The sequence below is a fragment of the Phoca vitulina genome, unplaced genomic scaffold (genome assembly GCF_004348235.1).
Source record: "Phoca vitulina isolate PV1807 unplaced genomic scaffold, GSC_HSeal_1.0 scaffold35, whole genome shotgun sequence".
Taxonomy (NCBI): Eukaryota; Metazoa; Chordata; class Mammalia; order Carnivora; family Phocidae; genus Phoca; species Phoca vitulina.
The window spans coordinates 8254816-8326904 of NW_022589738.1; the positions used below are offsets into that span (position 1 = coordinate 8254816).

Here is a 72089-nt window from a genome sequence, read left to right on the forward strand (position 1 = left end):
CCTACGGCTATCTCACCTAAGACCTCTGGAAAGAGACTGTGTTCACCAAGTCTCCCTATCAGGAATTCACTGACCATCTTGCAAAGACCCACACCAGAGTCTCCGTGCAGAGAACCCAGGCTCCAGATGCGGCCACCACATAGTTTTATACAAGAAAAATAAAGTGAATTAAAGCCTGTTAAAAAATAAAAAAGAGTTGGAAAATTATGACTCTTTGTTATATATAAAGTCATGTCATACTTACAATCATTTATCTATCACCAAGCATCTCATAATGCTACTGTAATATAAGAGAAGACAACTGGATTTAGAGTCAGAAGACTACATTGAAATAAAAGGCTAAAATTTATGAGCTGAGTAACCTTGAAAATTACTTAGGCTTCAGTCTCTTCCACTGAAAATTGTAGATGGTAATTTGAGGTTGAATCATATAAAATTGCTGATATTCGATCATTTTTATCTACAAAAATGATCATTTCATTTGGATCAACCTAATAGTAAGAGCTACACATTTATTGAATCTTCTGTTTTATAGGCACTTTGCTATGTTCCACATGTTGTAGTAGATTACAATGATAGCTTCAAATTTTTTACCCCTCCCTGTATCTGTGTCCTTTGCAATAATATATTTTCAGTACTCACATCACTAGTGGGCTGACCTACCCTGTCCTTCCATTCTGAGCTCAACAACTTGACTTATTTTTGTCAGTGGAACATTAGCATGGGTGAGAGAGTGCAGAGGTTTAAAGTGAACTTTGGCAATGGGGCTTGCCCTCTTTTGCCATGGGAATTTGTCCAGGATAGACTGCTAGAGAATAAGACACAACTAGACGGAGTTAAGGACATCCAGTCATTCCAGCCTAGGCCATCCTAGATCAACTGGCATCCAGCCAACTCTTAGACCTGTTCAGGAGACCAGGTGTGATTAGTATAGCCAACCTCCAGCCAACCTCCAGCTATAAACTTTTAGTTGTATACCCTAGAAGATTTATATCAGTACACATATTATTGTGGCAATAACTAACAGATATAAATGATTCTCTCATTTCATGCACACAACAAATCTATAGGCACTATTATCATCCTCACTGGACAAAAGAAGACACTGTGACCCAGAGAAAAGTTCAGTGAACTGCCCTGGGTCATATTAATAGACAATAAATGAAAGAGGAGAGGTTTGAAATTAGGGAGCCTGGCTTTAGAGGCCATCTTCTAAACAGTATACTGAATGGCTTTGTTCTTGTGAAGATGAGATGAGATTATTTTTTTGAAAGTGCTTTGTCAATGTTAAAGCACACTAAAAATATAAGTCATTATTATGAAGCTGCAACTCCTTTTCAAAGATGCTGTAAAATTCCAACTAAGTTTTTTCTTTGTCTCATAAAAAAAGAAACCCCAGGCAAGCACTAGATGATTTAAAATGCACTGTTCTTTGATATGCCAGTTACATAGGGAAAACTGATAAATGGTGAAATTTAACATGTCACCTTCCTTCCGAATCAGTGATAGACCGCTGCTATTTGCTCGGCAACTACCAAGTAAACAGAAAAATAAAGCCATGGTTTTCTTGGCAAGTGTCATTAAAAATAGATTAAGTTTACAGTAAGTGTAATCTGTAGCATAGATCATACAGATAAAAAACCTGAAGGGGAAATGAAGGCATTAATAAGATATTTCTTAATTTTATGAAGCGTTACACACATCAGACCACTGAACCAAAATAACCTAGGGAAATAGCAATGAAACAGGCATTTATTCCTCAGCTTCGAGGAGGCATGCAAATACAAATGGTGCAAAACAAGAAGCTGATTATGCCTGGAAATTGGAATAAACATAAAAAAGAAAAGTCTGGAGATGCTAATAGGCATTAAGTTTATGAGGTGTGACTTTATTTACATGGAATATTCTCTATGGGCATGAATTTTTTAAATTCCATTTGATTTTTCATTTTTATATATATCGAACATCCCCCCCAAATTTATTATTTTCTTCAAAAAAATAAAAAATAAAACTAGAATGCTACCCTGGGTGAAATGAATAATGGGGAGAACTGAAGAGAAACAGGACTCTCTGTAGAAGGGTGCACCTAAGCTAAGCAAGGCATGACCAGAAGAGGGACTTCTTGATTTGGGAGGCTTTTGTCTGCAGGAGTCCTTTTTTTATAAAACACAGAACTGACACTTTTAGAGAGAAAGAAAGAAAAAAAAGTGAACTTTGAAGAAAGGGGAAGAAAACACAAAAAGGAACCTAAGATGAAACAGAACAGGAAAAGGGAGTTCTCCAGAAAGCATAACTAAGACAAAACCTATTGCTTCATCAATGTCTCCAAAAGATCCTAGCCTTGATTTCACTGTTTCCTATTTTAATCATTTGTTTATCCTCTGGTAATTGTCACCTAATTGTCTCTGTCCTCTGAAATAGGACAGAGGGAGAATGCTCAGAAGAGCTTTGCTCTGGAGTGCCTTTCTCTAGTATTCAGCTTTGAACACAAACTATTCAGTCATCCCTTCATTCAACTTATTCATTAACTAGCAAACATCTACTGAGAGAAATGATAACTTCTCATTAGGGGCTGGGCATATACAAGCTCTGCTTTGAGAAAACTGACCCTGCTTAGTGCAGATTTGGATAGCACTTTTATCCTGACCATGACACCTTCATAACCTCCCACCATCTTTTCAGGTGAAATTCTGTGACCCTTAGTCTCCTCATACTGTACTTGATCAGAGGAGGTAGCTTTGTATCCTTCTTGCTGAATTTTACCTTATTGTCATTGCTTCATTGTCTGAGCCTGTCAATGGTTTTCAATCCTGACAGTTTAATCCTACAATGCTATATGCAAATTTTTATGTATTCTTAAAAGTCATTGAAAAAATTTTTCACAGGCCAAATGACTAAGAACAAACAAACAAGCAAACAAAAAAACCTGAAAAAATTGGCACTCTATTGCATGGCTGCTGGGCATACAAATTGATACTACTGCTTTGGAAAACTGCTTGGAAATACTTATTAAGTTGAACATGTGAATTTCCCCCAAGAACCCATCAATTATATTCCAAATTATAAATACACAACAGAACTGTGTATACAGCTTATCAGGGGATTTGTACAAGAATAATCATACCATCAATATTTGTAATAGTCCAAACTGAGAGCAGACTATACGTCCAGCCACAGTAGAATGGATAAATAAATTGTGGCATCTTCATATAATGGAATACTATAGAGCAGTGAGATGGACAAACTACAGCTTACATGCATCAATACGGGTAAATCTCAAGGACATAATGTTGAACAAACTAAGACAGAAACAAAACTACTGCATGAGTCCACTTTCCTGGGTTCAGAAACCAGACTAAATAAAACTATAATGTATAAGGATGAATAGTTATATGGTGAGGCTATTTAAAAAAAAAAAAAGGAAGCAAGGAAATTATTATCTCTAGAGTGGGGGAAATGGGAGGACAGTAATGAGAGAAGCATGACAATTTCGGTTTTTTGATCTCGGTTATGTTATATGGATGTTCACTCCATGATAAATTACTGGGCTCTATATATGCATTTGTACACTTTCGTGTGTGTTTTATTTCACAATAAAAAAGATTTAAAAACAAACAATATTAATTAGAACATCATGTATGGAAGCACCTCTACATGATTATCTTCTGGTTTATCTAAATTCCGTTAGCCTAAGCTGCCATTAATCATCATGCTTTTTTTAAATGGTTGCTTTTATAGAGAGCAAATCTTTCAAATAAACTACTTAAAGTCTTATCCAATATTTTCACCATTATTATTTTGTGAATAAGTGACATGTTATTAGCCTGGGATTGCTAGGCTGGAAACATAGAAGATAAATAGATAAGTCTCCCAAAATTAAAGACACTGAAAAATAATAACTAAGATATATGACAACTCTTCTTAAATCTCAGATGTTTTAATCATAACTAAGAGCTAATTCTGAGGTGAAAAGTCTTTTAATCACTTACAAATAAGTAATAACCATATTTCATTAATCCTAAGACATATTTTCTCACACCTGTGAAATCAGAGTGCATCTTATAATCAACTGCACCCTCAATCTTTGTCAGCCTAGATCATAGTTAAGGTCCTCCAGAGAGAATTTTCATTTGCTTTTGCCAGCCAACTTCAGGCACTACCCATCTGAGACCATTTTAAATTAAATTCTCCGCTTGAGGTTTCTTGGACCACACTGGAAGTGTGAATTCAGACCTCAAACCTGCATGAGTACTGACTAGTTGTTCAGATTTGCCACCCAGTGTCGAGGTTGAAATATTAAGGTTCCCTTGCCGTTCCTTTCTCTGTGGCCACTCTATTGAGTTGCTTAGTTTTATACTGAAGCTATAGCCTTTGGTGACCCAGTTTTAGTCAGAGGAGACCGTTCCTCCACCCAATCTTGGTTTTTCCTTTCTTATTGGTACATAAAGTCTTACAATCAGTGGTGTCTTAGATTATACAAGATACAGGTCCCAGGTAGAAATTTGCTTTTTTTTTCCCAAAAGAAAGTATTTACCCTACAGTTGAACAGGAAAACCCAGATTGATTCTTACATATATCATTTTGTTTAACCATGTATTAATTTTGTTCAAAATCTTGCTATATACCCTGTATCATTAAAGTATCAGGTTGTAATAAAATTAGTGGACTTACCTTGGGAACTGCAAGTATTCCACAATATAGGGCAGAATTTTTGTTTCTGTGTGCAATGCTTTGTGTTCCCTCCTTGAATTAGGAGACCTGTGAAGTCTCAGATTATACCTTTAATAATGTCCCATGACCTTGTACAACATTGGGCCCATATTAAAGACACAGTAAAACTTAGTGAATATTTGGAGGACTGAGAAACAAACATGCAGTTTGCAACAAACAAAGAAAACTTCTGTAAATAGGGTCGTCCGTGAGTGTGGGCACCCAAATGCAAAGGAAAGGTCAACATCTGGGCACAGAAGCAAGGAGCGCTTCTTGGTTGGTCTTCGTTATGAAAATATTTTGGCCTTGGCAGGATTAGATATTATGGAAGAGTGCTTGGGAGGGGATTGGGAATCCTATCTACAATGCTTGCTCCAACAGATTCAATTCACAGCCTTAGCAGGTAATAAAAGAAGCCTCTGGACCATGTAAGGGATTGCCCAGGCATAGCTAGGTGTACTGGACATTTTATGTATTAATGCCAATCTCAAATAAATCACTTTTCTGGTCTGCTGTGGGAGGAAAGGATATTTCTGTCAGTAAGTGAATGGAGGATTACTGACTTGCTGACCTTTCCTGACTGTGATAAAAGATGACTTCTTTCCTTTCAGCAATACTTTAAAAATGGAAATTGCTCTTTTAAATGTAGGATGTGAGAATGAAGGAGGGAGCCCACTATTATTCCATAAATAGATGGTGGCAGAGGGCACCCCTTGGGAAAGGGAGAAATTCTCATTAGGGCTATTTTTCTGAGACTTGTCAGTATGCATGTGTTTGCATTTAAAGACTGGAGAAAGGAGGAAGCGAGTCCTGACCGGATGTATTTTTAAGACTCTATTCTTATTCCTGAAGCATTTAAATATAGTGTGTAAAATACAGCAGTCCTAAATGCCTTGTGCTGTGTTTGTTATGTGGATTCTTATGTCATTTTCCTGATGAAGGAATCAGGAATGCAAAATTGTTTTGCCTTGCATTATTAGATCCACATAAGAATGGAAAATACCAAGGCATGTATTTTCCCTTGACCCAGGAAATGGGATAGTTGCTGGTATTTCAAAAAACAAATGGCTTTGCTGCTTAGACCACAGGAAAAAAGAATGTGCTAAAGGATTAAACTTTTTGTTAAATGTGTTCAAGGATCTTTTGAAGGCCTGAGAAATGTAAACAAATGAGAAAAATGATGATGTAGGGTATTTAGTGATATCAAATACTGAAACAACTAAAATGGGCCAGAGAAAGTCCTACCATATCCCTGAAGTCTTCTATCACTTAAGTCTTAAGGAACCCTTTTCTCAATAGTACCAGCTGTCAGAACCACTCTGTCTCACGTTGTGCGTGCATGTGGCTTCTCTGGGCAATTTGAAGATATTATTCACAGAAAGAAGGGATCGTGTATTATACCAGTGGTGATGAATCAGTTTGTCTTAAGGGCATGAGGCCATCTGCTGTCATCCAGAGTCACAGAAAAAATGTCCATCAAAGCTGAAATTCACATGAATCAATAGAACTTTATTTTGAAATTAAATAGGAAAAAAACCCAAAACACCTCTCAAAGTGGATGACTTAGCCCCTGGATGAAAGCTGTGGAGTTGACAGTTAATTTGACTGCCTGTAATACTTTGCACCAAGAAGTAAAAAATTCATCCTAGTATGTCATGTAAACACCTAAATATTTTTTGGTCTCATTGCAAGAAAGAACAGTCCTCCTCTTGAAGTTGTTAGTATCTATGTCGTAGTGCATCTGATATTGAAATACATATTTCATCAGTGGATTTTCATGAACAAGTAATGTTCTTTTCTTAAAACACACACACACACACACACACACGCACAGATTTGCGTTTAGGCAGACACAATAGCAAGAATGGGGGAGGTTTTACTTCCCATCCCTTGTTTAATCCTAGAATGATTTGGGAACACAAATGCAGGGGAGATTAAGTCTTCGACCTTGGGTTTAGTTGTCTGTGCTTGTATATAACTACTTTGTCATGTGTTGGAGCCACTGTGTAGCCAAAAGAGGATCCAAGAATAACTGTAACCATTAGGTTGACTTGCTTAAGCAGCCACGCAGATCAGATCTCTGGAGAAGTTGGATGAGTAGACTCTTTTACTATATGCAGTTACTGGGTTTGCTCCAAAATGCTTGATTCTACTTGGGTTTGATTTACTTGAGCCCAAAGCAGCACTAGAGTGACGGTAATGGAAACTTTGGTTGATAATAATATTGTGTGTGTGAGGGGCTCCTGGGTTTCTCAGTCGGTTGAGTGTCTACCTTCGGCTCAGATCATGATCTCCTAGTCCTGGGATCCAGGCCCTACTCAGCGTGGAGTCTGCTTCTCTCTCTCTCCTTCTGCCCCTCCCCCCTGCTCATTTTCTCTCTCTCTCTCTCTCACTCTCAAGTAGATAAATAAAATCTTTAAAAAAGATATTGTGTGTGTGTGAGGTATTACTCTGAAATCCTCAAGATAAGCCATAAATTCAAAGATAGAGGCAAAGTCAGCAAGACCGGCATTCTTGGAGAACACATGTGAATGGTGCTCTCTGGGGTTGTGCAAAGCAACAGCTCTTAGGGGCTAATGTAGATTGCCAGTACGTTCTAGATGTAAGATGTAAGAGAAATTACCATGAGTGGCTTCTGAGATTCCAGGGCAGCTTTTGTGCCATCTAATAATTATTGATCTTTCCCCCTTAGCATATGACTTTGATCCTGGAAAAAGTATGCACAGAGAAGGGAGAGTTTACATTAAAATCTTTTCACTGAGCTACATTGTACTGTTAATGAGGCATTGTAATGTGAATGAGACAAGTGGGAGTAAATTTTGATGGGGAAATGGAATGTTGGGCGCCCTGCGTTGGGATGGGAAGTGTGCCAAGAAATCTTCCCAGTTCTTTTTTGGACTTTTAGCAGAACCTGAATATTGAACCCTCTAATGAAGGGTGCTTTGTCTAACAGAAGGTTCTATTGGTTCCAAGTAAAACTGGTTTAATCAAAACAGGAAATTATTGGAAGGACACGGGAGTACTTCGTGGAACACAGGCAGCTTGACCTTACTAGGAATTGGTACTCTTTCCCACTCTCTGGGTGTTACATGGTCCTTCTTGACTGCTTCTCTCTGCATATCTATTTCATTCCTTTATTCTCTGCAGTTTTTCTTTGCATCCCTGCACACACCCCCAATACCCCATGGTTTATGCATTTTATTACTAGCTACATGCAGAGACCAATTCCAAATTAATGGGCAAGAGAAGCAGAGGAGGCTAGCTTAAGGCAGGAACCATCTCTGCTGTAATTACCTCTGACCAGGGGTGCAGGGTCATGTGGTGCAAATATGGCCGCCTGCCAAGTCCTCTACTGTTCTCAGAAAAATCATTATGGGTGGAGCATAGACTCCAAAGCTAATCAATTACACCAACCTGGCAGGTTTCTGCTCTCATACCTTCACAGTCTTATACCACACAGTTATGACTAAATGGTAAAACTTGAAAGATCCAGCTGTTTGATCTCCTTTTCCTGTAGATATTTTCCCCCAATCCTTACTCTGACTATAACTTTGTATTTCCATTAAATTGTAAATCTAAAAATGCTCCAGTTCCAAAATAGATAATATGCAAACCCTTCTAAGCATATAAATGCATGAAATTTGTACATATTTATAATAATAAATCAAAACCAGCCTTAGTTTAGGAAAATAGCATATTACATGTGTTTTCCCTGTCCAAACAGCACAATAGTCAAAGAAACCTAACTGAAGCCAAACAGTGCTTTTGGTTTGAATGGGCATAAGAAGTCTTAGTGGTTGCCTCAACTTCTAGAACATTTCTAATTCAAAAATGCTATCCAGTCATTGACAGCAGGAGGTTGGATCCTGGTGTGTAGGATCATACCTGAACTTGCTAAAGCTCAAAGACCTGGCTAAATATGTACTAATATTTATTGACTTTTGATACAGATAGGGAAAAAATAATTTTATACAGGCCTGAAGAAATGGGAGAAAGTAACTCAAAGTACTCCATGTCTTGAAAATTGGCTAGAAAGATGTGCTAAATATCAAGGCTTGCACAGAAATACCCTGAGAATAGATTTTTCCAAAATTCTCCTTCATTAAGCAGCATTTAAAAATATCAAGGTCTTCAGAAAATATAACTGGAAATTTTATGTGAAACCTTATACCTCCATAAGGATTTCTATATTATGTCAAATTTATGCCAAATTTGTTCCAACAGTGAACAGCATTCAGAGGGTGGAGTTGAAAGAGAAACAATTTTCATTATCATAAGTGTTAAATGTTTTATTATTTAGGGGAGCAAAATTTGCCTCCTCAAAATGTGTCTTTTGGCCTGTGGATTACTTTAGGCTGATTGTTTTTAAGAAACAGATGACTCAAGGAGTTTTTCTTTTTTGCTTCTTCCATAACTGCCTGAAAGGATTTAGATAGAGGATCTGCTCCAGGGGAGAGCTATCACCACAGATAACTATAGTATAATATGAACTGGGTGCAGTGGACAGGGAGGAAACTAGCAAGTCCTGTTTGATCCAAATCCTCTGTGTCCCATTGTTTCTGGAATGCTCAGCAAATATTGTTTACCAAACACTGATTTTTTCATATTCCTGGGAATTGCCTTCCTTCCCTTTGTAGGCCCAGACCCCTACCCACTTCTCCTTAGCTCAACTGCCTGACTGCCTGTGGGCCTCATAATCTTATAGAGTCCCCATATGTACATAATTAAATTTGATTTTTTCCTGTTTATCTGTCTCGTATCAATTTAATTCTTAAGACTAGCCGAAAAACAAAAAACAAAAACTTGAATGGTAGAGGAAAATTTTTCCTTCCCAATGATTACAATTTCTCATTTTGCTTCTTTCAGACACATCACTATGCAAATAATTAACACAACCATAATAGCTAGATAATGCTTAAGAAGAATCACCTAAATGTTAAATATTGGAAAATTGTTCTTGACATCAGGAGTTGCCACATTCCCACTGAGCAGTGATATAGCCACAAAGGGGTACTTAGTCTCCAAAAACACTTTGATAGAGAAGTTTGTGTGTGGGAGAGTTTCCCAAGCATGAGAGCATTATGTTTTTTTTAGTTAACACATGGTATCAAGGAGTTAACACGAGGTATCGGTTAACACAAGGTATCTCCTCCATTTATCCCTTAACAGTGTAATCCCTCATTCATAATAATTTCATCTGTTCAGACTTAAAACAATTTCTTGGAACCTTTCTTGTGAACGATATTTAAAAAAAATAGGCTGTTTATTTCTTATTTTACCTTTATAATGATAAATTCAAAGCAGCCAAGGAGCAGTCTTCAGTACGACCATCACATGTATGTAATGTGTAATTATTATTATATATAATTAGTATATATGTTTATTAGTATATATATATATGTTTAGATACTATTTTCTTCATTAATTCTTGTCACATGCAGAAATTGAAGTATTCAAGGTTTTTGTTGGTTTGATGACATGATTTTCCAGTACTCGTTCCAAGTTTCTTTTATAATTATTATTCCTATGAAGTCATTCAACTTGGAAATAATTGCTTGCCAGAACTGAGTTTCTCTGGTGAACCACTCAACACAGCTTTAGTTTTATAAAGAACACCATTCTTTGTGTGCTGTTAATCTTGGCTTCGAAACACCACATATTATTCTTCCCACTTGAACAGTTCAGCTCCTGTTCTCTTAGTTATACTTTGGAACCATTAGACTTACTGCTGGAATATAAATGTCTGAGTCACCCAGCTGGTGACTCTTTGAAAACAGATTTTCCAAGTATAGATATATGGACTCTCTGCTCATAGCAACACGTAGTTGTTAAAAATCTGAGGACTTCTCAAATAGTCTGAAGACCTGCCTCATACAAGAAAAATTGTTGGCATTTTATTAGATGGCATTTTGTTACTTAGTCTGATCTTAACTTTGGCATTCAGTAGCTATGATACCACATTCCAATAGTTGACACAGAAGTTAAGTTATTCAAATAAATTAGTGCTTCCAGTGAAAATACTAAGCACATCATCCTAATTTTTATTTGCTCCTTTAATCCCATCTAAGGTTGTGCTTCTGAAAAGCTATTAACAGGTTATAAGAATTTGATAAATCAGAAATTCAGGTATTCAGTGGATTATTCTACAGAACAGAAAATAATTTCACTACCAATTTATTTTCTAACCCAGACGACTTAAAAACCTTCAAAATGGGACACTGTGTTGACATAGGATGGACCCGACTTAATAAAAGAAACTGCTAACAGGCTATATGGCCATTATGGCAGAGCAAATTGAAAACGCTTTCCTGTTTCATGTTCACAATGAAATCTCTGAAGGCCAAGGATTTTCCCTTGTCAAATCAGAGTGAAGTTATGTCTCCATGTCTTCCAAATTCAGAGAAAGTGGGTCATGGATAATTATCAGGCAGGACATGTTTGTAAAAGTGTTTTGCTCATGAGAATTCTGTATACAAATGAAAGTACTTTATACTGAAAACGTAATACATCAAATGAATGATGCTACCCCATCAAATTAGAATATAATAAGGCCGTTGGAAAGGAAAATCTCCAAAATGATAGAAAATGTTGAATTTATAGCTGTCAAATATGCATACTTCTGGAAGTTTGACATTAAATATAGCATAGGGTTGCAGATGATTTACAGTATTTTTTTGGCAGAAAAGAGTTCTGTGAACCTTTCAAGACTGAAGGGTTCGTATGAGACATGAAAGGATATCCTAACAAAAATATGTACTTCATGTTCAAACTGATTTTAGCAACACAAGAAAGTTTATTCGATTACATGTGGTTCTATTTATATCTTCAAGAAAAATTTCTGGCAACCATACAAATGCATTTTATTGCCTCATTTAAATTTCTTTCCAAGTACACTCACCATTTATATACACAAAGGTGAAGCGAAATTTCGACTTTAATTTTATGGATTTGTTCACATGCGCATGCGCGTGTGCACGGACAATGGAGCATGCCTCTGTAATTAAAAGTGAGAAATAATGCAGGAGGGGCTGTTTTAACCTACCTTGCAAACACCGAAAACGAAACAAAAGCCAAAACAGAGTATCGACCCTTTTGCTATTCCTGTTTCTAATTGTGTCATTAGAGTAGGAAAAGCAGTAGCCTGCGCTGTATCTCCTTCCTGTGCATTTCAAAACAAAGTTTAAAGAGACATTTAACATTCTTTCTTTCTCTTAGTGTTTATATAACTCAACTGCAGGGGACAGAAAGAATCTTGGGAGAGAATATGAAACAAAACTAGTTTTAAAAAGTTTTACATAAAATGAGCATGCCATGGCAGGTTCTGTTTTCTAGGTAATATATATTATAAAGGAGAACATGAACTTGCAGACGTGTAATTTGGGAACCTGTTAATGGGTCTACACAGCAGAGAAGACACAAGTCAAACCACATCAGTGAAACCACTTTTATTTTTATTTTTTCCACATAGATAACTTCATGTCAGCTACAAAAATCAGGAAATGAAGAACCGATCGCGAAACTGCAAACTCAAAACCACTGGAGTGATAAACAGGTTTCCCCCAGAGGACTGTTAGAAAAAATAACCAGAATACCATGGATTCATATTTAAGTAGTAAACATGTCATATATTTAAAAATAATAAATATAGAACAGCAGTAGAGAAACTATAGCATAAACAGCATGAAGTATAATTTTATTTTTTAAGACAGATGAAATTTCTAGGCACAGTTTTAGGCATTAAAGAGGACACAGAGGCATAGGTTAGTGTGCGCTGCTCTGTACAAAAATACAGTCTGAATAAATTACATTGCTAGCCATACAATTAGACGTCACTTACCAGTCAGTTCATTGCATGTTTAATAATATACAGGTACATGCTAATCCATATATATCATTTATATTTCAAACACATAGGTCTCTCTATATTTGTCTTTAAAATTTACATGTTGAACTTACAAAAAGCTAAATAGTTGTGCAAGAAATCCAAGTAACTAGCCCTGATGAGTACTTTATGCTCTATATGTGTATGCGTATATATCGCTCTAAGATAAACAATGGATTTATAGTCAACAGTTTTGCTTGTAAGAAAACATCAAACAAACCTAAAGCTGCAAAGACGTAATGTAGGTGAAAATTCACGTGTGTTCATTCTGATAGACGAAAAGTATTTCGGATAAGCAACAATTTTCGTGTTGTACTGAGCTTGTTAGTCATGAAATACTTTCAAATATTAGTGATGGTAGAAATACAACATAGGGCTCTTCACTGGGAAGGGGAGAAAACTTATATAAGAAATCTACCTTTGAGTGTACTACAAATATGTGTGCCTTAGCCTATAACATAGTCTGTCATTTTCCAGCCTGTCATACTGACAGAGAATGAAAACTTGGTAAGACTCGAGATGTGATATCGGTCTAACAGCACACTGCATCCCCTGCTAGGACTAAGAAAAGTGCCTCACTGATGTCAGCCCCCAAGTACTGTTCTCCCATTATTCAGGAATAAAGAGACTCTCTCACAATAGAGAATGTTTAGTAGCCAAAATCCCTATCCAACAAATACCGTATTTCTCATGCTGCTCTGACAATATGCAATTAACTGCAAGACAGTCTGGCCCAGATTTCACTATTTTTCAAGAAAATTGCTTCAGAAGATTCTATGATACTAATATCTTTCTGGAAAACTTCCACCCATAGTTTCTTATGAGTCTATAGAGAATCATATACTTTTATAAAGGTTTCTCTCTAGGATGCATTTAATTACTTTTGTCTGTCATTGCTAAAGTAAGATCAAGCCTGGTTCTTCATATTTACTTTGTGATTCTATAGAGAAGTCACAAGATGGAAGGGTTTTTTTTTTTTTAAGCGTTTGAATAATAAAACAGATTTTTTTCCCTGTTGTTCTGGCAACAGTTCTTAAGACAAGCTGAAAGCAGAACTCTGCTCTGGGAGATAAAGCAAATTATTAAATACTATTGATGTGGTCCTGCTCTTAACGGATTTTGCAATACAATAGAACATAAGTAGGTTTTAAATGATTTTTCCAATGCTTCTTTCTGCAAAAGGGCCAAAACCAGGACATACTGTTTTAGTGTCTTTGTTAACAAAAATAACTATCTATAACTTTTATATTAGAACTGTATTATTTGATATAAAAATATGTTTATAATTAAACTATCCAAATTTGTGTATTAAACAGGATTAATGCAAGTTTGCAGTGTGAGATTAGTTGCAAACTTATTCCCTATCATTGATATTTCCTTCCTTCCATTTGAACAGCCAACAAATGATTCCCTTAACATAAATCCATCATAATTGTGTGCAGAAATCAGCCCGTTAGTTAACTTCAGAGGACCAGGTGATAACCAGATGAATTCTACTCCTCTACTGAGACATTTAGACATTTCTATAAATCTATCACTATTCTTTTATTTTTTAATAAAGACATTTAAAGTACTTGAAAAAAAGCAGCCTTCTATTTTACTGAACTTTTAACAAAATGATCATTCTAATTGCTACTCTCTTTTGAACTACAGTGCTTGCAGAAGAATCATGAATTTTCAGATTAACACCATTTCAATTTTTCTTCTTATACAATTCTATTAAAACTTTCCAGTGAAACAGTAGAGAACACAGAGCAAAAGCTTTAAGGTATATGTACTTTTGTACAGTAAATAAGTGTGAATACCAATCTAAGCCTCTTAACGTGTACAAGGTTAGTGTTCAAATCACTTCACTAGAGCAAATATTACTTTTATGTGTAATAGGCAAATGCATGTATTGGAGTAGGGAACAACTTATTACCATTTATACTAATGGTTCACCTTCTATAAAAATATTTAAGCTTGTTACATATGCACAATTATTTGCAGTAATGTTTGGTAAATGATTTAAAGGGTACTTCGGACAAAAGCAACTCATGCATATTTCTTTCTAGTTGCCCCAAGGAAAGCAGAGACTCCCAATTTTCCTCATTCTAGATATGGCTGAGGCACAACTGCTAACCGCACAATGAAAAGCACATGTCTCCAAGTCTTGACTCCCTTCCTGGGGAGAAGCTGATTGCCAAAGCATTGCCTATATAGACCCTTCACTTGTCAAGAAAAATGACATGAACATATTGGAAGTTTGCAGCATTTGCCTATGTCTAATCAGCTCTCTTAATTTGTACAGGTCCCTAAAATGGATGTAAAAGCTGGTTATGATGTTGACAGCCAAAAGGCAAAAGATATTAAATCAACTGAGGAAACTGCTTGATGCTCCACATGTGTTTTAGAAAACAGTGAGTTAGAAAAGATAACAGACGTAATCCTTTTGTTGGATGGTTGGTTGTTTTTTAAAATGTGAGACTGTTGGTTCTAGTAGTAGTCTTCGTAGTTCTTAGGGTTCAGGCAATAAAGGATGGCACCCCCAAACGAAAATATAGTTGCACCCCAGGCCAGGCCATAACCCCAGTTGAACTCATGGTAAATTTTCAAGCTCACAGTTTCAATGAACTTGATTGGGTAAAGGACCAGGCTGCAAACCTGTAAAACAACTGAAAGAAAAGCAAATAGAAATTAGGAAAGTGTTCTTTGCAGGAAATAAAACGATACAACATATAAATATATATATGTATGAGAATTGCTTTGTAATCAAACATAAAAGCCAAAAAATTTGAAGCACTGCTTATTCCAGATGGTATACCTTAAAACATTAGCAATTTTGTCTTTAACACTGTTTCACAATATAGTAAGAATTACTCTACTAGCAATTAGTAACTCCCCATAATAGTACTTGATGAAATAATTAGTGCAATAATTTACAAGAGCATACAAAGTAGTGATTCTCACTTTATAGACATACATATATAAGCTCAACAAAACAAAACCTGTAAATAGTTCCCCGAGAACAGTGACCACAAATACCCGAAACCCTTGCTATTTATTTATGCTCTTGAGGAACTGAGGAATTCAAATTCATTTGTACTGATGAAAGTGGTCAAGCTGTGATTTAAGACGTGCTTTTCTTGCTGCTGCTTCTCCATACCACGTAACTCAGCCGATGATTCTAGCAACTCCTACCATGATGCCTTTGCTTATATTCCTCTGATCAAAAACGATTTTCATTCCTTTCCTCTCATCCTTCAAAAGGGGCTCAAAAGTCATCTTTGTCAAGAAGCCACATCCAATTAAACCTTTGTGTTAGATATAACAGATGACATTTATATATTTATTCTTCACCTACTTTCAAAAAAGAATGAAATCAATGAAGGCATAGGAGCTAATGGTACTGAAAACATCAGCTAATGCTAGCTACTACCATCGAGACAAAACTCAGCTCTTCGTTCTCAGCTAACTCTCGGTTCTTAAGTCAGTTGTCAGTCAGGGCTAAAGGGGAACTGTGATGAGTCATACCTGATTTAAAAAAAAAAAAAAAATTCATCAGGAAAGGGAAGGGTTGTTGTTTTTTCTTATATATCTAAAATTAAAGTGGTCCTTATCCTGTTGATATTTCTATATGGGAGACACTGGATTACACAAGAGATGTCTTCCATTCAAAATCATAACTGCATATTGCATCTACTGTATAATTTCTACTATATTTCAATCAACTTAACTAGAATTTATGGGATGCATCTGCCTCATTCTCTACTATAGGACAGCTTCTACCCTCAAGAAACAATCTTAAAAAATCTGGGTACTATGTACTATGGGGCAGGGGTTGGCAAACTACCAAATCTGGTCCGCTGTTTGTTTTTGAAAATAAGTTTTCTTGGAACACAACCAGGCTCGTTCATGTACTGTCCGCGTTACAAAGCAGAGCTTGGATAGTTGCAAGAAAAACCATGCAGCTCACGAAGCCGGAAGTGCTTACTATCTGGCCCTGTATAAAAAAAAAAGTTTGCCAACCCCTGATACATCAAGTAAATGTTTAGTGAAAATGATTATTATTTAACTCATCTTAAAAATACTGTAAATTCCAAATGCACAACAACAAACACATGAACAATTATGGAGACAAGAATAAAATTTTATATAGTAAAAAAAGATACAGTTTATTACCTTTTTTAGAAAGAGCAGTAGGATGGATAGCGTATTTAATTAAACTGGAGTTTTGTGCTTTAAAGTCTATGCTCATCTATTCTCAGTACCTATAAAAGATCCTTATTACCAATATGATTAATGTTCCCAGAAAGTCTACATTAATGGTCCTCTCTCTAGCATAAAATTGATGAACTCCAGAAAATTCATGAGGGTGTGATTCCACAAAATCATTCCATTCTGTAAGGTTCTGACTAGGGGGTCAAGTAACTTTTCTGGAGCCAGATATAAGAATTTGAAACATTTTTGCCATGTAGCTCAACACTGCGCCTACCACACTTCCATACTATGGAGAGTGGATGGATAAATAGGTCCATATAAAAGGAGAATCTCTTGGCATCCAAAATGAACATCACATCTTGTTTATAGTTTAAAAGTCTTAGAAAAGGTTTTAAGTCATTGTTAGGACAACTGACAGCTCATTATATAACCCATACTTCCTCTACTTCCAGCAAGTGCTAAATGTGTATTAATTAAAAAAATTAAAAAAGTCAGCTGGCTCTGTGACTTTGTGAGGGAAAGGGTGGTTTCATGTATTAAATGTCTTAAAACTAACAAGAAGTCAATTACTATCAACCATGAACTACAGAAAAACATTGCAAAGTTAGTAAGTAAGTTTAAAAGATAAAAAGGCAATTTCTCCTCAGGCTCCTATACTCTGGTCACTAGTCAAAGCATGACTGATCTTGCCAGTAGGTGACTGAAATACAAATGTGAAGTAGGAATAGTCATTTATTTACTCATTCGACAAATTCATTCATTCAATAAAAGTTTGAACCAAATGGTACAGTTTAAGGCATGGGTGACAAAAGTCGCTACCCTCATGGGGAGGCTGTCCATTAAGAAACAGACACAGAACATGGCAGGTATTGCCAAGAGACGTGAAAAATACAAGAACGCCAGAAAACCAGATAGAGGGATGCAGGCTGCTCTTTCAGATCAAAAGCTGGGGAAAGCCTCTTTAGGGGAGGAGTCATTTGAGGACAGACCTGAATGAAGTGAGGGGGGCAGGTCAATCAAATGGGGAGTGAGCAATCTGGGTGGGGCAGGACGTGAGACGTGAGACGTGAGACGTGAGACAGAAGAGAGAAGCAGGGGCCCATCCGGGATGGACCTGTGAACCACGGGCGGGGGTCCGGATTTTCTTCTTAGTGTGATGGACACCTGCTAAAGGAGTTTGAGCAGAGAGGTAATAACTGATCTGAATTCTATTCTAGAAGGATTATATGGGTTCTTTTGTGAAAGAGCCAGTCCCTAGGGTGAGTTGTTTACCTAGGCTGCTTTTAATATTCATTTCAATGTGTTTTATTTAGCAAATATTTGGCCTCCTTGGTATAATACAATGACATAATTTCCCTCTAGTGGAAAAGTGGAAATACAACTCCATTAGGCTCCACTGGCATATTCTCCTGAGCAGCTTTCTTAGAGATAAAGCTTTATTGTGTTGTAGCCAGATGAAAATTACCCTAAAACGCTTTATGCCTCTGCATTATTTTACTCTCTTTAGAATCACTGAGAGAAATGCATGTAATAGCAAAACTGAGAAAAAAACATATATAAGCCGGCATTTGTAAATAACTTTTTCCATTTAATAAAAATACACAGAGGCAGGTAAAAATGCCTCCTTGCCTTTTGTAGATGGTGTGAAGGGAAAAACAAATACACAAACCAAGTCCAGAACTCAAGAAAACATCATCACACTTACATTTCTACTTTACCACCAATCAGTGAAACATAATAGGCATCGGCTATGGTATTCTCTATGCTCTACCTCAGGGGCAACATTAGTGAAGTTGTGTAGCATTTTAGAATTTAAAGGGAATTTGAAGTTCATTTTATACCTCTCTCCACTCTTTTGAAAAGAGGCAACGAAACTAGTAACCATGAAATTGTGTGGAGAGGCATGACAAGAACTTAGAGGTACTAATTTTTGTCTTATGTCTAGTTTTAAGGGGCTATTTTTCAGTGCTTTCAATGCTGAACCATTGAAAACATTCAATATTGAAATATCCAATACTTTCATTTAAGGGGATATTTCAACAAAAACTTATTGGATGTTGACCATGTGGCAGGTGAAAGGGATCAGACAGACAGGACATGGCCCTTGACCGGTCATATTTCATACTCTATGGTGAAAACAGACACATAGATAATTACAAATGAATGTGTTCAACAGTAAGAGCAGAGGCATGTTCACTGATCCATTCATTACACATTTTCTGAACTCTAACGATATCCCAAACACCATTCCTGCCTGGACAAAGAAGGGAGGGCTTCCGAGAGGAAGCACCATTTGAATTGGTTCTCAAAGGATGGACAGGACGTCGTCAGAAGACAAAAATGAAAAGACCTCTGGGAAAAAGCAGCAGCTTGTATAGAGCTTAGCAGTATAAGAGGGTGTACCTATAGAAAAGTCAGGAGGTTGGAATAAAGGGTACATTCCCATGGAAAGGTTTGGTTCAGACTATAAAAGGCTTATGTGTCATAAAAATAAGAGACCAGTTTCTACAGGGAGACATCTCAGAGGTTATCTGAATTGTAGATGCTGTTGGTGCCCTACCCATATGCTCTCATCTTCATCACTCCAATACTTGTCAGCCTGACTTCCAACAGTCTGCAACACCTGCACTTCTTTGCCTGACTTCTCCTCTGGCCACGAAAGCTCCTTTGCCTGATTGTGGGGCAGGCCTGGTGCTCTGGGAAATGAACGCTGCCGGCTCCCCTGCCATCACCTCAGCCCTTACCAATGACTCTCAGAATCTCGCTTCTAAATACCCCACTTCCCTAGTCCTTCCAATGAAATAACTCTGAGGTGTGTGTTGTAAACCGGTTTCCAGAATTTTTCCAGGAAGTTTAAGCTCCAGCTGCCTTCAGCAACAACTGGTTTGATAATGTCCTCTTTCTTGCCTACCTACTCTTCTCTGTCTCACTTTTCCGTATCTGTGCTTTTGCCTCCCAGACTAAGTACTTGCACTTGTTTCCCTGTCTTACGTTCTGCCTCTGGGGAAACCAAAGGGACAAGTGGTGAGACCAAATGTGTATTTGAGAACACCACCTCATGGGTTTGTGTGCAAGACAGACTGTAAGCAGGAGGGACTAGAGACGGGAGGCTCCTAGGAAGGAGGCTAGTCAATGCATGGATACCTGTATGCAGTGATGACTGAGATGCCACCAGCAGGAAAGAAAGAGGAGAGAAGGTGAAGAAAAGATGATAAAAGAAAAACGCAGTAACTGGATTCTAGGAAAGGGAAAGGAAGGAGTCACGTAGATATTTTAAGTCGGATATTACCATCAAAAAATAAAGTAGGGGAAGTTCCAATCGGGGAACGGAGGTGTTCCACTATGCCCTCAACCAAGGCAGTAATGGTGGGTCATGAAAAGAAGCTACAGACTTAGAAGATAATTTAGAGACAGAATTGATAGGACTTACCAGCCAAGTCTCTAAATACAGAATGTTTACAAAAAGAAAATGGTAATCTGGAGAATTCTGAAAACATTTGCCCATGAAGGGTCAATATGAAGCGATCTTCTTTTCCTTTTTATTTTTTTTTTTTTTAAAGATTTTACTTATTTATTTGGGAGAGAGAGGGAGAGAGAGCATGAGCAGGGGGAGGGGCAGAGTGAGAGGGAGGGAGAGAGTAGCAGACTCCCCGCTGATCCCAGGACCCTGAGATCATGACCTGAGCTGAAGGCAGATGCTTCACCGACTGAGCCACCTAGGCGCCCCCTTCTTTTCCTTTTTAAATTTAATCTGTAACTACCAAGAGTTGTAGTACATATGAAATTAATTATTGGCATTGATACGATAAATTGTTCTAGCCAAAGGGTAGTTCGATACTGATAAAGATCTGTGAATAGAATTCCTTTTTAGTTTGAAATCTAAGGTGGGCACTGGTTTTTCTGCCAAAATCTAGACTCAAAATACCTCCAGTATTGTAAAGAGGGCTGCAAAATTCAAGCCTCTAATCAGAGAGAGCTCAGAGGTGGAAAGCAGTTGCAGGACCCTGGGGGAAAAACAGTCACCATTCTGTACAAACATTCATTTACAGAAGGCTTTTTGCAGATAGAACAGAAAGGAAGTATCATTAATAAAATTAGTGGGGATTCTGTTATTTAAAATCTGAATTAGAAGACTGAGAATCTTCTGCAATTTGTACTAATGGCCTTTAAAAAATGGAAAAAATCATCCTAAGTCCCAGTGGGGCATACAAAAGATCTGCAAAACCAGACAATACAAGAAGAGGACCTAGAAAGAGGCAGCCCCTTTAATTTCACCAACTCTTTAGTGAGAGCTAGATGCCAGTTACAATCCCATCATATTTTACCTATCGTTGTCAGTTACACAATAAAAAACATGCTATAGTCCTCTGTATTGGAAAAGTGCACACTTTCATGATGCGCTATGATTCAGTCATGTTGCACTGATCAATGTGTGGTCTTTATGGCCTCTCAAGTTGCTTATTTCTTTCAGGTGTTGCCCCAAGAGATGGAGTAAATGGAGTTACAGGATGGACTCCAACTGCAGTACACAGTTGGCAGCTGATTTCAAAATTCAAGGCTGATTCTGCTCTTGTTTTTCTATGTGTTATACATACCCAAGTGAAGATGGACTGAAACCCTGGCCCTGCAACTGACTAGCTGGATAACCCTGGGGAGTCACTTAACCTTTCTGAACTTATTTCTTCAGTGATAATATGGGGAAAATAAATACCCAATGCCAAGATTGCTATATCAGAAATAGTATATGCTAAGTGTCTAGCAGTGTTACATGTGGTAGGTGCTCGATTAATTATTGTTGTCAACCTTTTTATTACAGATAGTATCTTATTCTGAAGTCCAGACTTCTAAGACCAGTGAGCGAGAGAGTTGTGGAACATGTGACAATGTTTTAGACGGGCTGCAGTGATGACAAGCTCTTAGCCATTCTACTAACTATTCAGGTGGGTAACAAGCCCCCCCCCCCCAAATTAGGGACTTCAGGGATAAAGGGAAGATGCAAAACCTTTAAAATATGTTTGGCTGCCTTTATGAGATTTGATCATCAGCTTTTAGTAAATACCCTTGGAGTATATAATCTAACACCAAGGCAGTATACCTACATACTAGAGGTGCCCCACGTTTATTTGTTAAATAAGTGAATGAAAACAAGAATAAATGAAAAAAAATCATTTTTATAACTATCAATTTCTTGAGCTGTTTTGGTTGGAGCTTGGTGCTCACATGAAACTTGCTGCTTCATAAATTGTCAAAAGAGAAATGGTTTAAGAAAAATTATGCTAGAGTTAGCTAGTTGTTTACATGCCTGTTTCTCCCTGTCAAGTTACAAGCCACGTGCCTTCATCATCTTTCCAGCATCCATTCAACCATCTACTGTGCATGGTGTTGTACCGGGCATAGCACATGGTGCTGAATTAATTATGTAGTCCGGTGTAGAGATGTTTCCAAGTGGTAATGCTATGTTTGTTTTGATTTTATGTACTGCATGTTTCAGCAGAAGAAGATTATTTCTTTGCTGAAATACATAACATTCTCTATGTGTCAACACCAAGATAAGGCTGGGTATTATTTGAAAAAAACATTTTGAGAAAAGAAGAGAAACACAGACTATTTTCAAGCAGACCAACATGAGCAAAAAGGGGAAATGGCTCCAAATACACATTTAGAAAGAATCACTAAACTGAATTACAAGTGAGACAGGCCAACCAAGAGAATAAGTATGTTTACTATGAAGCAAGCAAAATAAACAGCCATGATTTTCACTAGCATTGTTTCAAGTGGGCAGATTTTCCAAATTTGTTCATCTTATGCCCAAAACAATAATGGATTATTATGTGTAATGAGTATCTTTTCCAGAAATCGGCTACAGGCAACTCTTTAATGGGTTTTGAGATGGGAGAGAGAAACCTTTTCATGATATGTTTCAAATAATGAGTAAGTTTTTACCTTGCTTATAAGCAAAATGAACACTAAACTAATGGTTATTTCAAAAAAAGCTTCCATAAGCACAGTGTCAAAAGAGAGTAAGTAAAATTAAATCTCAGCACATGTACATTTTAAAAATGTAGCAGTATAATGCTTGCTTTAGGTCTCAGCGGGTAGAATATGAATATATGAATATTACTGTAGGGATTCCTCTCATTATTTTATACTTTACTAATACTTGTAGTAGCTAGAGCTAAATTGGAATCTTTATTTTGACCAAATCCATTACCTCTAACTTATGTTCATTTACAATATGTTTTCTGTTACAACCAGTATTTTCACATTTTCATAAAATTTGCTATACTTGGGAAAACATACAGAGCTTTTTTAGAAAGAACTAGAAACTCCTAGTTACTTTTCTAAGGATGTTTAAAATAGGTGCTATAAACAATGGATTTCTTTATAGATTCTGCACATGCTATTATGCGGTAAGTTAAAATCTAAATGAGACAGTAACTAGGTAGCACCATAATACTGGATATTTATAAGAGAATGTCTAGAGTACCTCTATACCTTTGTAAAATCAGAAATATCTGAGTATTCTAAAGATTATTCAAAACATAATTCCAGTTTTAAGGAATGGTATATAATTTCAGAACAATTTATCAAAAAATTTTATTACAATTAATTATCTTATCACTATGTTAATAAATCCTCGCTGCAAAGACAAATTTATACTAAAATTAAAATACCTAAGTTATTTCATTCTAAGAATAGAAAGATCCATGATAAATCCATGAACCAAGATATAAACTAGAGAACTGTGATGGAATCTTTAGGAGAATCTTCGTGTTGTACTAAATGATTCACAATAGAGATCTTTATTACACAGATCAACAGAAAAATGAATAGTATGGCCACTGCCTAAGATTTCAAACTATTTTTTGTAATAGTGTTTTCTATTCTATTAGAAAGTATCTGTGGTGCTATTTAGCTGGTTTCATGGGTCTCTTAATGCCATGTTCAGTCTGTAAGAGGCACCTAATGAACAGCTGAATGAATGAATGAGTCAGTAGCGAATGAACCACTAGTTCAAAATTCAGTAGCCTCCCAGCCCTGGCTCTGCTGGTAACTACTATAGAATTTTGAGCAAGTCACTTAAGAGATTTGACTTAGATGTACTTCAGCCCTCTGGACCTTCCTTTTCATGACACCTACATTCCAGTCAGTCTTCTTGGGTATAAAAAATGAACACAAACAGCAGGGGGCAGCAGACTACTTCTGATCTTGTATTTTTAGATCAAACTACACTTCAAATCCTGAGAAATTTCATCCATTCCCATCTTTAAACAGCTTTAAAAAAAAAAAAAATCCATCTAATCCGAGATGGTTCTGTCAGTGTCTTCATTATTGACAGTCACAGAGGCTTATTTTGCAGTCTTCAAATCAGATGTGACTGACAGGGTAAACTGAAGGCACCACAAGAATATTTCAGTTGGAATCAAAAAGAACAATATAGTCAAGGCTATTCTTATAGATGAAAATTAAAATACATTAAATAATGGACTGGGCTTTTAGTCTTACAAACCCCCTTTCTAAACAGTTCCCTGATTTTAGCAAAACCTCCACCTTACCTTGCTTCATGTTTTCGTCCCAGCTGTGCGTGCTTCCTAGAACGACGGCTGTTAGATTAACGACTATGCCAGTGACCGCATACAACTGAATTGTCTGATGGTTCAAGTTATACATTATCATTTTTCATTATAAGCATGTTTGTTTCCAAACAGATTTAGACCTTTCAGCCTACATATATTGGAATTTTTTCCAGTTTCACGTCAGAAAAAAATAAGGGGGCAATAAAAGGAGGGGAAACAAGCTGAATGTGAAGACAGTTGGTAAACACATCTGCTGCAATTCGTAAGGCAATAGCCCTGTCAAGAACTCTTACTTACTCATGTTTTAGTTAGAAGTTTAGAAATTGCCACTCTGCTCTGTGAAATGCTTAACATACTGAAAACCTGTAATACGACAAACCCTTAGTCAGTTTACCTTAAAATATATCAAATGTCTCTCAATTTGTAGGTAATGCAGCAACCTCATACTGCTTTTGCATGTGAAGGGAGGGATGGTAGAAAGGTTGCTGCAACTTGAATACCAGCTCGAACGTAATAAATACACATTTACCTGCTGCAAAAAGCATGACAGCAACAGGTCGGTAGAAGCGCCTTCGAGATCCCACGCAGATAGAAATCAAACCCACCAGGAATGCAATAAGAATGATGGCAGCACCGCCCAAGAGTAAAGCCAGAGTAGCAATCTGCCAATCTGCAAAGAAAAACAAGAAAGTATTGCTTTTAAGCAGTCAATCCTCAAAGAATCAACAGAATGATGTTCAGCAGCCTGCATCTAGCTGCAGCTAAATACACGGGATCTTACTGCATTCTAATCATCCTTTGGGAACTGAAGTGTTTTGCAACAAAAATTACTATAAACGTCCTAATTCAGAAAAGTCTCTTAGGCTAAGCTCAGCAGTGTTTTTAGACCAGGGGTTTGCCACGCTTTCCAAGGACTCTACTAAGCCTTCACGGTAAATTGGGTATCCTTTCCATAACCTATTTTCATTATTATTGTTTTTTTCTATTGAGCTATAAAGTTCACAAACCTTAAATATGAAAGTCGAGAATATGATGAACTTTTATATATATTCATACTCCCATATAACCACCACCCACATTAAGATATTGAACATTTTCGTCACCGGGGTTCCCTCGTGCCCCTCCCCAGTCAATAGTCACCCTCCCACCCAGGCTAGTAAGGGACATCTATCACCTCGGATTCATTTTTGCCTGTTCTTAAACTTTATGTAAATGGTCTGAACTCTTTTGTGTCTGGCTTTTAAGTCTGTGATATTGATTTTGTGTCTGGCTTTTATGTCTCTGATATCTACCCATGTTGTGTGGCAGTAACACATTCTTTCATTTTTTTTTTTTTTTCTGGTCCTTTCTCATAAAGCCTTCCTTCTCCGTACTGCACCCCCCAAAGAAACCAAGTTTTTATTTGCCAGTCTTTTCCTCCCCTTCTCTAAACAACTCCCCCAGCAAAATGGCATCAGGAAAATTTGTTGCTGTTTGTTTTTCCCTACTCTCTTTCATTTCATTCTAATCTCACTGTGGTATTTACCACAAGGATGGTCTGTGAAATTAAGTATTCCCAGGGAGCCAGAATGTACTCTAAATAGCTGCTGGCCCCCTTTCTTCATTCATACGTGGAAACAGCAAGCATATATTGATCACATGCTATGTACCGGTCTCTGTACATGGATACTTTGAGTCTCCCATGTGCTGAGTGAAATGTAAACCTCACTGAAATGCATCTGTCACTTCCTATAAAGATACAGAAGTAGCATGACAGAAAATTGGCCATTTCCCATCCCATAAGAAGAGGAGAATGTTCTCTAAGAAGCAGCAAAGTGAATATATGAAAGCACTATCCAGTTTAGGAAGCATCACAAAAAATGATACTGTGCAGAACATTCTTCATTGGGGGTCCTTTGGAAGTCCCAGGCTGCCTCTTCTGGCCCTCACTTTAATGTATGTGCAGAAAATGAAAATAGACTTTAATCCATGGTTAAACTGCAATGTAGTCTTATTCAAAGTTAAGAACTCATGATATTTTGATGCTGCACTTTGAAATTACCCCTCCAGAAAGCTTCCAAAGTGCACTCTTTTACCACTGTAGGATAAGGGATGAATGGAGGAACCTATAAAACCCTCGGATTTTCTTCTCTTCTTTATACTTATATATCTCTGCCTCAAGTGTCCTCTTCCACATCCTTGCCTTCTAATAAATTCTGGATTTATAACTGGCACTGAACCAGAACTTGCACTGCATTCAGGAAACAAACAAACAAGGGGAAAACAGAAAAAATCCACACTTTTAAAATATAAAGGTGAATCGCAAGAAAGTGGAGAGCATTTTTTATGCCATCTATTTGTAACAAAGCCATATAACTTCAAACAAAAGTATATCTGGCTTTCAACTAGAGTTTAAAAGGATAGTCATACTATGGATTTTTTATTCCATAACAGCATGTAGCTTTGAATTTAAAAAAACCAAAAGAATAATCCTTACATTTGGAAGTCTCTAAATTTCTTTGAAAAAGTTTATACATAGCACAATTATTTTTCACTTTAACATAATAGACATTCTTCTAAAAACTTTCAAGTTGAAATTTCTGAATAAGTAAAATTTTCATTGTATCAAAGTGGGGTACAAAAAAAAAATCCAACTATTCATCCATCAAATTCTTTAATAGAGACTTTGTTGAATACTTTCTAGTTGGACCATTAATTTTTATAAAATGATTACTTTTAGCAACTTTCTCCAAATTAAACAAGAATTTTTACAGAATCGATTTTAAGTCAATATACAACTATTCACTCACTTAAAAAAATAACTTAAAAGATTGCTTTTCTGATAAGCTTTCACACAGCCCAATATATATGCATAATGATTTGCCCAGATTTGTGTATTTCCACAGCCCAATATATATGCCACAGATTTGACTATTTCCACTTTTAACCCAAAATAAAAAAAGAAATTTTGATCACTTTTCTCTACTTTAAATATGCTCAAAGAATAGATAAAATACATGTATTTATTTGCATTTTGTAAAAGCAAACTAAGACAAAAAAAATTGGCAAAATTTTCCCTTAAAGGGCAAGACAGTCAATATTTTCAGCTTTGTGGGTCATGGTCTGTGTTGCAACTACTCAACCTCTGCTGTGTAGTGTGAAAACAGCCATGGACAATATGTAAATGAATGAGCATGGCTGTGTCCCAATAAAACTTTACAAAAGGGCTGGTTTTGACCCTCTGGCTAAAATTTATTGACCCCTGGTCTGTACTTTATGTACCATTTAACAATGCTGAACTTTTTTCTATGTAAAGGTCTCTCAGACAATAATAATTTCATAATAAAGTCAGTTTGATAAATGAGTAATAAAGGAGTGCAAAGTGATGCTTATCCAATTTAGCAATTGAAAAGTATAGAAAACCCAAATCTCCTTAAATTAGGAGATTTCCTTAAAATAGTAATACTTCATGTCATATGGAAAACCAATAAAATGCAATAGAAACCACAAGGAGAATAACACTTACTAAAAGGGACTAGAACCTAATTAGGAAGGGAACCTCTTACAGCATAGGAAGTAGTTCTAAAAAGTAAGTGAATACAACCAGTTCTGATTTTCTTCTTCTCTTTTTTTTTTTTTTTTTTTTTAAGATTTACTTATTTATTTGAGGTGGGGGGGCAGAGGGAGAGGGTGAGATGGTCTCAAGCAGACCCCGTGCTGAGCACGGAGCCCAGTGCGGGGCTCTATCTCACGACCCTGAGATCATGACCTGAGTCGAAACCAAGAGTCGGACGCTCAACCGACTGACCCACCCAGGCACTCCCCCATTTTCTTCTAAAAGTCCTGTATCTATTTTTAGTACTGAGGGTTGTGGCTAATGAAAGTCATCCTAGACATAAAGTAAAAAAGGCAGGTTACCAATATCACACTGTAATGTTGCTACCCTTCCCTTTGGTCCTTAACCATAGATAATGCCTGTTCACACAGAGAAGCCATTTTATTTTATGAAAGTCTAGAACTGGGCCATGTCTGCCACTGTCCTGGCCAGAAGCTGGGGCTTAGACTGAAGTATTGAGCCCATATCTCTGGTAGACTGTGCCAAGTTTTGAGAGTGCTGTCATTATATCCATTTGGAATGATTCACTCAGGCAGGTTGCCCAGGACCAAAGCTTTAACTCGTTGATCAGTTGAACAATCAGGAAGCCAAAAAAGTGGTTTGATAAGGCTACCATAGTCAGTGAGACCCAGGGCACTTTTCACGGTTCAGCACTAGGTACTCTGAAGCTGAGAACAGTGCTTGTGGCATCGTGCCTCTTGCAGGAAAGAGTTAGAATCCACTGTCCAGACATTAGGGCCTGCCTGCCTTACGGGCAAGCTAAAGTCAGGGACCATGTAGATCAGCCTGATACCATTTCCTCTTCCTTGATGAACAAGACTAGAATACGGAGAATTTTTAAAAAGTGAAAAATAGTTTTATAGATACCTAGTAATAGCCATTAAAACAATATATGCTGGGCTTCATGTATACACATATACCTCCTTATCTACCAAATGTACATTTAACAAAATATACATATAAAATGTTTTGTTATATACTATAGAACTTGAAAAATTTTATGGTAATATTCAATAAATGACCAGAAAACTTGTCTCTACACTAATGGTTTTTCCATTAGAAAGTTTGCATGCCACAAATACTCGCTATCCCATATGTAGTGTTTGCAAAACAAATTAAAATGTCATAAAATTCTCAATTTTCAGCCCCACTTCTTAAAATAAAATCATCTATTTTAAGTTCTCATAATTGGTTAATTTCTACATCAATCTTAGTTCCACAGTTTTATAGCCCTCACAGTATTTAGTCAGATGAAGTGGTAAGAGTCCTTAGAGATTTATTACTCTGCATTAGTTTTACACATTTCTATAAATGATAAACTGACACCGTAGCAGAGCAGTGAACATAAACCAGCTCTGCAGAACATCAATGGCCATGGTGCTATTTTACAAACTGCAGTGCTCTGCACAATTAAAACTGGCCATTGTTCAATGTCAGGCCAGTTGATTTGAAATTTGAGTTTGGTTTCCAAGAGCTCTGAAAACAAGTGATAATCAGTTTTGATGAAAAAATGTACATCCTTGGTCCATGAGCCAGCGAGGACTCAAATGGGCTGCAAAGAATGTTTTGGATCTGGAACTCACACCTGAAATGAGGCTGCTGTAGTATATGGCAGGTTCTGCTTAAGAGTATAGCAGTCCCCCCTTATCTGCAGTTTCGCTTTCCATGCTTTCAGTTACCCGCGATCAAACGCAGTCCAGTCTGAAAGCAAATGATCCTCCTGACGGATCACCAGAAGGTCAATAGTAGTAGCCTAAGGCTTCGTCACAATGCCTCTATCAGTCACCTCACTTCGTTTCATCATGTAGGCATTTTATCATCTCACATCATCCCAAGGATTAGTATAGCACAATACAATATTCCAAGAGAGAGATCACATTTATATAACTTTTATTATAGTATATTGTTATAACTCTTCTATTTTATATTCTTATTGTTGTTAATCTCTTACTGTGCCTAATTTAAAAATTAAACTTTATCACAGGTATGTGTGAATAGGAAAAAACATAGTATATATAGGTTTCTAGCCAAGGCTCAAGATAAGTGTGTGCTTCTCTATCTGCTAGTGCTTTCTCTAAGAAAAAAAAAAAAAAAAAAAACAGGAATGAATATAATGAACATAATGTTATACTTTCCCCTGCAGTTACAGAATCAAAATTGGGCAGTCTTTATATCATAACATCAAGTCCAGCATTAATATGCAACTCAGGAACTAAATTCAAGTCCTCTTTCAAGGTATTTTTATTAGCTGGCGCCAGAGTTTCCAATGTCTATAAATGCTTTAGTAATCTGCAGAATTGTGCTGACTTACTTTACAGTCTAATACATGAGACTGGTCTGAAATTGCCACTGCATTACGAAAATTCTATGAGCCACATCATAATTGCCAAATTGGAAATTCACATTCCTTTAGGGAATTCGTGGTCAAAGTTAACTTCCAATTTTCAGGAAAGGCAAAATCTTAATGACAATACACTTTCCACACTTTTTAAGCCAAGGTCAAATGCACCACATCAGTGCCTAAAGCTTTCCTCCACCCACCTCATTTCAAAACCTTTAACTTGTCAAACACTGTCTAATTTATTTACCTCTGTAGGTACTGTTTATACGCTGAAATTAGTTCTACTGTATGTAAATCCCTGAGCACACAATTGCCACTTCTTCTAGGAAATCAGATAAAATTAAAAAGCAATGAAGAAACAGATTTTTAGCCTTAGAAATTCAACTCCCACAATTTGGGTGGGTAGTATTTTCCTAAATGTATTTTAATGTTTTAATACGAGAGTATCACTGTTCTAGAATTCTCATCACAAAGTAAAATATTGATTTTTAATTAACTTTTATAATCACATTCAAATTTGCCAGTCACTTTTATTTTCACCTTTGAAGTCCCTAAAAGACAGATATATTAACCAAAATGATATCCATAACTGCAATTAAAATCATTTACTGTTCCACCTTGAAGAGGTGACAGGGTGAAGAGGTTTCCTATCATCCTGACACCACCTCACAGGTCATCCATAAATCCTCCCTAACTCACCCACATAAGCTGGATCATTTCACTCATCGCCAGAACACCTTCAGTTCTTCTAAATACTTTGATTCACTTATTGGGCATATGTAGAGCAAAACACTTAAATTTATTTTAATTATATTGGTAAGAACTCAGAAAGCAAACTCAGTATTGCCAATTCCATTTTATCATCAGGAATGGGAAATACTGGGATGGTTTATATTTGTTGAGGGGAGAACAAGCTCCAGTTACAGAATAACTTTTCAAACCCAAATTCTCCAACACATCCACCTCTTCACAGAAGACCATGCATTTTTCCTGCCTAGCTCATTTCATTAGAAATTATGGCATTGAATTATTTTCATCAACTGTAATTTAGGAATTTGAGATGAATGCTACATACTTCTGGATTTGGACAGTAAGTCCATATCCTCATGTATGAAGAATGAATCAAAATGGTGCTGTTATTTTGTGTAAAAGGAAGGTAACTGTAGACTTAATAGCCAAAATATTTCCAGAGGTATCAAATGATACACTTCACTTTTTTAATCTGCATGTGGCAAATGAAGTGGAAAACTGAAACCATTACTGAGGGAGTTTAAATTTTGTTTTCTTGGCTAAGTTGCATTCTGATCTAAATCCGTCAGTGTCGCATTAATCTTCCACTATTCCATGAGATGTAGACACAAAGACAGGCAAAAGAAGAATTCCGATTCTGATTTCAATAGTTAAAATGACCACGTCTTTTCAATCAACTAATATCAAATCTAACATTCTTCATGTGCAAACAAATATTTAAAGCAAATAACTATGTGTCTTTTACAAAATGACAATATAGACACTGACACTGTGCTGCACAAAGTGAAATGGAATATTAGAGAAGCACCTACCTTGTTAATCAAGTTGCAATGATACAACTTAAAAGAGTCCTACTCTTCAGGCCAATTTATGGATAAAAAATGTGTCAAAAGTGCAGTGCCGACCTGCCTTTAAGCACATATATGATACTAGGAAACCATGCAAATAAGTGATGCAACAACTCTAATAACCAAAATGTAGGTCAATTTTGCCAAAATTCTAGAACATTCTGGTTGTCCAAAAGTACCAGACAGGTTACTAATTTTCAATCCATGACAATTTCATTCCAGCCTTTTGAATTATTTTGTGTGGTGTTAGAAGAATACGCATCTCTTTTTCTTTAACAAATCAAGGGGTGTTTTACCTGCTTCACAGGATTCTATCTTAGAAAATTTGGTGAAAATGCAATTTATCATCCAAATACCATAACATATGGTATCTTTCCCCCCAAATAAGACCGTTATATACAGTGCTTAGCAAAGAGCCCTGCTTTTAAAGCATGTTGCAGAATTTAGACAAAAAAAAAAAAAAAAAAAAAGACACACCATCACCGCTAATGACGGCTGTTTCCTACCATGTACTATGTTAGAAAGCTTTCGTTAGCATTTGATGGTAACTAATATTATCTAAAGGGTACAGGTATTTCTCAGTAGTAATTTATAATCATACTATTTCCATAAAGTTGTGATGAGTTTGTTACACTGAACATTGTTTCTTCCCCACTCTTAGGGAAAAAAACCTAAGGTTACAATTTAGAAAACGTGGTTATCTGGAAAAGCAGGAAGAAGAAAACCCACACCAGGACTAGGAGTGGGTGACCTTCTTCTATTCAACTACAAATCTTCTGTGATGGGTTTAGAGTAGCTAATAATAATCAAAGGGTAGACGGAAGACAGCCAGTCACCCACGATCCGTATTGAGATACCCTCTTAGTAAATATGGGGGGGGATAAAACTGGCAAGATAGCAGTTCCCTGTTAGCAAACTTCTTTAGATGAGATCTCTTCTATCCCCCTGCAGAATTTAAACTTTTATTTCCTCCTTTACATTACTTTGTACATTTATATGATTTCATTGTTTAAAAGTGTTTCATTCATCACCTTGCTGTCCCTAACTAGCACAGTGCTGGCACGCAAACTGGCTAATTCTGTACCAGGATAATGCCTACGCCCTGCGATGAGGTCAGTGAATATGTTTTAATGAAGTTAACTCCTTGGGCACATGTGAGAAGACAGGAAAGGGGAAAGGTCATATCTCTAAGTCACCTAGTGGTGCTAGGAATAGACACCAGGTCGCATTCACAAAGTACTATGGCAACATTTTGATGAACTTTTGGTTTAGGGACCTTAAAACACGAGAGCAATAAAACCCCCTTTGATGGAAATTTGAGTTCTTTTGTGGGTGTGCCTTTTTACACATTGATGATATGTCACTCATGGGTCCCAGCTTCTACGTTTAAACATCTTTTTGCTAATAAACATATATTTTGGAAAGAGAATCAATAGGTGACATTATGTTGAAACATGGCTCATTAAACTATCATTTAAAAATCTCCCAATAGTTAATATAAGCTGCTAGAGACAAAAAGACTCTAGGTATTTTTCCTTGGTTCTTTGGGAACCATGGATGCCTCGTTTTTGATTTTTTGCTTTGTTTTGTTTTTTTAATGGGAGTCTTTAGGCAAGAAGACTACAACAGAATAGAAAATTGATGGTCTACTAGTGTCTCAAAATCCCAGACAAATATAGAAGCAAAAAAGGGCAAGGAAAGGTGTCCTTGTCTAATTTTCAAGGGAGATGATCCAATACTTTGAAAAGACTGGTAAGATTTAACTGCCAGTACCTTTGACATATAAGGATGAAATTCTGTTTAAGGGAACATCAGTCTCTTTTGATAAATAAATGTAATAAAAAAAAGCCAGGATGCAATAATAACTTGATCTAGTGAAATTTATATTCATTTAATCAATTTAAAAAACAAATGGATGCCTTCCACATACTTGCAATTATGATTCAACTTAAAATTAAACAGATGTTTTAAAGCATCCTATCATGGCAAAGCTTAAAGAAAAAGAAGTTTTGTTGATTTTTAAGGACTAGTCATGCCAACAATGTAGATTTGATGATAGAAAACATCTAAAACTTCACAGACTTACTGACATATGAGTCTATCTGAAGATCGTAAATTCTATGTGAAATCAAATCTTGGATGATTATAAAAAAGTAGACATCTATTTCATGTGTAGTACTTAACCTCTGCATCCAAAGTTCCATACATGAGAGTACTCAACAAACCTTCAAACACCAAAAGATAGTTACCTGCAATGTGACAGGAAAGCTTGAAAACGCACCCTGCAAAAATAGTTCAGCCAAGTACAATTCCTATTGAGTCACTACCATTGCATCTTCCTCATTTTTTCTTATCCACGCAAGAAATTTGCCTGGGCAGGAATACTTTTAAAATCTTTTCTACCCCAAATGTGCTATGATTCTGCAATTCAATATATGGGCAATTGTCAGGAAAAGAATTTTGTTATTAAGGGAAAAATAAGCAAACAAAAAATAATTCTGCAACTCCAACACCTTTCTAGCGCTACAAAACTTGGCTCCTGTCTGAAATTTTAACATTTTAGTGATCGTGTACAAAGCATCTATCTCCTCAGACTCATACAGAACTTTCTTAAAAAAAAAAAATTAAAATTTTATCAGCAACACGAAGTAGATTAGACCCCAGATTCTTTTTTGTTTGTTTGTTTGTTTTAAGATTTTATTTATTTGACAGAGAGATAGACAGATGAGCACAAGCAGAGGGAATGGCAGAGGGAGAGGGAGAAGCAGGCTCTGCACTGAGCAGGGAACCCGATGCGGGACTCGATCCCAGGAACCTGAGATCATGACCTGAGCCGAAGGCAGACGCTTAACCATCTGAGCCACCCAGGCGCCCTAGACCCCAGATTCTTAATCAGTTTGAGCCTTGGTCATTTGAGACTACAAACCAAAATGGCTTAAGGTCACCTACAGAGAGTGGTAGAAGTTCTCTATTTGTAGACAGGTTAGGTTTTTGAATTCATTTGATTCCAAATCCAAAGTAACCCCATAAAAGTGACCAATCATTAAAGCCATTTGTTAAGGGCAGTTTGTGCCCAAGCCAAATTTTATACTTATATAATTGACTCAAAGTTCTTTTTTTTTTAATTAAGATTTTATTTCTTTCTTTATCTGAGAGAGAGAGTGAGCGAGCACAAGCAGGGGGAGCAGCAGAGGGAGAAGGAGAAGCAGGCTCCTGGCCTAGCAGGGAGCCCAACGCAATGGCGGGGGGGCCCTCCTCGTTCCCAGGACCCTGGGATCATGACTTGAGCCGAAGGCACCCAGGTGCCCCTGATTCAAAATTCTTAAAGAAAGTAGCTATGTAGTTGTCTTTGTTCTTCAGAGGCAATAAAGTAAGAATGCAGACTGGCAGCTAGACTCCAGTGTCAGACTCTATGCCTCAAAAGTGGCCCAACAGCATCTCCCATCCTACATGTTCTTCTATAATGGGACCTTGCTGTTGCTCCATCAAGAGGTGGAGTCCAAATTCCTCCCCTGGAATCTGAGCTTCCATATGGCTCCTCTGTGATTTTCCAGGCTAGTTAAGACAGAGACTTGTTCTCTTAGGACCCTTTCTGGGAAAACCACTCATTCTGTAATAAGTTCGACTACCCTGGGACCACCATTCCAGTAAGGCCGGTCCCAGCAGATTCCAGTCTCCCAGCCATTTCCACCAAGGTGCCAAACCCAGTGAAACCATTTGGAAGAAGATCCTACAGTTCCAGATGTTCCAGTCCCCAGCCATTCAAGTCACCCTCAGCTATGTCCCCCAGACATCCTGGAGCCCCAGATAAACCATCCTCATTATGCCCTATCTGAATTCTTGACCCACATAAGTCATGAGCATAATAAAATGATTGTTGTTTTGTACCACTAACTTTTGAAGTGGTTTGTTTCCCAGCATTACTAACTGGTACTCTCTTGGAAAAAATGTCTCTACCAACGACTGAAAACTTGGCAAACATATAAAACGCCTGGTCTCTTCAGTAACATATAGGGATAACATTAGCTACCTTGCAAGTTTACTGTGACATTGGGAATAATGGAGATGTCTGCCCTGTAATAGTACTAACAAAAAAGGTAGCTATTAGATAATAGTTTTGTGATCCTGATCTACCAAGAGCATAGTTAAATGCTTGGTAATGCATAGCAAAATTTAAATTTGAAACTCACAACATACTTCATTATTCAATGCAAAGAGTTTACCTTTTAAGGGGGGTGGGGGGAGTCCTCAATTATCCAAAAAAAAATCACTTTGGGCTTGTTTTAATGAATATATAATAAGGAAGAAACACAACCCTAATGAGCAGGTACTTTTATATATTTAATTTTAATGACAAACCATTTGAAGCCATTAAATTGTATGAGGTCACATGAATGGTAAGTGGCTAAGGTCAGGGCAGTTTGAATCTAAAGCCTCCTGTATTCTCAACACTACTCTGCCCTCCTACAGGATTACATTATAATTTAGCATAGTTCATATAGAAATTTACTGTGGTATTTAGATAATGTATTCCAGGGACTTATTTTGAAGCATCTACAATCCTTTTCACTAATACATCTAGTAGTACTGGATGTACCTTTGGTCCCACTAAGTAGTCTTACCATTAACAGAAACTTGAAAGAAATTCCTAAAATATATTCCTGACAGCAGGCAAAATCTATTGCCTAAGATATGCTTTTGTTTGCTTTGGTTTTATTGTGAAATGTTTTATGAAAGGCCAGGCTTCTCACACACCCATCAAATCCCTTTGCTGACAAAGACTGATCTAAATGGTTCCCTGGAGATTACAATCATTCTATAAATGTGAGCAAAAGAGGAATTATATCTGTCCACAAATTAAAACATCCTTTGTAAAAGTCAATCTTGGGAGCTTGAAAATCTTAGGAGATGGTAAAAGAAAAGATCGTGAAATAAGTTATACTTGGTTTTCTCCAACTTATTGAGAAAGTTTTGGTGCTGAGTGCTACTCTTTGTATAATTTTCCACCCACCTATGCTGTGTAGGTTAAATAAAACTGCATTTGTTCTACTTACGTTCTTTTTCAGGAAGCCAGAAGAGGGTCTAACTGTCTGACCTCCAGGCCTGCAGAACTATTTGTAAACACTCATCAATATCAACTCATTTCGAGCAAGAAGCTGAACCTTTCCTGGAGTAAATCACACTGTGAGGTTTCCCAATGCAATTTTGTTTCCCTATGAAGGTATGGATTCAAATTATGCACGAAGGACGTACACCTGAATTCAGAATCACTAAACCTCAGATTTTCTAAGATTTGCAGTTGTTTAGGCAGTTTGGTTTATCTTAAACTACAACCCAAGGTGGGTTTTCTTACAAAGCCTGTTAAAGCGGAATTTTCTACTAGTTTTAGGAAAATGAGCTACATAGAAAGCACTCTTAAGAGAACCTCTTGTCAACTGAAAATAATAATATTCACCTGTTATTAGCATACGGCGCGCACTGCCATTTCAAAACTGCCAGTGACTCATGTTACAAATGAAGCTATTTTTAGGACAGTGCACGAATGATGTTAACAATATTCCTTGAAAAAGGCACTATTTGATCAAGTATTTCATGGATGGAAAAGATGCATAGATTCTGTAGATGGAAAGATGGATAAATGCACTTGTTATATCCTAAAATTACTCTTAGTAAAACGCGTTCGTTTGGCTATCTGCATGTCCTTGCTTTTTGCTCGGTCAATAAATCACATGGACGTCAAAAAAGGAATCTGCCTTATATGAAACAGCTACATATTTATGAATTTTAAAGCCACCCTAGAGGTTATACAGCACATTTTATGTCAAGTTTAGGGCATCAGCATTCTCTGTCCACTTGAGCAATCCTATTTGCACTAAGGATTCTTTTGCAATGGCTACGAAATTTTAACAACTATATTCTAAACAAAAGTTATCAAAACTAAATGTGAGTAAGCAAAAGCCAAAAACACGACTACCATTTAAAATAAGCTGATTAAAGATTTATTAAGAGGCTGCACAAATCAGTAGTGGGGAAACTATCCTTAGAAATTCTGTGGCCGGCAGCCATGGGAGCACCACCTATTCGAAACTTCCTAACAAGCATACTTTATTATTATTATTATTTTGTTTCCACCGCGAATGACAGTCTATTGGCCGTTTTTCTCATTTGTCTCTTTTGGAAAACTTATAGCTTTAGATGAATGCCTGGACTGTCCCCCTACACTGAACTGGGACACCAGAGAAAAGCATTACAGTTGACTGACACCCGGATTACTGGTTCGTACTAGAAGTGCTGACGCAACCTTCAATACACCAGGACACAAAAGGCATGGTTCTGCTTTCGCTTAAAACCATAAAACAGGTTATAAGCAGCAAACAACGCATATTTGGTACCAAAATTAAAATGCAGCTTTAAAAATAATGGCTGAGGGGAAAGTTTCCGTAGGAACTGGGCCTAATTAGGACATACTGTCGTCAGTAGAAACATTCCTGAAATTTCCCTTCTGTAAATACAAGCTCATCTCTTCATAGCAGTTTTAATTCTAATTAAGACAAAGGTTTTTAATTAAGCCCCGAAGATCCTGGGGAAGGGCCTTTAGTAAAACTGTCCTTGGTGGCTCCTCCCGAGGTAATTCATTTCAAGAGACAATGAAGTGGATCTCTTAAAATCTTCAGAGAAGACATTTCCCTCTCTGCTTTCTGCTACTCCACACAGCAAACAGACTGAGAAAAGCTGCCTGCCCTCTGGAACAGGCAAGAGAAGCATTGCTCGCTTCAATTCAAGCTTCCCTCTTCATTTCAAAACATTTGTGGATAGAAGCTTCAAGTTCACAGAACATTTTAAGAAAGCACATTTTGTAAAGTGGGGGAGATAGAGCAATTTTCCATATTTTGTTTCCTTTCCTCCTGCACCCCCCACCCACCGCCTTGGAGAGGAAAAATGAACTGCTACTACATAAAGAAAGTCAAGAACTTGTTCCAGTTAGCCTCAAACAAAACCATCTCTATGCCTCCCACGTCATTTGCTCACCAACTACACTTTTTTCTGGGATGAAAACTATCTTAAGCAAAACAGAACTGAAGCTGATTTTCAGGAACCCAAATAGAAATAAATGCTGTGGTTATGAGTTTCAGCAGAAGGGTAGGATAACGGGCTTGGGGGGAAAAAAAATCAGAAACTGTCCCTGCCTCCAATTTCTACCTCGTAGAGACCTCTTATCACTACATTTGCATGAAGCTTGAGTCTCCCTATTTCCTTGCCTGGGGGAGGGCGGGGGAAGCTGAGATAAATGGGTATGGAGGCAATTAAGGAGAGATTAGCAAACACGGCGTACTGCTCAACAAACTCGGGTTGGCTTCTCCCCATTCCCCACATTCCTGGCCAAGAGAAAAGGATATGGGTCTGAAAAGAAAAGAGGAGTAGAGGCTGGTTTCTCTAACCTATCTGAAAAGTCTTTATGCAATCAGGGGGCTATTATTTCAGGAGACAGGAGAAAGGGGCAAAAGATTCCCGTTGCTAAGGAGACATGCTGAAGCTGGCATTCCTACATAAATTTCCATTTCTATTGGAGAGGGGAAAGAAAAGATATTTTCTCCAAAGTTTATTTGGATCCCCTGGTTACTGAAGAAAGGCATTTTACCAATTTATTTTATCTTTAGTTGTAAACAACCAACCCTGAAAGAATTAAAAGACCTAAATGTTGACCTCCTGCTGCCAACCAGTCCCCTCCACAGTGAATTAAGCAACAAAGACGAACCCCGTCAATGGGAATTTTGAAGTAAAATCAAAGAAGAGGCCTTTTGTAAACAGAAAATCAAATTTATGAAAGAAACTTAATCAAGTGAACTAATCTTTCTTGAAACAAGAAACCAAGACAAAAGTAAATCAGGTTTGTGTGGCATTTGTGCTATTTCAACTTTCTTGGAACTTGAAACGTCTCCAGTAAAGCTTCATAAATAGTCCCAGAGAAGACAAACTGTCACGAAGGAATTTAATCAGTTTCTTAGGGGTACGCGTGGGTAAGTGTAAAATCACGGGCAGGTCCTCTGCCTTTATTCCCCTTTCTCTGCACTGACACCAGCAGCTGAATAATCAAGATTAGCGAGGAAAAGGGTTTACTGCAAGAAATCGGAAATTGGCAGATTTCTGCTAACGGCGTAACTGGGACGCAGGGGAAGGCAACTGGGGGTCAAGGAGAGAGTAAAGCCCCCCCTTGGGGCTGGGTAGCCCCAGTGACTACCCTCTTCTCCACCCTCCACCCCATCCGTTTGCAGCTTCCAGTGCTAGCTGAATAAGCCACAACTTTCCAGGCATCTGTGAGTAAGTAGCTCATGGAGAAAGGAAAGGTCTGAAGGAGAGAGGAGGTATTTGGAGAGGAAGAGAAAGAAGGGCAACTCACAACCAACGACGTGTCACCAAAAAAGGAAAGGAAATTACGCCTGTCTCTGTTCCAACTCTCCAGATCCCTCAAAAATTTAAGGAAATAAAACCCAAACCGAAACTCCCCGGGGAAAACCGAGACAAAGTGGAGTAGAGCAGGCAGAAACGTGGGCACCAAGAGGTAAACTCAGGCAAATTCCTCCTTGAGAGAGGAGGGAGAAGAGAGTGGGGAAGACCGAGCAGAGAACCCAGGGCGTCTTGGTAGAGTTGGGGCGGTTTTGCCTCTTTTTTAACGTGAGTGGGGAAGGCGTTGCATTTTTAACACAGCCCCACGGTTCTCGCCTCAAAGGATATCAATTACCCCAAACAGCATACGTGTTACTCCAGAGCCCGAGGAATGGCCACGGGAGGACGGAGAGGGCGCGGGACGTCGCATTGGGTCTGGCGACCAGGACCGGGGAGAGACGAGGGCTGGCTATCAGGGAGGCGGCTGTAGCCCAAGGGTCCGCGAAGGGCCAGGATGGAGCGGGGCGGACGAGGGTAGGGGACACAGAAGGTGGGGAGAGAGGCGGTGGCCGTCCGGGCAGCGGGGCACCGGGCAGTCCGGGGTGGGGGGCGGGGGTCGCGGCGCGCCGGGCTCTCACCGCTGCTGAGCGTGGAATCGCAGTGCCAGCTGTCCAAGCTGGCGGGTTTCCGGCAGGACTCCCACAGGGACAGGTAGTACTGGTGGTCGGCCGTGACCCAGGCCGGGCTCAGCACGGCCCCCAGGTCCAGACACAGCGCCAGGAAGATGCACACCAGCCCGACCAGCTTCAGCGGGGTCAGCACCGACACGCGCACCTCCTCCATGCCGCTGCCCGCCGAAGCCATGCCCCGGGCGCCGCAGCCGCCCGCCCCGCCGGAGGCGAGGTCGCCAGGCGGGTCCGGAGAGCGGGGAGCCGGACCTCCTTTGGAGGGAAGCAGCGGAGCCGCCGCGCGCCGCGAAGGTAGGTCTGCGGGGACTACCGGCCGGGGTGGCGGGAGGGAGGGGGGTCTTCCGCAGCCGCAGCGACGCCTATCCCGCCGGGGACCTTCGCTGCCAGCCCCGCGCCGCGCTCTGCCGGCGCCCGCTCCGCCCCGGCGCGGCCAGGCTAGCTCCGCCCGGGCCCCTCCCCGGGCTGCGGGAGGCGGTGCCGAGCGGGGAGGGGCGGTGGGTCCGCACCCGGGCGGTGTCAAGCTCCGGCTCCCGGTGCGAGAGGCTAGCGCCGCCCCGCCCCTTGCCAGTGCGCGAAGCGGGTCTCTCTTCTCTGAACCCCGTGCGTGGCGCGCTCGGAACGAGTTGTCTCCTCCACAGTGTCCGGCACGCGCGGAGCCCAGAGCGAGCCCTTCGCCCCGGACGGGCTGCGCGGGGCAGTTCCTTGTAGCAGCTTGGTCTCCGGCCCCGCCTCTGGCCTCTCTCGCTCCGGGGTCGCCTCGCTTCCCACCCCCACCCTCCGGTGTCACGTGGGTTTCCTTTTCTTAGCGAGCCTGGGTGGGTCCTTTTCTGGAAGGCGTCAGCTGTGGATTCATAGGTTTCTTGGGCTGTGGCCGTTCTAGCAAAGAGCAGTACTCTCTGTGGGTCTCTCTGATGTAAACCCTCCCCGCCGCCCCCCCCCCCCCCAGCCAATTTCTCCTCCCGGGGGATTTGGAGGAAGGAGAAGAGTGACAAAAGGCATAGTCCTCTTTTCAAACCCAGGACGGACTCAGTCTCGGACCCAGGAATCCCGCAGTTTTTCCTATTTCCCAACTTTCCCCCAATCCTGCCGCCGCTTCTATTCTCTGGGCTCGCCTCCTTTTGCGCCCCCTATAAAGGGCAATCCAGGGAACGCAAGCGCTAAAATGGGTATGAGAGCTCCTGCAAAATGTGAAGTAAACCTTACTTGGCTTCTCTGGGGCTCTGTTCTTTGATAGCGCGTTGACTTAAACCTTTATTCATTCGGCTTTGCGCTATGCCAAGTTAGATCTGAATTCCTCCCAGGGCATTAACTTATTCTTGTGCCCTCCAAGACCTAGCCCAGGGCCTGGCATAGGAAATGTGGCATATTTTTAAGTAATTAATCTACACACATTTATTGAGCACCTACTGTGCACTCCAAGCTGAAGATTCAGCCCAATATGACCTAGCGTTTGTTCTTAAGGAGATTCACTCACTCTTTTGTTTGTTTTCCTATCTGTGAGGTATAAACACCCCTTGAAAATGACTTTGTGGTTCTGTAATTGACTGGTGGAGCTTGCACTTGGCGGGTTGTCTATTGTATCTCTTTGACTACTTTCCATTTTTCCTATAAAAGAAGCAATTTATTGAATAGATCATTGAGGATGGGGACGTTCCCAGATCTTTCACCATCTGGAAAATTTGGTAGAAACCCAAAATAGTGGTTCAGATCTGAAAAATGAAAGAAATGCCTCCTCTTTTTTTATGGAAACACTGTCCTCGGCACTGTAGGATTTCATACTTTTTGTTGATAACAACTTCTTTCCTTGTAACCACACCTTTCCATAGAGCTGACCACATTTTGACCAAAGCAACATTTTGAATGGAAGAAACAATCCAGTTAGTGTCAAATGACTTGAGAATAAGAATCAACCCAATGTGAAATAAAACCCATGGTTTTTTTACATTTGGAAATTAGAAAATTGGCAACTTCCCCCTTACCTCTCAATTATGATATGTACTGCCCTTACAAAGGAATACCTAGACCACTCTGAGCTCCTTAACCTCTAACTTCCAATAAGCTTCTTGGTCTCCCAACTTTCCAAGGAGAGAGAAGCCTAAGCGCTTCCCTATGAAAACGAATGGAACACTGAAAAATTAAAAACCGGGATGATTAACAGGGACGACCAGGACTGTGATATTTTTCTTTTACCTGGATTTATGTTCGTGGGTTTAAAATGTACATTTGAAAATAACATTTAAGAAAATTTCTTGACTATGCCTCAAAGTTATAATCTTTTTTCTCCAAGTTTTATAACCTGCCTTTAATAAGTTTTATTTCCAGTCAGCCAATATTTTTCTTTATCTTTGTTTCCTCTAATTTGAGTTTCCTTCCTTCTCCACTTCCACCCTAGCTGCTCTGTGCACCCCCCCACCACCACCACCACACACACACTCATTTTGCTTCGTTTTTCTGGCTTGTTTTCAACTGCTTACTTGAGTGAATCCATCTTTCTTTATCCTACCTACAAAATTTTCTCTGTACTGTCTCCAAAATTAGAAAAATAAGCCATTTTTAACTACAAGCTCCCGAATTCTCCTGAAATACTCCATTCCTCTGTTAATCATTTTTAGAATTTGCACAACATAATATAGATCTACCATCCTTAATCCTCACTTTTAAAATATGAAAACTTTCGGGGCACCTGGGTGGCTCAGTCGTTAAGCGTCTGCCTTCGGCTCAGGTCGTGATCCCAGAGTCCTGGGATCGAGCCCCGCATCGGGCTCCCTGCTTGGCGGGAAGCCTGCTTCTCCCTCTCCCACTCGCCCTGCTTGTGTTCCCCTCTCTCGCTGTGTCTCTCTCTGTCAAATAAATAAATAAAATCTTTAAAAAAAAAAAAAAAAATATGAAAACTTTCAAGACAAAGTATTTTGTTGTCGTTGTTCTCATAAGTTTGTAGCAAGCTCATTTGGTGGAAAAAACAATTCCAGACTGATGTGAGGCTATTTATGGTTTTGGTTTATCTCCACTTAGCATGAATAAATATGCAGCCGCTGAACCTGTTGGGTATTGCCTAAATTTACAGTATATTCACCAGAGTATCCTTTTTTTAAAAACAGATTTTATTTATTTATTCATTTATTTATTTGACACAGAGAGAGAGAGAGAGAGGGAGAGCAAGCACAAGCAGGCAGAGTGGAAGGCAGAGGGAGAGGGAGAAGCAGACTCCCCGCTGAGCAGGGAACTGGATGTAGGGCAGGACCCTAGGATCATGACCTGAGCTGGAGGCAGTTGCTTAACCGACTGACCCACCTAGGCACCCCTGCACTAGAGTAGAGCTACCCTATGACCCAGCGATTGCACTACTGGGTATTTATCCCAAAGATACAGATGTAGTGAAAAGAAGGGGCACATGCACCCCAATGTTCATAGCAGCAAAGCCAAAGTAGCCAAATTGTGAAAAGAGCTGAGATGCCCTTCGACAGATGAATGGATAAAGAAGATGTGGTCCATATATACAATGGAATATTATTCAGCCATCAGAAAGGATGAATACCCACCATTTGCATCGACATGGGTGGAACTGGAGGGGATTATGCTAAGTGAAGTAAGTCAAGAAGAGAAAGACAATTATCGTGTGGTTTCACTCATACATGGAATATAAGGAATAGCATGGAGGACATTAGGAGAAGGAAGGGAAAAATGAAGGGGGGGAAATCAGAGGGGGAGACGAACCATGAGAGACTATGGACTCCGAGAAACAAACTGAGAGTTTCAGAGGGGAGGGGGTGGGGGGATGGGTTAACCCGGTGATGGGTATTAAGGAGAGCACATACTGCATGGAGCACTGGGTGTTATACAAAAACAATGAATTGTGGAACACTACATCAAAAACTAATGATGGGGGCGCCTGGGTGGCTCAGTCGTTAAGTGTCTGCCTTCGGCTCAGGTCATGATCCCAGGCTCCTGGGATCAAGCCCCGTATCGGGCTCCCTGCTCTGCAGGGAGCCTACTTCTCCCTCTCCCACTCTCTCTGCTTGTGTTCCCTCTCTCGCTGTGTCTCTCTCTGTCAAATAAATAAATAAAATCTTTAAAAAAAAAAAAAAACTAATGATGTATGGTGACTAACATAATTAAAAAAAATAAAAGAGTATCCTTTAAAAATTTGAAAAAGTCTGACTTCCTCAACACAGCTAGCCCAAAAAGTTTTACATAAGGAATGGTGGACTTACATTTACCCTAAAGATGGAAAAAGTAGTGTGGAGGATTCCAACAATTAGTAAACATTGAATGAAAGCTACAAAAAACAAGTTAACTGATGAAGTGGGATAGGAAATGACAACTAAGGAGTGTGTGTGTTTGTGTGTGTGTATAGGAGGGAGGTAGAAATGAGGATTGAAATGGACTTATATCTGAGAAATGATATGGACCTACATTGAACTGTGAAGAAAGTTAGAGTTCCTAGCTCAAAAGAATTTACTTGAAATCTCTTAAAAGCAATGACTTAGTTGGTCCTGTACTATATAGTGTCACACAAAGGCCAGAGGTCCCCTCTTTTCCCTGAGCCTAGCCTGGGACACCATGGCACTGTGGTCACCCCTCTCCCTGGGCCTCAGGGGGGCAAAGACTAGAGGCCCTAACTCCATCCCATGGGATAGGAGCTCCATGAAAATTGGAGTCACAGAACTCCGATGTGTGACTCTGTGTGAGAGGTATAGCCAGGGAAAGGCAGGGAGGAGTCATTCCCTAGGCCCTGAAGTAAAAGAAAAGATGAGCCCCACGCTTGAATCAGGCCAGAAAAATGGGGCAGCAATGTGAGAGGTGAGGTCAGATGGAAGAGATTGGGAAGTTCATCAGAAAAATAGAAAAGTGTCATGGTGGGAGGTAGAGGGTATGGAAGAGATGGGGAGGAGGAGCACATTCCAGACGTTAAATGTGTCTTAAGAGAATAAAGAGGAATAAATGTCATGTTGTCTGCTCAGTCTGTCAGCAAAGGCACATCTCTGCATTTGCTTGGCATTTGAAATGTACAACTACTAATGTGCAGCTACTAAGGCTCTTTTGGCACTGGAATCACATCCAGATGTGGCATACCGGTTAGACCTATTTGCTCTGAGAGAGGAAGAAATAGAAAGGAGGGGAAAGTGATGAAGCAATCATTAAAAGATTAGAAATACACACCAACTGTTTTTCCAGTGTCACAGAAAATAATGTTGGCAAAATATTTTAAAAATCAGAAACAAAGGGTACTTTGGTTGTTTATTCACTTTACTCTAATTCCATTCTTGACTTCCATGCCAGAAGGATTCTGATGGGAGTGAAACCATGATATAACGAGGCCCGCCTGCTATTTATGATAATTAATAAGGTCCAAGAGAGTTCCAGGTTATGGTGTATTCTGTACTGCATTATTGAGATTTCTTGTTGCATTGCGGCAAAGTTCTTGGCTTAGAGTTATCACAAAAAGTTGTTACTAATAATTGCTATTTCTGCTTTTATAAAAAACAACATTGATGAAGATAAAGAATTGCACATCCCCAAAACCTAAATTCCATCATTTGCTAATGTCTTTTCCAATTTAAAAATGTATGATATTGTTGAATCAGTTAGCTTTAAGTCAATAATAACGCATTCGCTATTCACATTATGTGTTGATGTTTTGATTTCAAGTTAATTGTTGTTTCATAGTGGTACCTGTGACCATAATAATTTACTCGTCCACAGATAAGGGAAATACATCTTGGAAGTGAAAACACAAGAGGCCATTGGAGTTGAAGGATGATTAGTTTTAAAATAAATGTTCGTTGTAATGAAAGAAGCATGAATCAGATGCCCAGGAGGTAGGAATACATGGAAAATTAGAATATTCCCAGTGGGACTACGTCTAAATGCCTTTTCCATCTTTTTCAAGCATCTCTTTCCTTAACAGCAATCACTTATAGGCACAAAACTTCCTCCATATTTATATTTTATTTGTATTCACTTTTAGCTTTATGGATAAATGAACAGGTGTAAGCACTTCAAGCACCTCATGACCGCATTTTTATAGGTTTTGTTTCTTTCTTTGTTTCTACAACTACAAGTTGAAGCTTTTGGTTACCCTAAAGCAAGAAACAAGTGCATGCCTACCAACATATTCTCGTTCTGGCGGAATTTCATTTATCCTTGGCCACCACCAACATGGTACATCAATTCTACATCTCTCCTGGCACGCCCCGTGCTGGAGGACTAAATTGAAAATGGAACCCTGGAAGCCTCAGAGGTGGTTTCCCTGAATAGTTGAATACTTTGGTAAGCCGAGCAGGTTTAGCATATGCTTGGCGGAACTTGAAGGGAATGAGTGTTGAATTATGATTTCGGTGTTGGCTTAAATGCAAGCCAAGTGAAGTTAGAGTAGAGATGGAATCATTATCATCAGGAATCACTCTGGGAAATTGCTCACCCTTTCCATTGCTCTCTTTGGAGCTTGTTAGCTGAGCTTCCTCTGTAACTTTAGATTTCGGGCTAAAGTCAACTCTGCGTGCTTTGGGATTTTTCATGGAGACCTTTTACCCTTGGACGTTTGAATGAAGACACTTGAGACTGATGGGAAAATTCTAAGAGATGCCTGCTTAGGAATCCCCCCTTCCCAAATTGGTCTGCAACAGTGTCAGTTTCTCATCTCAAAAATAGTTTCATCCATGATGATTTGCACTGTTGCGTTATTTGCCATGTGTTTATTTTTTGTAGTATAGACAGTCGCAAAATTGTTGTAGCTGGGAGCCCTTCCCAAGTCTTCTCCTGATAGAGACTATATCTATAGTGTAAGAAAGTTCTCTTTCATTAGAAAGTGTGGATCCCTCTTCTTCTTTGTGGCCTGAAGGACTCACATTTGCAATTGGGAAAAAAATGAACCCCACATTCGTAAATTTCAAGTATAATGTTGGCTCAAACTTAATTGAAGGTAAGGCTGAAATTTAAAAAAAGATTAAGTAGAAAGGGTACCTGGAGCAATTTATACTCATACTTCCAAGAAGAAGAATGCAGCTAAGCTATTTCTCTCTGGAATTTCCAAAAGGTGGTCTTAAATGTCAGCAATGCTAGGGGATTGAGGCTAGTGGAAAACAGATCCTCTTAGGAATTGTATTTCAGTGTAGCTCTCACCTCTAGATTTCACCTTTTAAAATTTGTCTCTGAAGTGGCTGAGTAGTACTGCATGATTTGTCAGCAGTCTGTCAAAATTCAAAATGTCAGCTCATTCAGGTTCAAACAAATATAGGTGGAGATATCAGAACAATATGAAGATCATTGCTTTTTGTCATTCTCTGAATCATTTTTTTCAACTTTTCCTTAGCCTACCTTTTTCAGTGCCCCCTCTCCGCCCCCCTCCACTCCACCCCACATACACTCTTTTAAGTTTCTTGGTCTTCAGCAAGCAAGAATGGGAATTGCTTTTGATTTAGCCAGACCAAGGTTAAGATACTCACTCTAGAACCTACTGTCTATATGGATTTGGACATGCCATTAACCTCTTTTATAAAATGGGGTGATACCTATGTCATTGAGTTGTAAGAATTAATGAGGTGATTTATATAAATGTATAATGTCTGCCATATGGTAAGCACTAATCATAATTATTATATTATTATAATCCAGATGTCAGCTAGGGCCTTCTGGTCCCTGGGAGATTTAGATAAACTTTATTTGAATCTCTAATTTTATGATCCTTTAGAGCTCCAAATCCTTTCCTCAGTCCTTGCTTCTGTTCTTCTCTGTATCTGGTTCTGCATCTAGTAGAATGCTTAATTATACCCCTAACCAAGCTAGTTGCAAATGCCAGCTTATTCACCAATCACCAGGAAAAATACATCAAATAGCACTACTGTATATAGTTTTGAATTATTAACCTTTTGGACTACTTGAGAAGTCACAAGTAAGTGGTGCTACACTATGAAGAGTAAAGCCTTCCACATCTTGCTTGCCTCATCAGATCTGCATCTATCCCACATCTCTGTCGGTCCCATCCCTCCCTCTTCTCCCCATCTGTTCATTCAGTAGATTCCATCCCCAGTGCTCTCAATCCTTGCTACTCAAAGTGTGGTCCAAGGATGCCACCAGGGCTGGAATCACTGGGGAGTTCACTAGAAACGCAGAGCCCTGACCTCTCCCCAGACCTACTGAATCAGAGTCTGTAGTTTAACGGGATCCATAGTGATTTGTGTACAAGTTCAAGTTTGAGAAACATCTGATCTACATCATCTCAGGCCTCTCAGGGCTCAACTTCTACTACAAGCGGCGGTATCAAAGCAGCTGCTAAGCAAATGAAAATTCACCACTTTATGCCCTACCCTTCAACACATTACCTGCTGCCCAGGTGAATGGTGTTTCTTTCATGTCCACTTCTCAGCAGGCTCTTATTGTCACTGAGTTTGGTGCCACTGGCAATGATTAGTCAGCGTTGTGGACCTTAACTGGCATCAGTGTATTCTAGACTCAGTAGTTCTAAACCATGTTGTCTCACTTACGAGAGCTGTAATTCTCAGTTCGGTCCCAAGATTCTGATGATGTGTTAATTGACTAATGAAGATAAATGTTGGTCCCTCTTCAGGTACAACTTAAAAAACAACTTCTAAGACTGAGGAACACTAAGAGTGACCACTGGCTTCTTGCGAATTCACTCTGAGACATTTATGCAGCTGCACGACACGTAAATAAATTGCTAGGCACCTAGAAGTAAAAGGCAGAAGTTCAATTATCCAAGTCATCTCGAAGTATAGCACGGAACAAAGTACAAAAGGGCAGCTAATCCCCACTGATAAAGACCATCAAGTACAGAGAGTCACAGGCCTGGAAATGATATCTCTAGGTAAAGAGGATGAAGCTGCATTGTTGTGGTTTTAAACTCTGGCCACTTTGACATTTGCTCTCCAGACTCCTTTTAAGTTCCTTATCTTTAGCCAACACAGTTATTAGATTTTAGAAACTCTCACCCCGTCTTCTTGATTGACAAATCGACAAACAAAAAATGGCGTGCCAGTGAATAGTGTTGAGAAGAGAAACCGCCCATGGAAGCAAAAGTAAGCGAAAGATGGCCTGTGCGAAACCTGATCCAGGGCACACGGTGTCTAGAGAGAGTGGGTACAGGATTTTCGGCATGCTTGAGAGAACGAAAGCAGCAGACAAGTAAAATTTACTTAAGAAATTATAAAAGCTCAATTATATATGAATAGTTGGCAGTTAGGAGAAAAAAATAGAAAATAAATAAAAGTTATTGATTACGAGAGTTGCCAATTATGACCGAAAGATGGGCTGGTAACCCTCACAGGGACCGATTTTTCATAGCTGGTGGAGAATCGGGGTGATTGACACCGCCATTCTGTGTTTTGACACCCTTGCCCTACCGTGAACTAAGTGAAGCTGTGATTTCTGATAACCCTGTATTATTTCTTGACAAGATATAACCAATTTTGATAAAGCAAGACAGATAAAGCAGATCGGGAGGCAGAGTCAGAGAAGTACATTTTTCCAATATATTCTTCTATTCAATGTCTATTGCAAGTTTTCTCAAAATGTTTGGAATATCTTTACCAGTTCGCTATCACTTTCATTTCAATCCCTGGACACTTCTTTGGTCATATGTTTTAATACTTTGTGTGCGCCCAGGAGGGAGAGCATGTATTTTGCGTGCGTTGTGCGTGCTTTGGTGTTTCTTTCTTTTTTTTTTTTTTAACTTTGACTCAACTGAAGTATGCTGCTGTTGTTCATGGCTTTTCTGGAGTACATTTCTCTCTAAGAGAAACAAGCTTCCTTTTAGAAGAAAAACCAAATCTGGTTTTCATTCTTTGCTCAAGTTTCTGAGGGCAAGATTAAGTAATATAAGAAAAAATAAATATATTAAATTTGTGCTTTGGAGTCAGCAAAACTAAAATAGAAATTATCTTAAAGGGTGTGGTTTTAATTATTGATAGGCCTGCTCCAAAAGACTCTCAGCTATTCCATGCTTCTTCATTCTACTTTCATTATCCTATCCTTTTAAATTCATCATGTTTTCCTGAGGATTTTCGATGTTTACTTCCATTCTCTAAATCCAGTGAAAGAAATAGAAAAAGAGAGAAGTAAAACAATCAAAAGACACTTCTAAAGTATGTGTACATGACTTGCTTTTTCCCGTTTAAAAAATCTTACTCCTCTTTATTCCTTCTTCTGCTGTTGTCATATTTAGTCTCTCACATGATCCACATCCTGACTTTTTTTTGGAATAAACAAGCAGTGAATCACATTGTCTGAAACCACACACACACACACACACACGGACGCACACACAGCATGCATGGCTCATACTGTATTATTTATATGACATCCAATCCTTGTTAATATCCTTGTCTCTCTCCAGGAAATATGTAGAACTATCTTTCCCTGAAGTATAGTCAAATTTCACTTGGATATGAGCAATTTCACCAAACTGAAAACTCTGCATATTTGGGGATAATTTTCCTACTGCTGTTTTACTGAATATGGGGCTGTTTTTGCCATTACCAAGCCAGATTCATGCCAACCAACAAGTCATCAAACCCAAATTTAGGAGACCAGCTAACTGTTTTAAAGGAACAACCAGCCAAAATATTAAAAATCAGGAGTGTCCTGCAAAATCCAGACATGCGATTGCGGAATCTGTGGTACAAAATGTTCACTCTGTCCTTGATCTCTGTTCTCGTTCAGACTTTACTGTTTAAGCCAAGCATTTGAGTGGCTTTTTCACCGCTCCATTTTTCCTCACTCTTCCGAATGGTTTTCCAACCATGCCCGAGTTTCTCATCATATCTGCTAATGTTGCAATGCTTAGTCTTGTAAGGTGTTTCTTGCCTTCCTATCATCCTTTCTGGGAACTATCAGAAGTGTAAGATAGTAGATTACGTGCAGAAATGAAAATAGTTTTGGTGGCAATCATTAATAGTGCTTTAAACAGAAAGAGATCAGAAGTTGAGATATTAGTCTAGATTGGGTTAGAGTTGACTGTACTCTGAATAATTTTTTTGACAATGACTCCATTAGAAGAAAAAGTATGGAAAAGCATTATATAGAAAAAAAATGCAAAGCCTGTTTGGAAACAGCTAAGATATGTGGATACTAAAGAATGAGAAGTTGGAAATGATTCCACCATTTATGTGTAACAGGTCTGTTTGAAAAAACATGATTCAAAAGGCAATTTCCAGAAAGAAGAATGGTGGTTGCCAGGGGCTAGGGGGAAGGGAGGAATAGGGAGTTATTGTTTAATGGGTTTAGAGTTTCAGTTTTACAAGATGAAAAGAGTTTTGGAGATCAATAGTAGTTATGGTAGCACAACATTATAAATGCATTTAATTCCACTGAACTGTACACATAAAAATGGTTAAAACAGTAAATTTTATGTTACGTGTTTTTTACCACAATAAAAAACACAGGAAGCAAAAAGGCAACTTGATTGTTTTCTTCCTCCAAGGTCTCTTTAAACATTCTTAGTGTGGGGTAATCTTCCTCCACCCTTTATTGATATCTCTTACAGAGCTCATGGGTGTCTGTTCACTTTCAGAGAGTCCCATGGTTACTTTAGGTGGCAAATACAATCTCAATTCAGCGATTATAATGTCCAGCTGCAGTATAGTAATTGAAACTCCAAATTTTAGTTAGCATTAAAACTTCTCTGTAGCTCAGGCTTAATTCAGGTTGGACATATAAAGCTACTCTTTTTTTTTTTTTTTTTTTTTTAAGGAATGCTGCGTCTATTATAGGTCTATTTTTATGTCGTTGATCAGGCTGAGGGGTTTAAGAGATATGGAACTGGTCCTACTTTATATTCTTTGTAAATCTAGTAATTGGAAGAGGGAGTCTCTGTCACCCTCACTCTGGCATCCCAATATCTGTTCTCTTTGGCACCTTATTTAAATTTGAGGCAAGTTCAATTATAAGACCCTGTGACAATGTACTGTCATATTTGGCCAGAAGGTCGGGAAAGAGAAAGGATACTGTGGCTATGTCTCAAATGGCTGGTCCAGGACCGCCAGAGAATTGAATGTCGTGGCACACTTGTATTAATGACCCAGATTATGAGAGATGTGAGTGGCTCCAAATCGGATTTCATTGCACATCATTTTTTTTAAAAGATTTTATTTATTTATTTGACAGAGACACAGCAAGAGAGGGAACACAAGCAGGGGGAGTGGGAGAGGGAGAAGCAGGCTCACCGCAGAGCGGGGAGACCGAAGCAGGGCTCGATCCCAGGACCCTGGGATCATGACCTGAGCCGAAGGCAGACGCTTAACAACTGAGCCACCCAGGCGCCCCCATCATTTTGTTAATATTATTATTAGTTAGGCTTTATCGAGCGCCCACCAACCGCTAGCATTTTCTATGCGTTTTGCACGTGCTTTTTCATTACTGAGTAAATACAACCACACAGAAATAGGTGTGAGCACTGCTTTTCAGGTGAGGTAACCAAGTGGCGTAAAGATTGGGTTACTTACCTAAGGCCATACAATTAAGTAGTAAAGCTGAGGTTTCTATTTTATGTCATCTGAAAGTGATAGAACATCAAGATGGCTTCATTATTCCCAACTGATTTTTTTTTTTTTTTTTTTACCAAGAGGCCTAAAACTCTGTTATGCCCAGGGAACAAGAGTTGAAAAGCACTACTAATTGCCTTTTGTTTTATTCCTGCTAGTAGACTTCAGCTCAGGACTGACCCTCCATTCACCTCTTTTCTTCCCCTGGCATTACTAATCGCCTTTCTTTCCACCTTGAGACTTAGTCTTTCAGACTAAGCAGTATTTATAAAAAACATCCACCACGCTCACTTTGTGTAAGCGTGGTCTGAACTAACACAAACCAAAAATTTTTAAGACTACTATATGAACCAAAGATGAGTGAAGGCATCTTAAGCGAAAGATGATCAATGTAGGGAAACCTGTGTCTCCTAGTTCAGATTTCTTTTGTCCTGTCATACTTTATATATCATTTAATGTACCATGATTTCATGTAAGAAATCTATTTCTACTCAACCAACTACTCAAATTAACTAACACTCTCCACTGTCTCTGTAAAGCAAGCCAACTGATGCCCAAGGCATACTCAAGACTCAGGGCTAGTAGGCTACTCTTTTATAGTCCCACTCACCATGGAAATGAATGTTTACCAGGAACTATTTGTGTTTGTTATGATACCAGCTTACAGTGCTTGTGCATGGTCTGGTAATCATCAAATTAACTGTGGGAGAAGCAATGATAAAAAATGGGAAATAATTAAACAAAAATCCAGATGCAGTCCAGATCCAGAATGTCTCCTAAGTGTCTAAGTTCTCTTTGTACTTAAAATAAAAAAAACCAAAACAACAGAATAATCATTTATTCATGAAAGATATTAGGAGACTTTCATCAGTGCACTCTTATTCAAAAGAAGTATCTTGGGCTTCTATCACAAAATTGGTAAATAGGTGCTCAGTCTCTGAGGAGGTCCCATTTTACTTTGAAGAACAAGGATTGAGAATATGAATGTGACATCAAGAACTGCCCCCTACCACACACACACAAAGGTAAAGTTGGATCCCTAGACCAGGATACCTCTGTATCCCATAAAGGATCCAAACTACCAGAAGCTTCACCCCAGCAGTGGACAAGCAAGCATCAGAGAACCAGAGTCCAGCTGTGACTCCATATGGCAACAACACAATGATGTTAGAACCAGACTTTGTAATTCTCTACGTGGGCAGATTTGGGGAGAATAATAGATTCTTTGAACCAAGTAAACTCTTTTTTTCTTGGTTAATGCTAGCTAAAGCCCTCAAAAAAGACAAATTGGCCATACTGCTAATAAGGACGTGAGGTTTTAAGCAATTTGAAAAATAGAAGAGATATGATATGGTTTACATCCCAACCTATTGAAAAAGGACATAAGCATTAAATCCCATCTTAGGAAATGTTGTTAGATTGAATATAAAATGATCTAGTTATCTTTCCAGGACAAGAAATAAATTTATGTAATATTTATTTGCAAGTGTAAAAAGTTACAGATTTAGAGAAACCATAATTTGTGTAAAAAGACATTATAATAGCTGCATTTATTTTTTTTTTAAAGATTTTATTTATTTATTTGACAGAGACACAGTGAGAGAGGGAACACAAGCAAGGGGAGTGGGAGAGGGAAAAGCAGGCTTCCCGCTGAGCAGGACCCTGTGATCAAGACCTGAGCAGAAGGCAGATGCTTACCTGACTGAGCCACCCAGGCACTCCTATAATATCTGCATTTAATTTAAGGTTATGACCTGAGCAGAAGGCAGATGCTTAACTGACTGAGCCACATAGGCACTCCTATAATATCTGCATTTATTTTAAGGTTATTCTCTTGCTTTTGGTTCATCCAATAATTTCACTTACAGGGACATATCCTAGAAAAATTCTTTATAGTTTTTTATATTAACTTCACTGTTTTGATATTGCAGTTGGGCCAATATTTGCACTCAACTCCATCCAGGTTAGTTGTTTTTTGAATCACAAAAATCATGTGAATTTGCAGTTAAAACAACTAAAGCCAAAGCAGGTAGATACGCCCTTTCCTCACTCCTGAAAGAGTAGGGCAGATTTTGACCTTGGACCAGAGCATTACTTGTTCATGGGCAGTGCAATGAGCACAGATAATGGAAGAATGTAAGAAGCTGCATCCTGAGGAGAAGCCAGGTAGACCACGTAAACAGATTTTCAACCCTAAGGTGCCAGACCAAGAAGTGTAATTTAGGTATATGGCAGCCAGATGGAACTGAGGGAATGAGATGATATCTAGGAGGTTTGCAATGGAGAGGGGAGAGTAGAATGTTCTCTGAGAAGCAGCAGTAGCTGCCATAGATCTTTACAAGACCTCCAAGGCCTTCCACTGTTTAAGAGGGAGCTTTCACAGGTTTTCCCATGGCCTGAAAGCCAGTGGGTAATTGATCAGCTGAAGACATATTTTTCAGTGTTCACTGGGTTTGCGTACAGTCTTCTAACTTTGTGAAAACACCACCGGGCATGAGTGAGGTGGGGATGGGTATTGTACTGAGTATAGATAGGTCCTCAGAGGGAGTTATGTCCAAATCACCATAAATATTGTACATCAGTTCCTGAACTCTAGAGAGACAAGTCCAGAGAAGCATCTGACACATTCTACCTCTAAGCAAATTGCCAACCCTAAAACCATTTTTCTTCACAGTCACATTTTTTTCACATTCAACTATTATTTTTATTATACTAACAAGCCAGTAATGAGTACATGAGAATATGGCAATGTGTGTCCATAAGACACTGCAGACTGTACCATGTACTAACTACTTATAATCATTTCTTGTGACTTAGAATGTACAGAGAGGAAAAGAAACACGTTAATTTATTTTAATGGTAATTTTTGAAAATAGAATGAATAATGGGAAAAAGATGCATTTGGATTTCAGGTCCTAATATAACAATAGTTTTTAAGAAATGTGTCTGTAAACATTTTATATTCAGCGCAATACTATGAGAACATCAGAACTTTTCATTCATTGTTCAGTTTTATATACAAGTCTGTTTATTTTAATTTTTAATTGAAGTATAGTTGATGTATAATATTATATTAACTTCAGGTGTACAACATAGTGATTTGGCAATTCTGTACATTACTCAGTGTTCACCACGATAAGTGTAGTCACCATCTGTCCCCATACAACATTATTCAATATTATTGACTGTATTCCCTATGCTGTACTTTTCATCTCTGTGACTTGTTTTATAACTGCAAGTTTATACCTAGGATCACATTTTTTATTATGCATATTTACAAAAGGGAGTTATATCGATTTAACCAATAACAATTAAATGAGGGCTCATGTATCCAACATGGAATTTAGAATAGAGAGTTAGCACCCGAAAGCCCCCTGCATGCTCCTCGCGGATCTCCCTTTCCTTTCCTCCATCTAGATGGATTCACAGTCCAAAAATTTATATTATTTTCTCTTATTTTATATTTTTACCCAATAATATCATGTTTAGCTTTATATCTTTTAGTGTGATATGAATAAAATCCTACAGCATGTCTTTTTCTGTGACTCTTTTCTGAATTTCACAAACGCTGATGCATGTGGTTCTGTTTTTTTCATTTTTTCTGCTGTATAATATTCCAGGGCTTATTGGTACAATGAATGAATATTTGTTCATTGTCCTGTGGAAAGCCATAACAGCTGATTCCATTTTTTACCTTTAAGAGCCATGCTGTTCAGAACATTCTGGTAAGTATGGCTTAGTGCCTATGTGCAAGTGTTATGGACTAATGAGTGAAATTCTGAGTCATCCAGTCTGCTCTTGTTTACTTTTATTGGATGATACCAAATTATTTTCCAATTTATGCTTCCACCAGCAGTGCATGAATGTTGGAGGAGGTCATCCAGGAGACATGACCTCAGGTTGACCTGTGTGCTGGAGTAGGGCAATCAGAGGATCCTCACCACCCCACCTCCCCGCTCCCTGTCTTTGGAATGTATATTTCACCCGCCGTTCCCATGCTAGAAGCTGTTCTAAGGCTGTAACTTTGAGAGGATAAGGGTTGTTGAGACCTTCTGGATGGGACACATGACCAAACCCTGTTAAAACCTATATATCAACCTTCAGATTCTGACAGGTAGGTGTGAAGATCTACTTGTCTTATGGCCACCCGAGACAAATCTGATTAATAAGTTCCCTTGCTTATTAAACCTGCCCCCTAGCAGTCTGGAGTGGCCTGCCTTTCTCTGGTCTCTCCTTGCCCTCTGGGTCCAGGGGCCATTTTGTGAGCCAACAAATATCGTTTCTGTTGCTCCATCTCTTCATGAACACTTGGAATTTCCGAAGAGCCTGAGGAAGAACATCTCACAACTGTGTACCTGCAGGAGGAAGGAGGGAAGCACTGATGGATACATGGGCCCTTTTATCCTGTGGGCTGAGATAGACTCACGGGGTATTAACTACGCTGTATTTTTGGGTTTCACATGGGTGAGTGCAAGCAGGGTCATGCAGGTGACTCTTGCCAGCATGGTCCCAGGAAGGGAGAGGTATAGGATACAGCCCCAGGGGAGGGCGCTCCTGAAGGTAACTCTTGAGCAAAGTCGTTAAAAGCAGCATGGAAATGGTTGCTGCAGCAGGAGATGAAATAGGAGTTGATATACAACAGTGCTACTCAAGAAATTTTATAGTTTTTGTTTTTTTTTGTTTTTGTAGGTGTCCCTTTATCAAGATAACAGCTCTTTTTTTTTAAATTTTTGTCAGTTTTATTGAAGTAAAAGAAACAAAATAAACTTCACCAATTTTAAGTGTGCAATTCAATGATTTTTGACTAATGTATATAGTTGTATCATCTCCACCATCATCATGAGCTACACTTCCATCACCCCAATAAGTTTCTTTGCAGTCAATCCCTCCTCACCCCACCCCACCCTACCCCCACTCCCAATAACTTTGCAATCAATCCCTCCTCAACCCACTGCCACTCCTGCCCCATCACCTAGATTTGGTAACTGCTGATCTGCCTTCCATAGTTAATGATAGAGATTAATGCTTCCCTTTTATATCTAGTTCTCTAAAAATTCTTAGTAGGAAAAAATGTTGAATTCTATTAAAAGTGTCTTCTTGATGTGTTTAATGATCATGTGTTTTTCCCTTCTATAGTCTCTTAATGTAGCGAATTTTATTGATATTTTTATTAATTTTAAAATAATTCCTGGGATAAATTTAAAATAATTCCTGGGATAATTACCAATTTGGTAATGATGATTTCTTTTCTTCAACGGGAATATATTCAGGTTTTGGTAGTTTGTGAGTAGTGCATCTGTAGTCATGAAATGTTTCTCTAACTTTCCAAACCATACTCTTTGAAAGGAAGTCATTATATAGTTCACAAATAAGGAGTGGAGACATCCTCTCCCTCCTTGAGGGAGAAGTATTTACATAAATTATTTGGAATTCTTCAGCATGGGAGACTTGTTTCTTCATCCTTAATTATTTGTTTATTTAATCATTTATTTATATCACCATGGTCTCATGGATATTTAGTTTATACTTTGGGTTACAATTCAATACTATGTTATTTATTTTGTTACTCAAATGTTGGCTCCTATGTTCCTTTTGACATATCCAAATCATTGTGCTATATTGTTTTGTTTTGTTTTTTCAAACACTTCCTTTCTTTCTGTCATTGAAGGATGCTCCAAGCTCATTGTGTGTATTTTCAGCCCCAGTCCTAGAATCAATCAGCCATTTCTCCAAGGAGCCCAGTCCTATAACTTTTTAGTACACTAATTAAAATTTTTTTTGCTACTGTTATTATGTCATCATCAAATGAATTGGAAGAAATATTCCTTCTTTTTCTCTACTGGAAAATTTGGTTCATTATTGGAATTTTTTGTTATTTCATGTTTTCTGGAACTTCCTGTAAAGCCATCTGATTCTAATGTGTATTTTTATGGGATAATTTAACTATTTATTCTGTGTTTTAATAGTTTTCTATTTTTTCTAATTGAACCAGTTTAAGTAGGTTGCAATTTTCTAGACATTTTTTCCCATTTCATCTAATATTTTTAATTTACTAACAAAATTATTTATAACATTATTTTATTTCTTTAATCACTATAATATCTGTACTTATGTCATCTCTTTCACTCCTAATATTATCTATTTTGCCTTTTCTATTTTGTTTTATTTGTTAATATGGCCAGAGATTTGTGCAAGTTGTTAATCTCTTCAAATGTTTTTTGAGGCTTTGTGGGCCTCTTGTCTTCCGTTCCTGTTTCATTTATTCATGATCTTTATTATTTATTCCCTACCTTTTGTGGGAAGTTTGTTATATTGTTCTTATTTTATTCTTAGGTTGGATGTCTGGCTAATTATTTTTATTTTATTTTATTTTTTATTTTAATTTGTTTTTAAGATTTCATTTATTTATTTGAGAGAGAGGAGGGGGAGAGAGAGCGGCAGAGAGAGAGGGAGAAGTGGAGCTCGATCCCAGGCCTCTGGGATCATGACCTGAGCCGAAGGCAGATGCTTAACAGCTGAGCCACCCAGGTGCCCCTGGCTAATTATTTTTAAATGATTCTTCTTTTCTAATATATATACTGAAGGCTATAAAGATTGCTCTAAGTACTACTTTAGCTATATCCTACAGTTTTGATATATATGATTTTGGTCATTTAGTTTAAAATATTTTATAATTTTATAATTTTATTATGATTTTTTCTCTGATTCAAAGTTTACATAAAAAAGTTTACATAAAAAAGTACTTTTAAGGGGCGCCTGGGTGGCTCAGTCGTTAGGTGCCTGCCTTCGGCTCAGGTCATGATCCCAGGGTCCTGGGATCGAGCCCCGCGTCGGGCTCCCTCCTCGGTGGGAAGCCTGCTCCTCCCTCTCCCACTCCCCCTGCTTGTGTTCCCTCTCTCGCTGTGTCTCTCTCTGTCAAATAAATAAATAAAAAATCTTAAAAAAAAAAAAAGTACTTTTAATTTTCCAAATTCATTCTTTCTTTCTTTATTCAACCAGTATTTGTTACATAAAGATAAAATACCAGGGACTTCTGTAGTCACTAGTGATACAACACAAATAAAGCTGAATAAAAACTTTAGGTTCCAGTAGGTTGCATTCTAGTGAAGAGAAACAGGTCATAAAATTAATACTTGAGATGGTGTGAAATGATTTAGATAAAAACTAAATAAGGTAGAGGAATAAATAATGAGTTATGTATAGGGTGTTGAAGGCCTCAGTAATAAAGTAATATTTGTAAAATTACCTAAAAGAGATGAAGGAGTGAATGTTCAGATATCTACAGGAAGGATCCTGGCAGAAGAAATAGCAAGTGAAAAGTTTGGAGGTTGAGTGAGGCTTAATGTGTTAATGGGACAATGGAGGCCAGTGTACCTGGGGCACACTGAGTAAAGGAGAGGGAAGGAAATGAGATTGGAGAGACAAAACCAGCTGGAGGGGTAGGTGCGTTGCCCTTATGGGCTATTATAATGACTATGGATTTGAGCTTTCACTTGTAGCATGATGTGAAGCCACTGGAGAAATCTGAAGAAAGATATGATTCATCCACGTTAGGTTTACCCATGATCACTCTGGTTGTGGAGTTGAGAATAGAGTCAATACGGATAAAGGGGAAGCAAGAAGACCAAAAAAAAAAAAAAAAAAAAAAATGCATTGCCATTTACTTTGTATTAGAATATGGTCAACTTTCATAATGTTCCTCAAGTTCTTCCAGAAAACATAAATTCTTCATTCGTTGTATGCAATGTTACACATACATTCATTAAGTCAAACTTTTCATTGTGGTGTTCAAATGTTCTGTATTCTTGCTAAATTCTTATCCATTTGATCCATTAGTTACTACAGATATGTGTTAAACTCTCCCAATGTGATAGTTTTTGTAATTTCCCATTTAATTTTGTCAGTTTGTGCTTTGTACCATTTGAGGCTATACTATTAAGCCCATAGGAGTTAAGAATCATTATTATCTTCTGGTAAATTGAAACTTTGATCACTATGCAGGATTCTTTTTATCTTCAATAATTCATTGGTCTTAAAATCTGCTTGGTTTGTTACAAATATATTGACACTACCTTTGTTTTGGTTAGTGTTTTCCTGGTGTATCTTTCTATTCTTTGATTTTCAATCTTTCGGTATTTTGATAATTGAGATAGGTCTCATGTAAACACCATATGGCTGGATTTTATTTTATTTTGTATATAGTCTGGGAAATCATGGTCTTTCAGGTTGAGTTTAGTCCATTTACATTGTTGTAGGATTACTGATATACTAAAATTAATTTCTCATATCTTCACAGATTCATTTTGTACCCTCTATCCCTTTTGTTAACATTCCTAGTTTTTCTTCTTGTTTATTATAGTTTTCCATTATATTTATATATAGTACACTATATGTCTGTTCCTTTTGATGTTTATCCTATTTATTTATTTATTTACTTACTTACTTATATTTTTAATTTTTTTAGAGTGAGAGAGCACACACGAGAGCTCCGGGGAGGGGGGTTGGAGGGCTGGGGTGTGGGGCAGAGGGAGGAGAGAGAATCTTAAACAGGCTCCACACCTAGCATGGAGCCTGACACAGGGCTTGATCTCAAGACGCTGAGATCATAACCTGAGCTGAAATCAAGAGTCAGAGGCTTAACTGACTGAACCACCCAGGCACCCCTCTAGCTATTTATACATGCATACTTTATTTAGTCTCTTTCACATTTTCCAACACTCTGTCTCCCTGAACTTCTTTCCAGAGAGTTCTTTTGGATACATCTTTCATTTATTTCTTCTCTCTTCAGCTAATTTGCTATTTAACCCACTCTCAAAATTTTAACTTTAATTATTATGGTTTTAATTTCTATAAATTGTTTTGATTTTATTTCAGATCTGCATTTTTATTTTTTTATTGTTTCTTATTTCTTGTTTAAATTTTCAGACCTCTATTTCTTGTTTTGAAATATATAACCATGGTTATTTTATATTCTGGTTCTGATGATTCCAGCATTGGAATTCTTTGCACAACAGATTCTGCTTCTTAGTTACGGTAACTGGGTTCTTGTGGCTTTGGTATTTTTTTCTGTGATCTCATGTTCCTTAGATTGTTATCTGTGGGAGTGATTTGAAGACTGGGTTATAGTTGTTTCCCTCAAGAATGATTTGTTTAATTCTGCCAGTCATCTAAGGGTCTAGAGAACTTATTTTAAACACTCCTCTTGAGGTTTCTGGTTATGTGACTTTGGGCTACAAATGTATATGAGGACTGCTTGTGTTTAAATATTGTTAGGGGAGATTGTATTCCCCTGCATACAAGGTGAGTGTCAAGACAGACCCGTTTTCTTATTGCCCCCTTAGTGTGCCAGGTTTATTTCTCATTTCCATTCTATGGAAGGTCTATCCCTTCTGGATCCTAGCTTCAACCTGGGAGCTGTATTAGACTTGGGCAAGCCCTAGGCTCATGCCCCTATTCCTGTGCCTTTCATAGCAGCAGAGAATGCTCTGCTCAAGGTCACCAAGGTTTATAGATGCCCTGAGCATAAAACCTACCTTTAGTCCTCTTTTACATTCTGGGATTTTTGTTTTCCTTTTATTTGTTGTAATTTGTCCATTCTTTATTTCTTGCCAGGTCAGCGGTAACATTTAAAAACAGGTTTCTATTTCATGCAACTTTTTATTATTTTCCTTAGTAGGGATGTTCAATGTCTCAAGTCTGTGCTCTACTGCTTGAAATAAAAGCCACTTCACACACGCTCTCCTTCCCTTCATATGTATTACTTTCCTCTTTTATGTGTTTGGCCTCTGTGAATATGAAGTATATTGTTTTCACCTTGACCCTTTCCCAAAATATTACGTGCTGTGAAGAAAGAGGTAACTGTGATAATGAGTTAATCCTGATAATTTGAAAGTTATTGGTAAAAATTGGAGAAAACAATATTTTAGCATGTCTCAGGAAAATATCCAATTATATTATCACCCAAGTCTACTAGAAATCAGCAAAATATAAACCATAGTTATTAGTATAAAATGTGGACAACCATTTTCCAAATTGGTAGTCTGAAAGCTAGAGGTAAAAACTGCTTGATTTAATCTCTATTTTATTTTATTTTATTTTTTATTTTTTTTTTAAAGATTTTTTATTTATTTATTTGAGAGAGTGAGAGAGAGAGAGCACAAGACGGGGGAGCGGGAGAGGGAGAAGCAGACTCCCCGCTGAGCAGGGAGCCCGATGCGGGACTCGATCCCGGGACTCCAGGATCATGACCTGAGCCAAAGGCAGTCCTTTAACCAACTGAGCCACCCAGGCGCCCTTAATCTCTATTTTAATGATGTGTTTCTTCACACATTCTCCAGCAATCCTAGGAAATCAGACAGGTGCTACGACAGAGAGATGGATAAAACACAATCTCCGAACTTCTGATTTCTCCCTAGTCATTGATTTCCTGGTAGCCATGGAATGGATACCTAAAAGCTCATGGAATTTGATCATAAATCATCAGAATCTTTTATAAAATACTGATAACATAAGCTCCTCCACAAGAGAAATGTATTTGCTATTAAGAGCTTGGATCAAAATAAGCAAGACATTATCTTTATGTATATTCAAGGAGCTCACTGGGTGGTATTTTAGCCTGACCAACAAAAACATAAATTATATTGGTACAATTGATAGAGATTTATAGAAAGCATTATGAGATCACACAGGAAGACCTCTGATCCAGTATCATGGGGCTGAGGTGTTGAGCCATAGTGGACTTTGTAGGGAAATGGAAGATTAGGTAGGGGAGAGACAGCTGATGCTCACCAAACGATCCCATCTATGTTTTACAACTTGCTTTGCAGTTAGGTTAGGCCATGTAATGAGTTCTGGCCAATGGATAATGAGCGAAAGTAGCATAAGTCACTTAGCTAAGGCAGTCGAGAGTGGGAGTGCATCATCCATTCTGCTTTGCCTGCTGACATGACCTAGGAAACTGTGTGTTCTAGATGGTATGGCAACAACATGGAAAACTGACCAGTCTTCATTAGACTTCACAAAAGTCAGAAAACACATCGATTGTGTTTAGTTATGAGATGTTCTGACTATAGCTTCAGGCAGTGTTAATTACCTAGATTAATACAGTAAAGTCTTAGTTTTGAGATCCCCCAAAACAGACCCCAGCAGTGGGATTTGAAAACAAGTCGTTTATTTGGGAGCGGACACCAGTACACACCAGAGAGGAAGTAAGACGGTGAAGAGATGATGGTGAATAAAAAGATTTTTTTCATGCAGTTGCTGTGGAGAACTTGAGCTTGATCATGCTGGAGAATTCTGAGGGACAGTGTAGAATATACACTTCAGAGTTATTCCTAAGTGATTCCTAAGAGATGAGGGAGTGGGAGTTTTTATACACCAGCTCCTGTTGGTCATTGGTAGAGGGTTTCTCCTGGGAAGTGTTGATTCTCCAGCACTTTTTGCCAGCCATACAGGTGAGAAAATGGGCCTTTGTTGCCAGAGAATGTTATCAATTCAAGAAATGCAGGTGGGCACAGCATGGTTTCACTTGTATAAAGACCCAATACAACATGACATACCCTGGAACTATAAGTAGTTGATGGCTGTTGAAGTGTAATGTGAAAGGCTGGATGGAATAAGAGAGGGCTGAAGAGATAATATGGCATCTAGTAATGAAGGCTCTTGTTGGCCATATTAGGACCTTTTATCTTTTGTATTGTTGGTGGCAGGAAACTGCAGATGGATTATAAGTGCAGGAGTGATGGGGTCAGATTTGTACTCTAGACTGGTCACTCTCGAGGTTATTTGGAGGATGGAATTGAAGTGGACCAATTCAGTGCTTGTTACAGCTCTTCAGTGATGAGGCCACAGGACTTGAAACTATGACAGTGATAATAGAGACAATCTTGAAAAAAGCTAATATTTGGAATCAGTATATGCTACATATATTATCAGTTTTTCTTTAAGATTTTATTTATTTGAGAGAGAGAGAATGGAAGCACAAGGGGGTGGAGGGGCAGAAGGAGAAGCAGACTCCCTGCTGGGCAGGGAGACCGATGTGGGGCTCAATCCGAGGACACTGGGATCATGACCTGAGCCTAAGGCAGAAGCTTAACTGACTGAGCCACTCAGGCGCCACTAGTTTTTTACATAAGAAGTCACTTAATACAACAACCATATCAATAGGAATTATTATTATAATACCCATTTTTAGGAAACTGTGGCCGAGAAAGTTTAAGAACATACTTTGCTGAATATCAGAGTTGAGAGGTAGATGAGCTTGGACACAAATCCGGATATGTTGTTTCATAGTCTACACTCTTAATAAGTCCAACACCAGCTGTTAGTCAAAAAGAATGGATTCATTAACATTATTTAGTAAAAGGAGCAAACTGTGGTGATTTCTAAGGGAGAGGAAAGTGTGAAGAATGACTCCAACATTCTTACCATGGCTAAAATGTAAGATACACGTTTATAAGCAATTTTTTTTAAAAGAAGAGAAAACTTTTTATTGCATAAAATGCTACTAAGAGACATTTATTTTAACAACAGCAAAAAAAGGTCTTTGAAGTTTATTTTATCCCTACAGTTATAATAAAATAAATGAACCCTGAATTGCACTAATTTCTTCCAAGAAACTGGTACACATATTTGTGGCCAAAGAGCTAAACTATGAAATAGCTCAATGGCAGAGAGTATAGTATTTTGTTTACTGGCAATTTGGCAGAAAGTCTGCTGGCCTAGGAATAAATAGCCCTTTCAGCAGGAGGGGCTGATTTTTGTCATGATGTGAAAAGCAAACCTAACCATGGATAAATAGTAGCATTATTTATGGTGGTCATTTTACATAGATTTAAATTTTTAGACACATCTCTTAGAGACAAAGACGTGCTCTGCTTCAAGTGTTCTTTCTCTAACAATGGCTGAAATTATGTGGAAAATGAACTCGAATGTTACTTTTGGTGGTACTGATAGCCAAATAATCACCATGGGTGTTGTTGTGGTTCTATTGTCTACACTGAGGGTGATCGTCATTAACTCTTCATTTGAAAGTACATTTCCCGAGATCAAAGCTTTAGAAATATATTTCACATGCTAGGTGAGTGCCGTAGGTGAAACGTGTTAAATGTTGTTAGGAGCTATAGTCTCTTAGAAGAGGATGCTTAGAATTGACAATATTCTTGTGGAGATGATCTGGGTATCATGATTTTTTTTAAAATTGTAATTTAAAAACACATAACATGAAATTTACCATCTTAATCATTCCTTGAGTAGATTTTAGTGGTGTGAAGTATATCCACCTTGTTGTGAAACAGATCTCCAGAACTTTTTCATCTTGCAAATCTGAAACTCTGTACCCATTAAACAATAATTTCCCTTGCCCACCTTCCCCCAGTCCCTGGTGACCACCCCTTTACTTTCTGTTTCCCTGAATTTGACTGCTTTAGATACTTTATATAAGTGAAATCACACAGTATTTATGTTTTTGTAACTGGATTAATTCCCTTAGCATTATGTCCGCAAACTTCATCCATGTTGTAGCATGTGACAAGATTTTCTTCCTTTTTAAGACCGAATAATATTTCATTGTATGAGTATACTGCATTTTATTTAGTTTTTAATTTGTCTAGGGCCCCTTAGGTAGCTTCCACCTCTCAGCTCTTATGAATAATGCTGCAATGAGCATGCAGGTGCAAATGTCTTTTTGATATCCTGCTATCAGTTTTTTTGGATATGGGATTGCTGGATTGTGGGGTAGTTCTATTTTTAATGTTTTGAGGAGCCTCCATGCTATGTTCCATAGCAGTTGCACTATTTTACATTCCCACAAAAGTGCACAAGGCTTTCAATGTCTCCACATGCTTGCCTACGCTTGTTATTTTCTTTCTTTCTTTTTTTTTTTTTTGAGAGTAGCCATCCTAATGGATGTGAGGTGATAGCTCATTGTGGTTTCAAATCGCATTACTTTGGTGATGAGTGATGTTCAACATCTTTTCATATGCTTGTTGGCCATTTATATATCATCTTTGGAAAAATGTCTATTAAGGTCCATTGCCATTTATTAATTGGGTTATTTTATTTTTTGTTGTCAAGTTGTAGGAGTTTTTAAAAAATGTATATTCTTTGATATCAATCCCATATCAGATACATGGTTTGTAATTATTTTCTCCCATTTTGGTAGGTAGCCTACTTACTCGGTTGAGTGTTTCTTCTGATGTACAAAAGTTTTCAAATTTGATGTAGTCCCATTTGTCTATTTTTTTGCTTTTGTTTGTTCTTTTGGTGTCATATCCAAGAAATCATTGCAAGTCTAATATTAGGAAGCTTTTCTCCTACTTTTTCTTCTAGGACTTTTATAGTTTTAGTCTAACATTTAGATCTTTAATCTATTTTTTTAAAAGATTTATTTATTTATTTGAGAGACAGAGAGAGAGAGAGAGCACGAGCAGGGGGAGGGGCAGAAGGAGTGGGAGGGGAAAAGAATCCCAAGCAGACTCCCCAGTGAGTGCGGAGCCCAACATGGGGTCTCTCATGACCCTGAGATCATGATATGAGCTGAAATCAAGAGTCAAACACTTAACCAACTGAGCCACCCAGCCTCTTTAATCCATTTTGATTAAATTTTTGTATATGGTGTAAGATAAGGGTCAATTTTTCTTTTTTCTTTTTCTCACGTGGATATCCAGTTTTTCCGGCACCATTTGTTGAAGAGAGTGTCTTTTCCCTATTGTGTGGTCTTGGCACTCTTGCTGAAGATCATATGACCATATGGGATCTCTGTTCTATTCCATTGGTGTATTTGTCTGCCTTTTTTTCCAGCACCACACTGGTTTTTTTTTCATTTTTAAAAATCTAATTCAATTAATTAACATATAATTTATTATTGGTTTCCAGGGTACAGGTTTGTGATTCATCAGTCTTATATAATACCCAGTGCTCATTACATCACATGCCCTCCCCAATGTCCATCACCCAGTTACCCTATCCCCCCACCCACCTCCCCTCCAGCAACCCTCAGTTTGTTTCCTATAGTTAAGAGTCTCTTATGGTTTGTCTCCCTCTCTGGTTTTGTCTTGTTTCATTTTTTCCTCTCTTCCCCTATGATCTTCTGCCTTGTTTCTTAAATTCCACGTATCAGTGAGATCATACGATAATTGTCTTTCTCTGACTGACTTATTTTGCTTAGTATAATACCCTCTAGTTCCATCCACATGGTTGCAAAGGGCAAGATTTCATTTTTTGATGGCTGTATAATATTCCATTGTGTGTGTGTGTGTGTGTGTGTGTGTGTACATCTTCTTTACACACATCTTCTTTATCCATTCATCTGTCAATGGACATCTGGGCTCTTTCCATAGTTTGGCTATTGTGGACATTGCTGCTATAAACATTGGGGTACAGGTGCCCCTTCTGATCACTAATTTTGTATCTTTGGGGGTAAATACCCAGTAGAGCAATTGCTGGGTTGTAGGGTAGCTTTATTTTCAAATTTTTAAGGAACCTCCATACTGTTTTCCAGAGTGGCTGCACCAGCTTGCATTCCCACCAACAGGGTAGGAAGGTTCCCCTTTCTCCACATCCTCACCAACATCTGCCATTTCCTGACTTGTCAATTTTAGCCATTCTGACTGGTGTGAGGTGGTATCTCATTGTGGTTTTGATTTGTATTTCCCCAATGCTGAGTGATGTTGAGCTTTTTTTTTTTTTTTAAAGATTTTATTTATTTATTTGAGAGAGAGAATGAGATAGAGAGAGAGAGCATGAGACAGGGGAGGGTCAGAGGGAGAAGCAGACTCCCTGCCGAGCAGGGAGCCCGATGCGGGACTCGATCCTGGGACTCCAGGATCATGACCTGAGCTGAAGGCAGTCGCTTAACCAACTGAGCCACCCAGGCGCCCCAATGTTGAGCATTTTTTTCATGTGTCTGTTGGCCATTTGGATGTCTTCTGTAGAGAGATGTCTTTCATGTCTTCTACCCATTTCTTGATTGGATTATTTGTTCTTTGGTTGTTGAGTTTGATAAGTTCTTTATAGATTTTGGATACTAGCCCTTTATCTGATATGCCATTTGCAAATATCTTCTCCCATTCTGTTGGTAGTCTCTTTGTTTTGTTGACTGTTTCCTTTGCTATGCAAAAGCTTTTTATCTTGATGAAATCCCAATAGTTCATTTTTGCCTTTGTTTCCCTTACCTTTGGAGACATGTCTAGCAAGAAGTTGCTGCAGCCGAGGTTGCTGCTTGTGTTCTCCTCTAGGATTTTGATGGATTCTTGTCTCACATTTAAGTTTTTCATCCATTTTGAGTCTATTTTTGTGTGTGGTGTAAGAAAATGGTCCAGTTCCATTCTTCTGCATGTGGCTGTCCAATTTTTCCAGCATCATTTGTTGAAAAGACTGTCTTTTTTCCATTGGATAGTATTTCCTGCTTTGTCAAAGATTAGTGGACCATAAAGTTGAGGGTCCATTTCTGGGGTCTCTATCCTGTTCCATTGATCTAGGTGTCTGTTTTTGTGCCAGTACCATGCTGTCTTGATGATTACAGCTTTGTAATAGAGCTTGAAGTCCAGCATTGTGATGCCACCAGTTTGGTTTTCTTTTTCAGTATTCCTTTGGCTATTTGGGGTCTTTTCTGGTTCTGTACAAATTTTAGGATTATTTGTTCCAGTTGTGTGATCATGGAATGTTTTTCCATTTCTTTGTGTCTTCCTCAATTTCTTTCATGAGTGTTCTATAGTTTTCTGAGTACAGATTCTTTGCCTCTTTGATTAGGTTCATTCGTAGACCACACTGTTTTTTATTACTGTAGCTTTGTAATATGTTTTGAAATCAGAAAGTGTAATACTTGTTTTTTTCTTCTTTCTTAAGATTGTTTTGACTGTCTAGCGTCCTTTGAGATCCCATATGAATTTTAGGATTTTTTTTCTGTACCTTCAAAAAATGCTGTTGAGATTTTGATAAAGATTGCATTGAATCTGTAAATCACTTTGGATAATATGGACATCTTAACAATATTAAATCTTCCAATCCATGAACACAGGATGTCTTTCCATTTATTTGTGTCTTCTTTAATTACTTTTAGCAGTGTTTCATAGTTTTTAGTGTGCAAGCTTTTCATCTCCTTGGTTAGGTTTATTCCTAAGTGTTTCATTCTTTTACATGCTATTGTAAATTAAATTGTTTTCTTAATTTCCTTTTCAAATTGTTCTTTGTTAGCGTATAGAAATGCAACTCATCTTTGTGTGTTGATTTTGTATCCTGCAACCTTGCTGAATTCATTTATTAGTTCTAACAGGTTTTTTGGTGGAATCTTTAGGGTTTTCATAGAATCATAGGGTTTTCATATCATCTGCGAAAAATAGATATAATAGTTTTGAAATGCCTATCGGGGGCCTGACACCACAACATTGGCTGTAAAATTGTATCTTAATCAATTGACAATGAAATGTTTTCTATTGTTCTGTCCAGGGAAAGAAGTACATTGAGCCTTAATTTCAATGAGCCAGAAGAACTGATATCAGACTGCATCCAAATAGAAATGAAGTGTCATTTTTATGCACTGATTCTAATTACTGACATTTCTATTTAGTGATGCAAAAGCATCACTAAATAGAAGTAAAGTTTAAGTTCCATATCCCCCAAAGATTTTTTTTTTACAGCACTGTACATAGATATATGTAGCATGGAGGGAAATGTCATCACTGCCTCAGAAAGGTATTTCTTTTAAAGACTTTACGAATGAGATTAATAGTCAACCAAGAGCAGTATCATCTCACGTTTGGAAAAAAAGTTTTGTTAGTACCATTCCTTTCATCCCCACAATACTGTCACAGAAATGGCTATTGTCATTTCCTTTTCCCAAGTTAATTTAAAATATTTTTTGTTTTAATTATTCATTTAAGATTATATTTCCTAGTCTTTTCTACTTATAAAACAATTAAAAATACTCCTAGCTTGTGAATCTTTTTGAAACTCCCACCAATAGGAATTTGAGTCACTGGTTTCATGTGAGTCTTAGGAAACCATTATTATCTATCCAGAAAACAATCTACTGACGATAGAAATAAGTACATAAGTAACCATTTGCAGATTATGAGGCAACTATCCATTGAATTCCACAAGCACCCAACAAAGAAACACCCGCTTGAAAAGCACAGCAGAGAAATAGGCAGCAGGTGCCATCCTCTTGGGATTCGCTCAGAGTAAAACAATCTCTGGTTCCATCGAGGCAGAAAGAGGGTGTTCATTCTTGTAGCTGTTATTGTTCTCTTCCCTAAAAATTCAGAGTTACATTTATAGTTTATTTATAAATGGATAGAAAATATGTCCACATTTCCAAACTGACACATTTTGAATACCTCTCAGTCTTTCAAACTTGCTAAAATTGTTGCTTCTTTACTTACTGGATGACTGATCCCTTGTGAAACTTTACTTTTTTTTTCAGTCATCGAAGCTACTTTATTTTTGAAACTCATAATAAAAATAAGGTAATATTTACAGAATTATATGATTTGAATTGAAAATGACCATTTCAAGCTATGACTCTTCCACTAACTACCTGTAAGATCTTGAGTCAGGGCGTTAACCTCACAGTTTTGTTTCTTATGGGCAAAGTAGGGTTGCTCTGATTACTAAATG

The 72089-nt window shown here is 38.2% G+C and overlaps 1 protein-coding gene and 1 pseudogene across 1 annotated transcript; one reads left to right on the top strand and one right to left on the bottom strand.

Moving 5' to 3' along the window:
- Positions 1–143, top strand: part of LOC116646126 — a 753-nt pseudogene extending 610 nt beyond the window's left edge.
- An 11997-nt stretch (positions 144–12140) lies between these two features.
- Positions 12141–41397, bottom strand: TMEM47 (transmembrane protein 47). The gene is made up of 3 exons (XM_032426652.1): positions 40927–41397; positions 24899–25039; positions 12141–15246 (listed from the first exon to the last, which is right to left on the bottom strand). Exons 1-3 carry the CDS (start codon positions 41150–41152, stop codon positions 15068–15070), a joined length of 546 nt encoding a protein of 181 aa, XP_032282543.1. The 5' UTR covers positions 41153–41397; the 3' UTR covers positions 12141–15067.
- Between the last annotated feature and the right edge of the window lie 30692 nt (positions 41398–72089).

Bases quoted from the DNA above. Each gene is read 5' to 3' on its own strand.
- TMEM47 (XM_032426652.1), bottom strand. From the start codon at position 41,152: ATGGCTTCGGCGGGCAGCGGCATGGAGGAGGTGCGCGTGTCGGTGCTG. The intron at 25,040-40,926 runs GTGAGAGCCCGG...TTTTCTTTGCAG, and splicing joins CGATTCCACGCTCAGCAGCG to ATTGGCAGATTGCTACTCTG. The intron at 15,247-24,898 runs GTAAATGTGTAT...CTTTTCTTTCAG, and splicing joins TGTCATGCTTTTTGCAGCAG to TTGTTTTACAGGTTTGCAGC.